Below are 72,089 nucleotides of genomic sequence, written 5' to 3' on the forward strand. Positions count from 1 at the left end.
AGAGAACGAGAAAAAATTACAACAAAATTAAAAAAAATATAAAATTAGAGGTTTCGGACCTTTGGAGCAGAAGTGGGGGAGCTTGGCACCCCCGGAAGGTCGACCGTGGCAGTCGAGGAAGTTCCGACTGGAGAAAGACCGGCAGCAGTTTCAGAAGGTCCAGCTTTGTCATCGGACGCCTCATCCAAGAAGCCGAGGTCCAGCTCGAAAAACTTTCCGACCACCTTCTCTTGGCAGAGCTCGAAGCCCTTGATGAAGGCGGCCTGGCCGATCTACAACCGTCACGTTCCCACTCACCATGGCAGGCGACTGAAAGCGGCTGAGAACTGACGGAACCATTATTGCGCCGTACCTAAAGCAACGCTCTAGTGAAAATTTTGAAAAAATCTTTTTGGATCACCTCGATTTGAAAAAGCTCCAGCACCAGCGTGCCAAACGTCAAAATATTTGAAAACAACCGAGTACGAAAATCGAGGAAGGCAACTTCGGCTGTGAAAATTTTTTTGTACTTCCTTCATTCAGAATCCAAACTCGGAAGTAGGGGGATTGATGTTGGGTATAAAATAACCCCAGCCGAAGTTCGTAAAAGGCCGACCCTTCCAGGGCTCTTCCGGCTTCCGACCTTGTGCAGCATCTTTCTGAACTCCCCCGACCGTCCGAGCTTCCATAATATCATCCGGACTTCTCCGATAATGAGCTCTTCCATTCATCTACCGGGCTGCTCCAAACACTTTCTGAGCTTCACTATCAGCTGATTTTCTACAGTGATCGACTATTCTCCGAATCTCTTCCAGACTTCTTCCAGCCACGAATGACTTTACTCCAAACTTCTTCCAGACTTCGTCAATGTCTGAGATTCTCCAACAGCAGGACTTCTACAGTAACCAGACTCCATCAAGTTTCTACGATAGTCAACCACCTTCTGAATTTCATCCGAGCTCCTACAGGAGCCGGATCCCAGCCAAACTTCTACAGCGGATGGATTCTAGATGAATTTCTACAACGGACGGGCTCCACCAGCCGGATCTCTACTCCGGACTTCTATTGCAAGCGAATTTCATCCGAGCTTCTACAATAAGAAGTCTCCATTCGAGCTTCCATGACAACTGGTCTTCGTCCAAGCTTCTACAATAATTGGACTTCATCCAGACTCCAACAAGAGTCAGACTCCGTCTGAACTTCTACAACATAATTGAATCCAAGACTCCTCCAGCGGACAAACCTCTATAACACCATCCGAACTCCACTGTCGGTCGATCCTCTGCCAGATTCCTCATGAAATCGGACCTCTCCAACGGACAGTCTTCAAATGAGCCTCTACATCAGATAAATTTTAGACGGACTTCTCTAGCAATCAGACTCCTGCCGGACTTCTCCAACAGAAAGTCTCCGTCCGAGCTCCTACAGCAGATGACTTCTGCCTGCAGCATCAGCACCCAAGGCACCCGACAATAGTGAACTCGTCAGTAACCTCAGAAACATCCGAGCCTCTCTTAGACTGTTAAGACAGAGAGCCAGTCCGCTCCATCAGATATCCCAGTCGAGCTTCAGCCGTCCGGCCCGAGCTCTCCAGCAAGTCGCGACAACAGACACCATTCTACTCTCTGTAATAGATTCCACATAGCCCCACCACTCTCTAGCAAGTGGCAACAATGGACACCACTCTACTCTCCATAACAAACTCCACGTGGCCCTGAACGGTCCCCTGACGCCACTACTCCCCGTAACAAACTTCACGTGGCTCCGAACGGCCCACTACCAGACAGTTACAGACGTCGCTGTTAATCAGTTACACTCTCCGTCTATAAAAAGGACCCCCAGATACGTTCTTCTCTAAGCTCTAAACTCTATCTCGAAACTCTGCTAAAATCTCATTCGAGTGCTCCATTTCTGTTGAGGCAGAGTACTGACTTGAGTATCGGAGGGTCTTGCTGGAGCACCCCCAACTCTGGTTTAGACTTTTCTTGCAGGTCCCGACGGCGAATGCGATCCCCTCGACTCCAGCATCTCCGGCATCGGCGGAATTCTGCACCAACACCACTTTTGGTCTTATTCATTTTACATCAAGTGGCTAGAATTTATGTTGCTGGAGTTGTGCTTATCCTGCTTTACAATATCCATACATAGTAGAATCAAGAGGGGTTTTAAAAGAAAAGAACAAAAGAGGGTCAAGAAGGAAATAAAGTAATATTAGTCCTGTAAGAAAAGAGGAAAGGATCCAAAAGGAACAATAGAAAAGAAAAAAACAAAGAAAAGGGGAAAATACAGAAAAAATGGAGTACTTTGTCTAACCTTTTCTTTTATTGTTTTTTTGCAGGGTTTTCATGTTATTATTGGTTGTCAATGCGTTCCTATATTTTGATGATATTTTATTGATCTTTCAGAGCCGCTGTCGATCAATTAATTACTCGATTGCAGCTCTTCTCTTTAATTTACCTTTACTCACACATCATGCTAATTCTACATGTTCTACCTTCAACTGTTCGAATATGCTTGCTTTATCAGTCATTACGTCGCTGAATCAGGTGGTATCTAGAATTATATGTGCTTGTTCATGTACTGGTGCTATGATGCAGTAGGAGTCCATGTGCCGGCTCCCATACTTTAGTTTTGACTGGAGGTGGATGTGTTACTTCAGACTTCCTTTATGCATGCATTTCCTGTCTCTATGCTACTGGAGTGTGAATATTTTTCAAATATTTACACAATTCTGCTACATGGGCTGTATCTCTCTTAATCCTGATGTTGGAGTTTCATGTTATCTTGTATGGAGATTTGGTGCTTCTATAACACCTGGGATTATCAATTTAAAGGTACCATATGTGCTCAGTCAGGTGCTGCTAAGGCCTCTGGCTACGACATCGTGGCTCACTATTTATTCATCTTGTCTTATTGCCATGATGTTAGTTTCGCATTCATTGTCTTATATATCTGCTGGCTTCTTTATTGATTGATTGTATCAGACTGCTTCAGTTTACCTTTCTCAAATAACTTGTCAGTACTTTTGGATCGGTTGTTCTTCCTTTTGCCATTATCAGTGGTGGTTTCCTTCTATTTCTCCAAGAGCCTGCTGACAATATTTAGGATCATATGGTATTCTTCTCAGTGGTTTTTTTTTTTGCTCAAGCTCGATGTACCACTTTATGCCCTGCAATGGTTGGTCGGCTATACAACTCTTCAAGAAATAAGATGGGATCCCTATGTTACAGGTTCATTCGTATTATCAAGTGGGCAGAGTCCTACCGTGGACTTATTTTGTTGTTTCAACCTACTCCCTACAATGTCTGTCATGGAATTGCGCATCTACTCTTTTACACAGCATGGAATTTCTGAGTCCTATGGAGATGACTCTGCTTTACTTCAGTCTTATACTGTTTTGTGGGTGCACATTTCTTCTGTTCATACTCCTACACAGCCTTGTCGTCAGCATCGAGCTTCACATTTTATCACCCTACATCAGTCATTTCATCATTGTTCAACACTGATAATTACACACCCAACTACAGGAGTTATGATAGTACATCTTTCTACAAACTGCATTATGCATAGTGGGTTTATGTTCAATGCTACATGTTGAGCTATTGTTGTGGATAGGAGATCCCAAACTTATAGTCGGAAGAGGAGGAGCCATTGGCTCCGACCTTACAAAAAGTATTGTCCGTTTTGACCACGCAGGCCGCACGGTTTTGTCCCTCTGGGCCTTCGGCCTGAATGGAGAGAAGGACGGACTCCAATCCTATATAAGGCGATGTATCCTGACTCACAGTTGATGTGGGACTAAAGTTCCCCCTCTCCTTCTGGAACAATACTACACAACAAATCAGTATCTTTTCCTCCTGTTTTGGAGTTTTTGTCTGCAGTTCACACGTTCATCTGACAACTGGTGTTCATACTCTTTGTAAGCTATGCCCATGTCCATCTTCTGTTCATTCAGAGGAAACAGACTTTATATTCTTTGTGCTTTCTGTAGTTATACCCTTCTTGGGCTATCTTTTGCACGTCTGTTACGGGCATTTTGTAACTAAACTACTCACCTTCTTTTGGGTGAAATGAAGTTATACATTCTGCCAAAAAAGAACTGCACTCTAATACATGTTATAACCTTTTAGCAAAATTGACTGTTGGTTCTCAACTCCATTATGCTTTTGATTTATAGCCTAATGCATTCCCATCTTGAAAAATGCTCTAGTTTATTTCAACTTTACCGAAATAATAAAAATAAAAAAATAAAAATAAATTATGTCTGTAGTCCTTAAACTATATCAAATTTTTTTAAATAGTCCATAAACTATAAAAATCTAAATTTTAGTCTTCGAACTTTTTGAATCGCTTTAATATTGTTCTTCACCCATCTTTCTCGCATCAAAAATCCTACGTGGCAGTCATCGATGCTTATGTGAAATAAAAATAATATTTTATTATTTTTTTATAAATTTTATACAAAAAATAATATTTTATTTTTTTCAGCTTTTTTTTCTCCTTTCTTTCGATCGACCACTCCAGCCACACCCCTGCCTGCCAGCCCCGGCACCCGCCCTACCGCACCCCCACCCACATCGACTGCACCCCCTCCGACCGTACCCCTGCTTGCCCCGACCCCCTTTTTCTTCCTCCCCTCCGGCCCTCCTCTCCAGCATTGAGGGCGAACAGTTGGTCATCGTCGCTCAGAATCCCACTACAGGCAGTCTTTGATAATGATGAGGATGGAAGAAGGGCAGAGGAGGCGAGCAGTGGCGATGATGGTGAGGTGAATGGAGGGAGAATGGAGGGGAGGAAAGATGCAGGGGCAATCGTGTGGACCCATCGCAGAAGAAAGAAGAAAAGAAAAGAAAAAAAAAAGCAAACCCCCTTCTCACTCCCCTATTTGGTGGAAATAGAAAACCCCCTTCCCTTCTTCTCCGGCACCCTCTCTTCTTCTTTTTCTCTCTTTCTGTCTCTCTCACGTGTGCTCACTTTCTCCCTCCCCTATTTTGGTGGGAACCAAAACAGGGCGTGCGGCGAGACGGGCGCCAAGGAGGGTGGGGGGGTGTGCGCTGGGGTGAGTGAGGGTGTAGTCGGAGGGGGTGCGGCGGGGCGGGCAGGGGGAGGGCGTGTGCACCGGGGCGGGAGGGGGTGCGTCGGTGCGGGCAGATGGGTCAGTCGGGAGGAAGGAGAAGATTCAGTCTTCTTCATTCCTCTTTCTTTTCTTTAATGCTTTGCAATTCGTGCGGGGTGTCTGATTATTCACATAAGCACTGGTTCGGATGAAAGATGTAAACCAGTGAGAAAAAGTCATCAAAAATCACTGAAAGGACAACATTAAAACAATTCTGAAAGTTCGAAGACTAAAATTTAAATTTTTATAATTTAAGGATCATTTAAAAAAAATTTATATAGTTTAAGAACTACAGGCATAATTTATCAAAAAAAAAATAAAGATATGATCTCGTCTAGTTATGCATGCATTACTGTATTAACTAAAAGATGTTCAAGAAACAAAGTTAGATGACAACTATTTGAAAATTGAAATGTATCAATGTGCTGTTAGATGTGTGCCCTAGATGCCAGATTGGCTGATACATTCCTGTACAAATGTAAGAGCAAATTTATAATTTTGATTATAAATGAATAAAAGGGTTACTCTACTATCACATTGTGTACATTATGTCTGTGATACATTCTTTGAGTTAGTAGGAATGTTAATTCATATTTTTAAGAGTTGAAAATTTAAGGCATGAATTTACATAACTAACTCATAAACAGCTCCTGACCATAGGATCATCATGAGGATGGTGATTGATCTGGAAGGTTGGTGTACGATCGCTTTTTTAGGGTAGATGTATCTTGAGTCTACGGTGTGGAGACACCAGAGCGAGAGTACAAGTATTCGTTGAGAATGAGAGTACTGAGCGTGACCACCTTGAGCAGTCATAAGGAAGTCTACCTTCTAGTCGATGACTAGCTCGATGCTGTAACTGTGTGTCTAGTTCTTTGACCTGAGGTGCATCGATAGTTCACCTTGAGTGTATTATAGTTTGACTACACCATAGCTCGATCTCCTAGCCATTCAGAACCCTGAGGTGTATGTTGGCTGTAGCATATTCATTGTAGGAACCAGATTGCACCAAGATGGGATCTATCAACCTCGATAGATGAGAGGAGTAGTCCTATGATGATCGAAAGATCGAGTCCTTAAGCCCATGGCTATGGCAGAGTGAAATAATGGAAAAGAGTTTTTCATTAAGGTTTCACATCGGATTTGGATCGATCGATTGATTCATATGACTGATGTTGGGTTTGACGAGTTCACCTTAATCCTAATTCAGTCGGGACTCATGATAGAAGAACTCAATCACACAGGTAGCTGCACCGAGAGATTCATCTTCATTTCTGATGGGTTGCCACCATATACTGCTAGATGTCACTAGTGGATTTTGAGAGCAATTAGAATGATCTTGATGATCGATCATTCTAATTGTCTGAATTAGAAGAGTTCTGATCCATCAAAAGGAGTTTCGATGATGTCGATGATGAGATCACGACATATCTCATTATCATACGGAAATGAACCTAACTGGGTCACACAAACAAGAGTTAGGGTCTGGATGTCATCAATTGAGCTAGACCAGTTCGATTGATTTGGATTAGATCCAATTAGGTTCAAAAAAATCATGCTAGCACACGATTGTGCCTAACTTTCTCCTCGTATAATCTTTTCTATCTCGACTGAGCCAAATGTAATTTGACTCACCTAGAGAATCTTGAGAAGATTTCTCTCAGTCTGACTGGAGCCAATCCAACTCAGAAAAGTCTGACCTTAATTCATGAGATGAATTTAAGACAACACCTGCTAATTCCTGTTACCTGCCATTTTCGTTTTAGGACATCGATCAAACGTTGACCCATGGACCTTGGACTGAAGGCCACTTGGCAAGAGGTCATTGGAGAGTTTTTGTGAAGTGTTCACCTGCTAATTTTACCCTCAAAGTGGGTGTCATAATCAGATATGGCATGCGCCCTAAGTGGATAAGGATAGAGTCCCATGAGATAAGGACTCTATGCCTTGATCGACTCAAACTGTTGGGCGCCAATCTCACTGTGTTTATCCAGTGTTGGCACCAACAATAGGAGGGTTTGGTGGAATTTTTATTTGATATGATCAGATGATATCACTCCACTAATCAAAATTTTTTCAGAATTAATTAAAATTTTTTGATTGGTCGAATGATGTGGCACTGCATGGCGCAGCAGGGTCAATTTAAACCCTGTCTGCGCCTAAGGTTTAGAGAATCTACTCAATACCCAGCAAAAATATGAAACCCCTCCACTTCTCTATGCCCCCTCTACTCCTCTCCCTTCCCTCTTCATGTCCAAGAGGTTGGAAATCCATCTGGTGCTTGTCCAAGGTGTGGTGGCTCCCTGAACAGAAGGCTGTAGGAATTTATCGAGAAGCTGCTGCTCTAGCTTCAGAAGATCTTTTGAAGATCTTGCAGATCAGATCTAGATCTAATTTTTGGAGTAAAGATTTATAAAGAGAAGATGATCCAGATCCTACTCGAGTGGATACTGGTAGAGGCCTGACTACTGCATGGCTATTTTAGAACCTCGGGCGTTGCTGCAATCATCTACAGGGTAATCTAGTTATCCTAGAGGTATTTCTCTAATCCTCAAGTTTTAGATTTAATTTTAGATTAAATATTAGATAATAAGAATCATATCTAATAGTCTTTAGATTTGAAATAAAGTAGAATAATTTTTTTTTTAAAATATTCCATCCCAGATCTGGAAGATCTGGAAGATCCTACAAGGAAAAAGGCGATTTTTCTTTCAACTGGTATCAGAGCCAGGTTGATGGCTCTATTTCAGATTTAATTTAGTTCTAATTTTTATTTTTATTTATTTGATATTAATAGATTTTAGATATCATATCAGATGTGATAGGATCTGAAATCAAAAAAATTTAAAATTAAATCTAAGTAGATCTAACATGTATGAGATGCATGACTAGACTAGGAGTAGTTTGATCTATGAATAGTCTTATAGTTTTATGTTTTAATATGATTAAAATATAAATTAGATCTAATTTATTTTTTATTTTTCTAATATTATAAATATTATATTCAGATCAAAAAATAAAAAATAAAATTTAATTAATTCATAAGATTGATCTGTTGCATGCCTAGACTAGTTGTAGAATTGTTCTAGTAACTGTCTAGAATAGATTTTATATTGAATAGTTCAATTTAAATCTTATTTTTCAGATATTACATGTGATGTATCAGATCTAAAAGCATGCTAATTAGATCAGATTTGAATACATGAGATGTATGCAAAGCATGTATAAGTTAGATCTAAAATTATATATGTGATATGTAACTTAGATCTAACTAGTTTTGTAGTTAAATCAATATTTCTGATTAAGATGTTCCTCATGGCCGTCCGGTCATAAGAACAAAGTAGGGTTGAAGACCCTCTCCTCCCATTCAATGGGGTGTTCTTATGGCGTGTAGGGGTGCTGCACGTTCATCCTTAATCAGAAATCAAACTTACTTTTCTGCAAAATCCTAGATCCTGAAATCCTAAGATTTATTTTACATGTTTTGTTTATAAACCCAAGACTTAATTAATAAATTAAGCTTATGAAATCTAATTAGGTCTAAAATTGAGAATTTTAGATCTAAGTCATTTTCATAAAATTGGGTTCGGACTTGGGTAGCTCAATTAGGTCTAGCGGTTGATCAAACCGAATCAAAAATTGGTTAGGTAGGATCATAAAAGCTAATAATTGACCAACCTAATAAGATTAAGTCTAGATCAAGGTCGAATCACATTTAGATGTGACTCGATCAAGTTAAGACCTAATTTGGCTCAGTGGTTAGAGTCTGGATTGTAGACTAACCCAATTGGTTCTGGTTCGATAATTTAGTGTCTAAGGTAAGTTGGGCAGATGCGACCGACTAGTTTTTAATGGGAAGCTACTCGACTCAAATGCATTCTTGTCAAGTTAATGGCATATCCCTCCCACCGGTCTCACTTACCTGGCCATATGTGTTGACCCAGTTCTGATTTGAGGTGGCTAACAATTCGAGCTAACCCATGTCACTAGGTTAGTCATAATTGTTATGACTATGTCAAGTCAAGTTTAATGAGACCTAAATCAAATCTTCCTAAGAAAATATTAAGTCTTAGGTGTTCCACCATTGTGGATGTGCGGGTCCTTTCCGGGGTTGATTGTTCTCGGTTGGTTACAGTAGCTCAGTTGCATCGGGAAGATGCAACCATGTCCATTAGGCATTTGATGCTATGGATTAGAGGATGGGTTATGCTCAATATTCTGGGTACGGTGAGGGACTCAATTAGAAATCTAGTTCGTGCAAATGGTGGGTCTGCCTTAACTAAGGATTGGAGCAATATTCCGAACACGGTGAGCTTCATGAATTAGAGACCAAGTTTTGGGTGCACCATGATTAGAGAATCATTGGACAAGAGTTGTCCACTCATCGGTTGACCCATCACCAATCACTGTTAGGTGAGGTGATGAGCCAGTCGGTGAGACCACACCACCCACTAGAAATCACTAATCATGGAGATTTTCACTTCTCTACCTAGGGAGTGTAGGGATCTGAGAAAATAGTGAGAGTTTAATTTATTTAAAAATGAAACTCCTAAATAAATTGGTTAAGTCTGATTACAAAAATCTAACTAGAAACTTTTGACTCTCTACAGGAAACATGTCTGCGTTCAACCCCCTGACCAAAATACTAGACACCCACAGATTGACTGGACCTAATTTCAAAGACTGGTTGAGGAACTACAAAATTATTTTGAATTCTGAAAAATTGACTCATGTCTTGGACCAGGACCCACCTGCTATGCCAGCACATCCGACTGTTGAACAGAGAGCATCTCTGAAAAAGTGGATGGATGAAGATAACAAAGCCAGATACTACATGTTGGGTGCAATGTCCGATGACTTGCAGCACCAGCATAAGAATATTATGACTACCTGCCAAATGTTGGCTCACCTACAAGAGTTGTTTGGTGAACAAAGTCGCGCAGCTAAGTATCAAGTCTGCTAAAGACTTTTTAAAGCTAAAATGTGTGATGGGCAGTCAGTTCAAGATCATTGTTTGACAATGATCAAGGACCTTGAGGAGCTTGAGAAGCTCGGTATCATCTTAGATAAGGATTTTTAGATTGATGTGATCCTTCAGTCCTTGTCCGATGCATATGGTTAGTTCATCATGAACTTTCATATACGTAAGATACAGTGTACCTTGGCTAAGTTAATGAACATGTTGGTTACGGCTGAATTTTCTTTGAAGAGTTTAAAAGGCTCAGTCCTTACTGTGGAGCGGACTTCTTCTAAGAGAAAGTCTTTTGAAAAGAAGAAGAAGTCTGTGAAGAAGCAGAAGGTGGATGGGAAAAGGAAGAAGATGGAACCAAAGAAGAAGGCTGCTGAAAAGGAAAAATATTTTCACTGTAATTCAGACGGTCATTGAAAATGGAACTGTCCTCAGTACCTGGCCACCCTGAAGAACAAGAAGGATGGTCCTTCTGGAGGTATGCTCGTTATAGAATCTAATCTTACGGTTTTCTCTGCATTCAGTTGGGTACTTGACTCTGGTTCTAGTGCTCATTTGTGCACTTCTATGCAGGATCTTGAAGAGAGCAAGAGGCTGAGGGATGGGGATATGATCCTACACGTTGGGAACGGAGCAAGAGTTGCTGCTGTGGCCATGAAAACCTACCCTCTGTGATTACCGTTAGGATTAGATTTAGTTCTTAGAGATCGTTATTATGTGCCTGCAGCAAGCAGGAATTTGATTTCTGTTTCATGTTTAGCACAAGAAAGCTATGTGATTAGCTTTCATAAGGACCATTGTAACATATTTTATGAAAATAATAAAATTGCAAATGATTTTCTTATTAATGGTCTCTATCAGCTACATATTGATGTATCTGTATTTAATATCAAGAAAAATATGAATGCCATAGGAATTAAAAGGCCTAGAGATAGTCTAAATGATAGGTATCTGTGGCACCTAAGGCTAGGTCATATAGTGGAAGACAGGGTTAACAAATTGAAGAAATCTGGACTATTGAGTCCGTTGACTTTCGAGTCATATCCAGTTTGTGAATTATGCCTTCAAGGCAAAATGACCAAGCTTCCTTTTGTGGGACATGAGGAAAGGGCCACAAACCTACTTGCCCTAGTACATACGGATGTGTGCGGCCCATTTGATGTGCCGGCTAGAGGCAACTATGTCTACTTTATTACCTTCATCGATAATATGTCTAGGTACAGATATGTGTTTCTAATAAAACATAAGTCTGAAGTCTTTAAAAAGTTCAAAGAATTCAGACATGAGGTAGAAAAATAAACAAAAAAGCCCATTAAGGTTCTTCGATCAGATCGAGGAGGTGAATACCTTAGTTGAAAGTTTCTAAACTATCTTAAGGACAATGGCATAGTCTCTCAATGGACTCCACCTGGAACGCCACAACTCAACGAGATTTCAGAACGGAGGAACTGGATCCTATTAGATATGGTCCATTCCATGATGAGCTTCACGGACCTCCTTGAGTTTCTTTGAGGATATTGTCTCATGACAGCAATATATGTATTGAATAGGATTTCCTCTAAAATCATTCCTACCACACCGTATAAGATATAGCATGGTAAGAAACCAAGTCTGAGTCATCTCAGAATTTGGGGTTATCCGGCTCATGTCAAAAGACAGCAGGTGGATAAGTTAGAGTTCAGGTCTTTAGAGCTCGGTTCATAGGATATCCTAAAGAGTCATTAGGATACTATTTTTATGTTTCGAAAGATCACAATGTGATTGTGAATTGACATGCTATTTTTCTTGAAAAATAGTTTATTCAAGATAGTGGCATCGGAAGAATAATTAAGCTCAAGGAGAATGTCTCCCAAGAGCAACGAGCTAAAGAACCTGAGGAACCCAATCAATTAGAACCAGTCCCAACACAACCTCTTCCACCTCATAGATCGACTAGGATTTTTCATCCTTCTGAAAGGTACTTAGGTACTATACAAGAGGAAGTAGAAAAAATATTTCTCACAGAAAATGGGACTCATGGTGATGACCCCAAGACCTATGACGAGGCGATATCAGATATCGACTCCGAAAAATGGTTAGAGGTAATGAGATTAGAAATTGACTTGATGCACTCAAACCAAGTCTGGACCTTGGTAGATCCACCTGAAGGTATTGTACTTATTAGGTGTAAATGGATCTTTAAGAAAAAGATAGATACAGATGGAAATGTGGAGACATTCAAGGCTAGGCTCGTAGCGAAAGGTTATAGTCAGCATGAAGGCATTAACTATCAGGATACCTTTTCGCCCGTAGCCATGCTAAAATCCATCCGCACATCGCTTGCTGTTGCAGCCTATTTTGATTATGAAATATGACAGATGGATGTGAAAACGACATTCTTAAATGGATATCTTGAGGAAGATATCTACATGAAACAGTCACTTTGTTTCACATCCAGTGATGATGATCTCAAGGTCTGCAAGCTGCAAAGATCCATTTATGGACTTAAGCAAGCATCTCGAAGCTGGAATACTCATTTCAATGATGTGATCAAAATGTTGTTGGGAAATGTGTCCCAAAAAGCCATCGTCAAGCTGTTGATGGTTGAGCAACCAAGTATTGTAATTGATTTGTTAATAAATAAAATATATTTGGCATCTTCATCATAAGCTTTCATCTTCTAATGAACTCCGTTGTTATAATGAAGTCCTTAGGACTATTTAAGTTCGATAAAGTGAGGATTTATCGATTAGTCCTTAAAACTGTTCACGACCAAATGATAGGCTGTTAATAAGGACGACAGCTTCTATCGAGCATAGATCGCTGTAGGCCATATGGGTTGGTTATCCTCTTAACCAAGGAGTGTGGAGACACTGGTATGGCATACAGGTGAGATGTAAGGGTACATCATCATTGAACGTAACCAACTCTAGAGCATTCTGCTGTCGAAAATGTCTCTGATGGGATATAGGTATAAGTGTCCCTTAGACTTGAGATCGCCTCAGTGACTTACAAGCAACTCACTGTGCTTTGGTACTGGACTAACTAAATTTCTAATTCAGGGACGGAAGGCTTCTGGGCACAGTCAAGTACTTGCGAAGTCAGAGTGTGATTGAGATGGGATTGACCACTCCAAGAGTTGGAGAAGAATGAGTCGCTGTATTTCAATTTAGCAAAACCTTGCCCAGGGTAATCCATCAGATGGATTTGATATTTTGAAATACAATGTGGACAACCTGATCAGAGTTGACAGTTGAACTCTGAGGTGTCCTATGATCATTTTGATCAAGGGGATGAATTATATGAAAACTATATCCGCATGGGTTCTAAGGATGTTGTTCTACACATTCGACCTATCCGGTCGTCGGGTACCATTGCTAGATGGTCACTTCGATTGGTATAGAAATTTATTCCTATGCTACCAACTTAGGTTCGGACCTATGAGGTCACACACATTAGAGTTTATGATCCGATCGGATGGTTGATCAACGATTAAGAATCGTTCTAGGGTTAAATGATCAATACGATTGATATTTAACCCAGTGCAAGTATTGCAGGAGGATCGATTAGAAATTCGATCGTTAATTGGCTTAATTTGATTAAGCCAATGGGCTGAGATTAAGTCTAATTAAATATTATTTAATTAGATTTATTTTGGACTTGATTGGATCAAGTCCAATTGGTTTATTGGATAAGTCAAGTGCAAGGAAAAACTAGTCCTAGTTCAACTAAGACTTGGGTCAATCTAATTTCTAATTTGATTAAAAAATTAAATCAGATTTAAATCTAATTTAATCTGATTAAATTAGGTTCTTAATTGGGTTAAGATCTATTTTAATTAGGTTGATCTAATTTTGGTTTGATTTGGTTTGGAAAACCAAATTAAAACAAGTCATAAGATAGAATCCTAGTAAGACTAGGATTCCACCTTGCGTCACATAAGCCTTCCCCACGCCCTCTCTCTTATTCAACGCCAATCTCCACTTATTTTGTGCGACAAAAGCCCTCTCCCAGGTCTCTCCCACATTCACAAAAGGTTTTCTCTCTTCTTTCTTACATGGAAGGTGGTTTGGATCAAATCAAAAAGGAATAAGTTTGGATTTCGAATTCTATGAGATAGAGTTTTAGAAATTCAAAACTCTTTCAATTTTGCACTGAATTTATCCAAATTTTTTTTTGGAATTTTTGTGACTTTTAGGGTACACATTATGCACCCTTTTATGGTGATCCATATATGAAAATATAGAGGAGGTGCTCAAGAGTTGGGCGCCCCTTAACTTGCCATGTTTGGATAAGCCTTGACTAGGTATTTGACCTAGACAAGGACTCTATCATATCTCTTTGTATAAAATGAGTTTCTTTGTGAAATTTTAGGAGAAGATAGAGATTTGAGATACCTTTATGCCATCTAAAAATTAGAGAGAAAAACCTTTGGGTCGTGGAGATATAAAAGATGCAAATTAGGGTGTCTAGAGAGAAAAACGTGAAGAAGAAGAGGGTCTTCTTCTAGTTTTTTTTTTGTTTTCATATCTTTCCTCCCTCCATCTTGAGTTTCCTGAGAGCGTCTCAGATTTGAAACTCCTCCTTTTACTTTCCATCTTTGGAAGAGTCCAAATCAAGAAGAAGGAGGCACCTGATCAACCATCAAAGAAGGATCAGCACAGTACTAGCATACTGTGCTGATTTCCTGCAACAGGACTTCTGATCGAGATTCGTGGGCTCGTGTGGATGACTCCTAGAGGTCGGATGTGTGTGCGGCTTGCAACATCATCCTTAAGCCTGGATCAGCGAGGTTAGAGCATCTAACTTGCAAGGTAATAGATCTGATTTATTGTTTAATACATACATTAGATGTGGTATAGAAACATGTTGATATGATCAACATGTAGTTCATGCTATATTTATATATTTTAATTTTTGATTTAATGTTATGTAATAATTATGTAATAAAATCTTAGATCTAGAGATTCTTTGATTTTAAAAAATAAATTTTGATTTATTTTAGTCTTCCGCTGTATGATCTTAAAAAAGTTTTAAGATATAACCCTGAAACCCTAGATCTGGTTCCTACAATTGGTATCAGAGCCTAGGTTCTTTATTACATGATTATTTATACATGCTTAGATTATTTTTTAGATTAGATCTAATTTATAATCTGATTATTAAATCTAAAATTAAAATTTTAGATCAATCACAAACTGCAAGGTTGTCCTGCTGTAAGGTTTACCCCTTACAGTGCAAAGGTTGTCCTAGTTTGTGTAGATCTATCTTTAATTATAAATTTGTTAGATATGATCTAGATTAAATTTATAATTTATTAGATTTAAAAGATGTTTAAATCTGAAATAAAATCTCTTTGTTAATAATTTTTGTGCAAAGAAATTGTTTAAAGTTGAAATTGTTTCAATTACATGAACCTGTTTAGATTAGATCTAAAGTAGTTTCATGTTTATTTCACTTGTATCTTGATTATGAATCAAACATGCAATATGGTTGGTAGAATCATATTGTAAAATTATTTTACAAATATAAAAATTATTTTTTGAAAAGTCGAATCCAACCCTCAGCCCAAAACTTAATTAAGAATTAAGAAGTTGTTTGATTAGGTTCTAGGATTATGAATTGAAGAACCTAAGACACAAATCATAACACATTGGGTTAATGGGTTAGTGGAAATTAGGTCCATTAATTGGGTTAGACCTATGGTTAGATTAAAGATGGACTTAATTAGAGAATTGACTAAATCTAATCAATTGTTGTCTTAGATTAGGTCAAGGATTCTCTAGATCAATTACAATAGTTGTAGTTGGTCAAGTCTATGTCTTTAACGAGAACCAAATGGACTTGATTCTTGGCTAAGCGGTCTAGCATGAACTGTTAGGTTGATCTAATCAAAACTAATTAAACCAGTTGGTGTCTAAGGTAAACCAGACCGGTGGTTTTTAATTGGGAGCCCGCTTACCTGGCCATTTCTGATGGTGTCTAAGGCAAGCTTTGGCAGACCCTCCCACTGATCGAACTTATCTGGCCTCTTGATAAAATTATGTTTTGATCGGATCACTTGACTATTCGAGCTAACCCATGTCAGCTAGGTAAATCAGTGTGACTGATTTAGGTGCTCCTAGACCAGCCCTTTTAATGGTCTCCCTTAAGCTGACTTGGTGAAGCCAGTGGGAGGATCATGATAAGCTGGTTCATCTGACCTCATCCTCTATATTATTTAAATCTTCTAAAATTATTAGGTCGTTAAAATGATAAAGTTATAGATATAACTGAGTCATAGTCTCCCATTAAGGTGTTTGATAATGAGTCCATTAACTCAATAATCATTGCAGACCCAAAGGCCTGGTGCTTGTTGACTAATGAAATTATCACTCATCATATGATGACTTGAAAGTGTCTCTCTAATGGTGGTTAGGTGAGCCAACCAAAGTTAGGCTTAATCATTCGTTGGTTAGATACACCAAGTATGATCATGTTAATGGTTGGACCTAACCGGATCCTTACAGTGGAGGCCAAAGCCTACTGATTAGGTTTCTGGGACAAAATTAAAATTACTAGAAATTGTTTAGAGAAATAATTGGTTATGAACCTACTCTTAGATGTACATGGGTTGACCAACCAAAGTTGGGCTTGTGTGCAGTCTAAGTGGATTCTAGTACCCGCTAAGGAATTAGGGTAATTCTTCAAATTGGAGGTAGAGGCTACCAATTCGAATAAAATAGTGAGAGAAACCTTTTGATTAAAGTCCAAATCTTTAGGTTTAATGAATCAATTACTAATTAGGTTATGGTTCTCCTTTGTGCAAATATGGCCACTTCCCTAACGCTCCGATCATTGTTGGACAATGATAAGTTGGTGGGACCCAACTTTGATAGCTGGTACCGAAAGTTGAAGATAGTCCTGGAGCATGAACGGATCCTATATGTGATAATGGATTCTGCACCTGAGGAGCCAGCTGTCAATGCACGTGGAACAGTCAGAGACACTTACCAGAAGTGGCTCAGTGACCGGACCACGGTGTGCTATATCATGCTGGCTACTATGAGCGACGAGTTCAGTCACAGATTTGAGATGGCTCAGCCAAAAGACATGCTTCAAGTGTTGGAGGATATTTTTGGCACACCCGATGACGTAGAGAGGTACAAGACTAGTTGTGCCATCTTTAACGCCAAAATGCGGGATGGTGCCTCTGTCACTGATCATGTATTGTACATGATCGAGCTGATGGAACGATTGAGCAAGCTCGGCTTTCCCTTGTATGAGCAGCTTGAGAAAGATGCAATACTGAACTCGCTGCCCAAGTCTTATCTCCCATTCCTCACTCATTATAGAATGACAAAGCCTGTAGAGAACTACCATGGGTTACTGGAGTTGCTTCAAAACTTTGAGAAGGATCACCAACTTTACAAGGAGTCGGTGAACTTAGTGGGAGGTTCATCTTCTGGTTTTCGACCTTTTGAGAAAGGGAAGAAGAACAAGAAGAAGAAAGTGAAGAAGGTGCAAGTTCAGGCTGGGACATCAGTGCAGAGCCAGACCAAAAGAATCAAGCCTGATAAGAGTCTATTCTACTGGCAAGCACCCTAGATCAGATAGTGTGTCAGATATCTACTTATGAAACTGTAGGCTAGGTCATATAAATAAGAACAGAATAAACAGGTTGACTCAAGAGGGAATCCTCGAAGTCAGTGATTGTGAATCACTTCCAACCTGTGAGTCTTGTCTTCTTGGTAAAATGACCAAGTCACCTTTTACTGAAAAAGGTGAGAGAGCTACTGAGCTCTTGGGCCTAGTACATACTGATGTATGCGGGCCCCTGAGCACCAGTGCTAGAGGTGGATATTTCTACTTCATAACTTTCACGGATGACCTATCCCGATATGGATATGTCTATTTAATGAAACATAAGTCGGATTCATTTGAAATGTTCAAACGATTCCGAAGTGAAGTAGAAAAACAAACTGAAAAGAGTATTAAAACTCTTCGATCTGATCGAGGAGGAGAATACCTTTCTAGTGAATTTCTCACATATCTAGGAGAGAATGGGATTCTCTCCCAATGGACTCCTCCAGGAACACCACAGCATAATGGTGTGTTTGAAAGGAGGAATCGGACTCTGTTAGACATGGTCCGATCCATGATGGGTTTTGCTAGCTTGCCGATATCCTTCTGGGGATATGCACTTAAATCGGTCTGTTATCTGTTAAATAGAGTTCCAAGTAAGTCTGTAATTAAGACTCCATATGAGATATGGACGGGACGTAAGCCAGCACTTTCACACTTTAGGGTCTGGGGGTGCCCGGCCTATGTCAAACGATTAGTCACAGACAAACTTGGATCGAGGTCTAACAAATGCTCATTCATAGGGTACCTCAAAGAGACAAAATGATATTTTTTCTACCATGCTGATGAACAAAAGGTGTTCGTCAGCCTTAAGGCAATTTTTTTAGAAAAGGAGTTCCTTGGTGAAGGAACCATTGCCTCTAAGGTTGAACTTGATGAAGTTCAACAGGTAGAAGGACCGACACCAATAGCTGAACCTGAGTCGGATATGATTAGATCAGATCTGGAGCCCAATATACCTGCACCATTAAGGCGATTCGGTAGAGTACCGCATCAGCCGGACAGATACTACGGTTTCTTGGTTCGGGACGGTGATCCCATCGAACTTGATGAGAATAATGAGGATCCGATCACCTATATGGATGCAATGCAGAGATCTGATTCCGAGAAATGACTTGAAGCCATGAAATCCGAAATGGAGTCCATGAAGGTCAACGATGTATGGACATTGGTTGACCCACCTGAAGGGGTTAAACCCATTGGGTGTAAATAGGTCTTCAAAAGGAAGAGGGGCGCAGACGGAAAGGTGGAGACCCATAAAGCCCGTTTGGTCGTCAAGGGGTATCGTCAACATTATGGTATTGACTATGACGAGATATTTTCCCCTGTGGTAATGCTCAAATCCATTCGAATAATGCTTGCAATAGCTGCCCATCTAGATTATGAGATCTGACAGATGGATGTAAAGACAGCTTTCCTGAATAGAGAGCTGACTGAAGAGATGTATATGATACAACCTGAGGGGTTTACATCCACAGATGAGTCCAAAGTGTGCAAGCTTCAGAGATCCATTTATGGATTGAAGCAAGCTTCTCGGAGTTGGAACATGCGTTTTGATAAGATGATCAAAATGTATGGCTTCATTAAGAATAGAGAAGAGCCCTGCATCTATAAATGGGCAAATGGTCTAGTTGTGGTATTCCTTATCTTGTACGTGAATGACATTCTCTTAATCGGGAATGACATCCCCGCACTACAGAGAATAAAAGTTTGGTTGTCATCACAGTTCTCCATGAAGGACTTGGGTGAAGCATCCTACATCCTAGGGATGAAGATCTATAGGGATAGATCTAAAAAGATGCTTGGGTTATCCCAGTCCATGTACATAGACACTGTGCTGAAGAGGTTCAGTATGGAGAATTCCAAAAAAGGGCTATCTACCGATAGGCCAAGAAATTTCTCTCTCTAAGAAGGATTATCCGATAACTCCTGAAGAGAGAGAGCATATGAGTAGAGTCCCATATGCTTCAGCCGTGGGATCTATCATGTATGCCATGATATGTACAAGACCAGATGTGGCATACTCACTAGGAGTAGTGAGTAGATACCAATCTGATCCTAGAGAAAATCATTGAAAAGTGGTTAAAGCCATCCTTAAGTATTTGAGAAATACTAAGGATCAATGGTTGGTTTATGGCGAGTCAGATCTGAAACTTGTGGGGTTCACAGACTTCAGCTTCCAATCTGACCATGATGACAGCAGGAGCATGTCGGGTTATATCTTTACTCTGAATGGTGGAGCCATCTGCTGGAAGAGTTCCAAGCAGCATACTGTGGCAGACTCTGTTTTTGAAGTGGAGTACATCGCAGCATCAGATGCCGCGAAGGAAGCTGTGTGGCTGAGAAAATTCATCAACGAGCTCGGAGTAGCACCCTCCCTCGATGGTCCAGTCCTGCTCTACTGCAACAGCACTGGTGCCATAGCTCAGGTGAAGGAACCCAAAACACATCAGTGGATGAAGCACATCTTGCGCCGCTTCCACCTGGTTTGAGAGATCGTGGATCGAGGTGATGTCGACCTTCAGAAGATCGACGGAAAGGAAAACCTAGCCGACCCCTTCACTAAAGCCCTGGCGATAAAGGAGTTCGACAACCACAAGTCGAAGATGGGTATTAGATACTGTGCCGAGTGACTTTAGGACAAGTGGGAGTTGTTGGAAAATGTGTCCCAAAAAGCCAATCGTCAAGCTGTTGACGGTTGAGCAACCAAGTATTGTAATTGATTTGTTAATAAATAAAATATATTTGGCATCTTCATCATAAGCTTTCATCTTCTAATGAACTCCGTTGTTATGATGAAGTCCTTAGGACTATTTAAGTTCGATAAAGAGAGGATTTATCGATTAGTCCTTAAAACTGTTCACGACCAAATGATAGGCTGTTAATAAGGACGACAGCTTTTATCGAGCATAGGTCGCTGTAGGCCATATGGGTTGGTTGTCCTCTTAACCAAGGAGTGTGGAGACACTGGTATGGCATACAGGTGAGATGTAAGGGTACATCATCATTGAACGTGACCAACTCCAGAGCATTCTGCTGTCGAGAATGTCTCTGATGGGATATAGGTATAAGTGTCCCTTAGACTTGAGATCGCCTCAGTGACTTGCAAGCAACTCACTGTGCTTTGGTACTGGACTAACCGAATTTCTAATTCAGGGACGGAAGGCTTCTGGGCACAGTCAAGTACTTACGAAGTCAGAGTGTGATCGAGATGGGATTGACCACTCCAAGAGTTGGAGAAGAATGAGTCGCTGTATTTCAATTTAGCAAAACCTTGGCCAGGGTAATCCATCAGATGGATTTGATATTTTGAAATACAATGTGGACAACCTGATCAGAGTTGACAGTTGAACTCTGGGGTGTCCTATGATCATTTTGGTCAAGGGGATGAATTATATGAAAATTATATCCGCATGGGTTCTAAGGATGTTGTTCTACACATTCGACCTATCCGGTCGTCGGGTACCATTGCTAGATGGTCACTTCGATTGGTATAAAAATTTATTCCTATGCTACCGGCTTAGGTTTGGACCTATGAGGTCACACACATTAGAGTTCATGATCCGATCGGATGGTTGATCAACGATTAAGAATCGTTCTAGGGTTAAATGATCAATATGATTGACATTTAACCCAGTGCAAGTATTGCACGAGGATCGATTAGAATTCGATTGCTAATTGGCTTAATTTGATTAAGTCAATGGGCTGAGATTAAGTCTAATTAAATATAATTTAATTAGATTTATTTTGGGTTTGATTGGATCAAGTCCAATTGGTTTATTGGATAAGCCAAGTGCAAGAAAAAACTAGTCCTAGTTCAACTAAGACTTGGGTCAATCTAATTTCTAATTTGATTAGAAAATTAAATCAGATTTAAATCTAATTTAATCTGATTAAATTAGGTTTTTAATTGGGTTAAGATCTATTTTAATTAGGTTGATCTAATTTTGGTTTGATTTGGTTTGGGAAATCAAATTAAAACAAGTCATAAGATAGAATCCTAGTAAGACTAGGATTCCACCTTGCGCCACATAAGCCTTCCCCACGCCCTCTCTCTTATTCAACGCCAATCTCCACTTATTTTGTGTGACAAAAGCCCTCTCCCAGGTCTCTCCCATGTTCACAAAAGGTTTCCTCTCTTCTTTCTTACATGGAAGGTGGTTTGGATCAAATCAAAAAGGAATAAGTTTGGATTTCGAATTCTATGAGATAGAGTTTTAGAAATCCAAAATTCTTTCAATTTTGCACCGAATTTATCCAAAATTTTTTTAGAATTTTTGTGGCTTTTAGGGTACACATTGTGTACCCTTTTATGGTAATCCATGTACAAAAATATGGAGGAGGTGCTCAAGAGTTGGGCGCCCCTTAACTTGCCATGTTTGGATAAGCCTTGACTAGGTATTTGACCTAGACAAGGACTCTATCATATCTCTCTGTATAAAATGAGTTTCTTTATGAAATTTTAGGAGAAGATATATATTTGAGAGACCTTTGTGTCATCCAAAAATCAAAGAGAAAGACCTTTGGTTCGTGGAGATATAAAAGATACAAATTAGGGTGTCTAGAGAAAAAAATGTGAAGAAGAAGAGGGTCTTCTTCTAGTTTTTTTTTTGTTTTTATATCTTTCCTCCCTCCATCTTGAGTTTCCTGAGAGAGTCTCAGATCTAAAACTCCTCCTTTTACTTTCCATCTTTGGAAGAGTCCAAATCGAGAAGAAGGAGGCACCTGATCAACCATCAAAGAAGGATCAGCGCAGTACTAGCATACTATGCTGATTTTCTGAAGCAGGACTTCTGATTGAGATTCGTGGGCTCGTGTGGACGACTCCTAGAGGTCGGATGCATGTGCAGCTTGCAACATCATCCTTAAGTCCGGATCAGCAAGGTTAGAGCGTCTAACTTGCAAGGTAATAGATCTGATCTATTGTTTAATACATACATTAGATGTGGTATAGAAACATGTTGATATGATCAACATGTAGTTCATGCTATATTTATATATTTTAATTTTTGATTTAATGCTATGTAATAATCATGTAATAGGATCTTAGATCTAGGGATTCTCTGATTTTAGAAAATAAATTTTGATTTATTTTAGTCTTCCACTGTATGATCTTGAAAAAGTTTCAAGATCTAACCCTGAAACCCTAGATCTGGTTCCTGCAAATGTTTGGTTTCATCAAGAACGAAGAGCAACCATGTGTATTCAAAAAGGTAAGTGGGAGCGTAGTTGTCTTCATCGTACTGTACGTTGATGACATCCTCCTAATTGAAAATGATATTTTCATGTTAACCTCAGTCAAAATATGGTTGTCTAAGGAGTTCTCTATGAAAGATCTAGGAGAAGCATCCTTTATACTGAGTATTAAGGTCTATAGAGATAGACCAAATAGGATGCTTGGACTTTCACAGAAGATGTACATAGAGGAGGTGCTAAAAAGGTTTAGCATGGAAAACTCCAAAAGAGATTTAGTACCTTTTAGACATGACATTCATCTCTCCAAGAAGATGTGCCCTAGCACACTTGAGGAGATTGAACGCATGAGCAAGATCCCTTATGCTTCGGCAATAGAGAGCCTCATGTATGCCATGCTATGTACACGACCTGATATAGCCCATGCTGTGAGTGTCACAAGCAGATATCAGTCGAATCCAGACGAAGAGCATTGGACTTCTATGAAATGTATCCTTAAGTACTTGAGAAGGACTAAGAATATATTTTTAGTCTTTGAGAATGGAGAACTCCAGGTTCAGGAATTTACAGACTCAGACTTTATGTCTGATATAGATGATCGAAAGTCGACATCTGGAAGTCTGTTCATTTGCAATGGTGGTGCAGTTAGCTGGAAGAGTTTCAAGCAGACGGTGATTGTTGATTCTACCATGGAGACAGAGTATATTACTGCATCGAAAGCTGTGAAGGAGGCATTCTGGTACAAGAAGTTTGCCACAGAGCTTGGAGTGATGTCATCGGATGCCATCCCTCTTTACTGCGACAATAATGGTGCCATAGCCCTAGCTAAAGAGCCAAGGTCTCACCACAAGTCCAAGCATATCGAGCGGTGATTCCATCTGATCCATGATTACCTCAAAAAAGGTTATGTCGAGGTTAAAAGAGTCGACTCCGCAGACAATGTGGCAGACCCACTGACAAAGCCATTAGGCCAGCAGAAGATCGAAGCCCATCTTGAGAAGATGGGACTTAGATATGTAGCCAATTGGCATTAGGTTAAGTGAGAGTTTGTTAGATGTGTACCCTAGATGCCAGATTGACTGACACATTCATGTATAAATATAAGGACAAATTTATAATTTTGACTATAAATGAATAAAAGGGTTACTCTACTATCACATTGTGTATATTATGTCTGTGATACATCCTTTGAGTTAGTAGGAATGTTAATTCATATTTTCAAGAGTTGAAAATTTAAGGCAAAAATTTATATAACTAACTCATAAACAGCTCCTGACCATAGGATCATTATGAGGATGGTGATCGATCCGGAAGGTTGGTGTACGATTGCTTTCTTAGGGTAGATGTATCTTGAGTCTACGGTGTGGAGACACTAGAGCAAGAGTACAGAAATTCATTGAGAACGAGAGTACTGAGCGTGACCACCTCTAGCAGTCATAAGGAAGTCTATCTTCTCATCGATGACTAGCTCGATGCTGCAGCTGTGTGTCTAGTTCTTTGACCTGAGGTGCATCGATAGTTCACTTTGAGTGTGTTATAGTTTGACTACACCATAACTCGATCTCCTAACCATTCGAAACTCTGAGGTGTATGTTGGCTGTAGCATATTCATTGTAGGAATCAGATTGCACCAAGATGGGATCTATCAACCTCGGTAGATGAGAGGAGTAGTCCTATGATGATCGAAAGATCGAGTCCTTAAGCCCATGGCTATAGCAGAGTGAAATAATGGAAAAGAATTTTTCATTAAGGTTTCACATCGAATTTGGATCGATTGATTGATTCATATGACTGATGTTGGGTTTGACGAGTTCACCTTAACCCTAATTCAATCGGGACTCATGATAGAAGAACTCAATCACACAGGTAGCTGTACTGAGAGGTTCGTCTTCATTTTTGATGGGTTGCCACCATATACTGCTAGATGTCACTCATGGATTTTGAGAGCAATTAGAATGATCTTGATGATCGATCATTCTAATTGTCTGAATCAGAAGAGTTCTGGTCCATCAAAAGGAGTTTCGATGATGTCGATGATGAGATCATGACATGTCTCATTACCATACGAAAATGAACCTAACTGGGCCACACAAACAAGAGTTAGGGTCTGGATGTCATCAATTGAGCTAGCCCAGTTCGATTGATTTGGATTAGATCCAATTAGGTTCAAGAAAATCGTGCTAGTACACGATTGAGCCTAACTTTCTCTTCGTGTAATCTTTTCTATCTCGATTGAGCCAAATGTGATTTGACTCACCCAGAGAACCTTGAGAAGGTTTCTCTCAGTCTGACTGGAGCCAGTCCAGCTCAGAAAAGTCTTGTCTTAATTCATGAGATGAATTTAAGACAACACCTGCTAATTCCTGTCACCTGCCATTTCTGTTTTAGGACATCGGTCAAATGTTGACCCATGGACCTTGGACTGAAGGCCACTTGGCAAGAGGTCATTGGAGAGTTTTTGTGGAGTGTCCACCTGCTAATTTTACCCTCAAAGTGGGTGCCATAATCAGATATGGCGTGCGCCCCAAGTGGATAAGGATAGAGTCCCATGAGATGAGAACTCTATGCTTTGATCGACTCAAACTGTTGGGCGCCAATCTCATTATGTTTATCTAGTGTTGGTGCCGACAGTAGGAGGGTTTGGTGGGGTTCTTATCTGATATGATCAGATGACATCACTCCACCAATCAAAATTTTTTCAGAATTAATTAGAATTTTCTGATTGATCGAATGATGTGGCACTGCATGGCGCAGCAGGGTCTATTTAAACCCTGTCTGCACCTAGGGTTTAGAGAATCTGCTCAATATCCAGCAAAAACGTGAAACCCCTCCACTTCTCCATGCCCCCTCTGCTCCTCTCCCTCCCCTCTTCACGTCCAAGAGGTTAGGCATCCATCTGGTGCTTGTCCAAGGTGTGGTGGCTCCTTGATCAGAAGGCTACAGGGATTTGTCGAGAAGCTGCTGCTCCAGCTTCAGAAGATCTTTTGAAGATCTTGCAGATCAGATCTAAATCTGATTTTTGGAGCAAAGATTCGCGAGGAGAAGATGATCCAGATCCTACTCGAGTGGATACTGGTAGAGACCAGACGACTGCGTGGCTATTTTAGAACCTCGGGCGTTGCTGCGATTATCACAGGGTAATCTAGTTACCCTAGAGGTATTTCTCTAATCCTCAAGTTTTAGATTTAATTTTAGATTAAATATCAGATAATAAGAATCAGATCTAATAGACCTTAGATCTGAAATAAAGTAGGATAATTTTTTTTAAAAAAATATTTCGTCTCAGATCTCATTAGATCTGGAAGATCCTACAAGGAAAAAGATAATTTTTCCTTCATGTGCATGCATTAACATAGCAAAGGTGTAATTATGCTAAGTTATTTTATATTATGATTGATGCTTAATATAACAATTGTGAACATTTAAGAATTAAAAATGTATGGAAGTCTTAAAATAGTCAAGGTCTATATACATTTTTTGTTATAGAGATTTATAACTTTTGGATTTAGCTGAAAGTTTCTTAACCATTTAAACAAATTTTACAAATTTGAAATTAATAAACTATTTTAAAATTGATGCTCCCATTTTGTTGCCCACCTTATTCCTGTTGGCCAAGAAACTGATTCAAGCTGCCTCATTGTAATTTGGAACCCAATTCATCTTCTTTGCAAAATAGCTCTCAACTTTTACTTAAAATTCCACTCTCCTAAAATTCCTTTATTATTATTGCACTCTCACGCACTAAAATTCTCTTGAAGCATCAATATTATCCACTCCTCTCATGATAGCCTAGGGGGTCAAGCGTCGTCAAATATCAAGTATTTTACCTAGCATAGCATAAAGACTATGATCATATTATTTATGTGATAGGCTTAGTATAATATGGTTAACACTTATCCTATTCAATGTACCTAATTTAACCTCTATAGATTAGGTACAATACTCTTGCAGAATAGATCTAACATAATTAATTTCAAAATAACCAAACTAGAGCAGATTATGTGCCCAGTCTTAGGCCTAAACTATCATTTTTAATCAGTTTTTGGGTTGGGCCAATTTAAAGTTTGATATTTGCTATGTCCCAACCCATGATCAGCTCTGGACCAAAGTGGCAATATACAACCACATCGACAAGGACCCACAATGTGGTCAGGTTGAGAGTCCAAAGCAAGTACATAGAATTCAGTTATTTTATTGATGTTATTTCATTTCGAAATTACAGAGATGGCTTGGCAGTTTATAAAATCCTCCATTATACTCACGTCATTTTGTTTAACAAGATTTTATGTAGAAAGTCTATATTTTTTATTTTGTAGTAAAATCTCAGGATGAAAGCATTTTTACACCATCAATAATATGTTCTAAGAGAGTAAAACCAAAAAATCTTTCAGTTCAAACTAATTTTCATAAAATTAAAATAATATTATGCTCTTAAAAAGAGAATTCAATAGGATGTCCCCATCAAAAAGATTACCTAATTATTTTCATTTAAGTTGTTTTCATTGAGAATATCCTTTTCGACCATTAATGTCTTATGATGAAGTATTTTTCTACTAGTTTTATTTTTCTTATCGAACATGTATTTGCGTTTCCGAATTTTACTAGTTATATTAAAGTTTATTGACTCAAGGAGGAAAAAATTTTCCAGCTTTCCTTCTTGCACGTTACTGATTTTCCCTCAAATCCTACTTTGTTGTTGTCCACCTTCTCTGATGTCATCGGTTCCACCCCGGTAAAAGCTACATCTTCCCTCCCATAGCGTCGTTGCCTTCTTAGACTGCAAATCTAAAGGCCTTTTAGACTTGGTTTTTAACGAGAGTAAGAGTAACTACCACCTTCTACCTGCCTGACTTCACATATGGTTCTCCATGTCGGAGCGATGTACTCGTTGGATTAGACACCTGGCGCACATCTAAGCCCATTGAAGGTTCCTTATTCCAGGGCACAAAGCATTGGTGCTGCTTCAGAATTACACCGGCAGGGAGAGGTCGCTTTGAAGTACGGACCTAAAATGGTCGCAGAGGTCGTGCTCCACTCCATCCTTCCCCCCGTCCGATCGGCGGATTTCTTGGTCCGGCCCTACGTTGCCGCCTCGTCTTCCTCCTCCGCCGCCTGCGGTCGCTCTTCTTCTCTTCTACTCCGCCTCCGCCCCCGCCCCCGCCCCACCCGCCTCCGCGCTCCCGCCGGAGCTCTCCGCAGCCTGGCGTCGATGTCCCCGGAGAGCCCGCTGGTCCACGACGTGTGCGCGTCGGCGGTGACGGCGGGGGTCGCCCTTGGGCTTCTCCGCTTCTGGGAGGAGTTGGCCAAGCGAGGAGTTTTCGAGCAGGTCTGCGCCCTTTCCCCTCTCTATTCTTGGATGCGATTTTTGCTGGCTATTTAGTTTCATAGAAACTTGCTGAAGCGAGGGATTTGGGTAAGTCTAGGCTTTTACATTCCCCCGGAATTTGGGGGCTTGGGGTGGTTTCCGTATTTGCTGCTGGTGTTGGAGTGGAATAGTGTTGGAACAGTACTCTCCATGTTGATTGTCATGATAAAAATGTAAAAGTATGTCAATAGAGCATGTAGACTGATTTATTCATTGATCTTTAATCAAGGTGCTTGTTTTACATTGTGTTGGGAGTGTTTATTGTTTAAAGGGATCATATGGTTTATTTTGTATATATTTAATCAGAAAACTAAAATAAATAAGAGATAGGGTTTAGATTGAGTCCCTTGAGGTGCACAAGAAGTATAAAGATTTTTTGTGAAAGAAAGATGTGGATTTGTGTCGTAGAATTTACAAGTCACAGAACTCTATTACAGAAAGTGAAGAACAAAGAAATTTGTATGTGATTCTTGTAAGAAAAATTCCTCATGTTTTGGGAAAGGAGGGTTGCTTCTGACCAGATATAGTATCTGTCGGGTCCCAAAGCATTTTATTCAGGAAGCAGCTGATATGAAAACAGAGCAAGAAATGTTGAAGTTAGCATACCTAGAAACAGTTCAGTCTAGGAAGAAATGTGATTAAAGAGTACTCAGTTGAAAACCACTATGTTGGTAAGTATGAAAACTTTACAACATGAAATAATAAATTTCAATACTCTTTGCTTGAAAATTTTGAATCAAATATAATATGTACAAAAGAGTTCTCAAAATTTTTGACTTAATTCATAGATCTTTTGAAAATTAGAGCAAAGTGTAGTGAATAATAAGCTAATAAGTAGCAGCTATGTATCAAAGAAGTGAGTGCTGATGTTTAAAGTGCATAAAGCACCATGAGTAGGGTTTGGGAAAGACTTAAAAGGTTGATCTAGGAATGAGATAGATGCACTTTTTCATATATGCTGTAGGGGGAAATATTGGTAGGAAAGGATATGTATGGAAGGACAGGTGGAAGGAGAAATGGAGTGGAAATGGTGCACTAGGATTTGGGGCTTTTTTATCTAGATCTTTGGCAAGGTTTTTTAACTTTGTATTTTTTTCCCTCCTTGGCAGTTTTTTCCTTCTTTTTTCTTTTTTACACCCACAATCAGTTCACAATTTAATGGCCACATATTCTCGTTATTGGTTTAGCAATATCTATCAGCAGCGTGGACCCATGACGTTTTTCAATATTTTTACTAAAGCCCCTGCAACCTTTATGGAAATAAACTAGATACCCAATTACACAAAATATGCAATATCTATCAGCAGTGTGGACCCATGACATTCTTCAATACTTTCACTTAAGCCCTCTCAACCTTTATGGAAGTAAACTAGATACCCAATTGCACAAATTGCCTTGCATTAAAATCAAGGTTCACAATCTCGGTATCGGACCCCATGTTGGTAATATCTTGGCATAGTACTAGTACGCCCATTATGAGGGTCAGTTTGGCATACTGATGCAGCATACCTCCTATAGTGTGTACCAATTTGGTACTAGTATGGTATGGTACATCCGGTATGCATTGGTATTGAGCAACACGGTGTACCATGATTAAAATTATACATTTTACTATGGACAAAATGCACGAGGGCAGTTGAGTAAAGATTATGACATGAGAAGGATACAACCACTATAAGTTTATCTTGCTGAGGAAGTAGATGAAGAAAATAGTTCAGAGCAAACCTGACACAACTATGCATGAATTTTGTTTAGTTTCAATAAGCTTGTGACAGAGTACTTCCAAATCTTATACATTGTATGAATGAAAGGTACATTGGATGAAAATTTTAAATAAGTCAAAAACATGTAACTTAGAGAAATAAGAAGTGCACTATGTACTTATATGTAGACTCATAACCTCCCATCAGCAATAAATCTTCACTGGGGTTCAATTTTAGGTCCAACCATTTTTTCTTATGAGCCTGCAGAATGAGCAAACATCAAATTGGAACTAGAATAACGCTTAGAAGTTTAAGGCTTAGGACAAAATCAAGATATATGTTGACAAGTTGGTAAGGCTGAAACATGGTACATAGTGTGCATGTTGGTGGGAGAGGACATGGGTTTATATAGGGATGTAAATAGGCTGGTCTAGATGCTGGATTTTATATTGTTTGAGTTAGGTTGCAAGCCTGTCTTATTTTTGCCATTAATTGCAATCAAAGCAGCATTCTTTTTCATTCAAATGTATTTCATATCTTTCTTTCAATTTCTGTTCATGTACACTGAGTTCTTACCTTTTGAAGATTGTATACTGATCTCAACGAATTCTCAATTGTTTTATCTTCTATTGTTGCGATTCTTAAGCTTCCTTTTAATTCACCATCTTGTGGAAGTTCTAATCTATTCTTTTCATATATATTATACGTATATTAATCTTATTTTAGTCATTCTCATCTTTCATGCATATGTTCTTTTCTAGACTGCATCTTGAACCATGTATCATTTTTTGTACTCTGGCTTTGTTTGATAAATGATCCTCTTGTGTTTTTATGGGCTTGCACTATCCCTTAAGGGTCTTCATCTACCTCTATCTGATTTGGAGCCAATCAAAATGAGTGTGATGCATGATACTTAAATGCTTTGATGAACAAATTGATGAACCAAAAATCCTTATATCAAATGTGATTGGAGAGAGAAGGAAGCAATTCCTTCGATTTGGTCAACTCGGACCTCTCATAGAAAATAATAATAATATAATAAGATTACGAAAGTAGTGCTCTAAACCTTTTTGCTTTCACTAATGATCATTAACTAATACATAGGACATCTATTTATACTAATAAGGCCTGCCGTTTTAGAACCAGAGCTGGAATCCAACTAAAAGAGGTGAAAAGTTTTCTTAAATATTAAGAAATTTATAATATAACAAAATTGATCCTAGAGCTAGATCCCAACTCTTATATCAACTTTGTTCCCTACCTAATTCTTCAGAATTGAAGATATGCCTGGTTAAAGTTTACCAAAAAGAAAAGTCATACTTTGACTGGCTTGTTTCGAGGCCAAAATGTTATCGAACCTCCATGTAAGTACGGTGCAATGAATCCTTTGGGGGTCACTGTATTCTCCTAATACTTGTCTAGAACTTTGTTTTGGTACCTAGCATGCTGAAAATTGTGTCCTTCCAAGGTCATGATTATTGAGTCCTGGATATGGCAGATCTTGCTATCAAACCCCTTTCAGACCTACTTGAAAAGTGGCCATATTGGTCCACAACTGGTCTGGTGATCCTCTTGGATCAAATGTTTATTGGTCAACCAAACAGAGTAATTCCAAATGTTCAAAAGGCTAGATCAAACTCCAGATAGGAGAGATTCATGCAAATTATTAAATGTCAATATTGCTCGAACTAACATGCCATGTGTAAACCAGAGAAGCATAGCTACCAAGAACTGACAGATCTTAAGATTTGATGATTGAAGCCTACTTGGTTACCTTATTTATGTTTAAGGTATCGTAGTTCTCATAGTGTTCTAGTATGAGTTCAATAAAGGGTTCAGGAATTATGATATTTTGGGTACTCCTGAATAAAGTAGGAATAATTAAATTTTGATCCACATCTAGATTTAACCATTGAATGTTGCTTTCTTTGGTTAAATTTTGCAGGGGATATCATATGGTTGTAGAGGTTGAGAGAGTTCTGATATGAATTCCTGGAATTGGATTATGCTTAGGTTTTCTATGGATTGTTCTGGATATATTCTTCTCCACACCCTCCTATATGTTTTCTTTTGTTTATATTATAAATCATAAACTGAGATTAAATAGATATAACAGAAGGAACCTTCACATTTTTTTCCTGAGAAATGCCTAAATGGTACTGTATCATGTAGAAAGCATAGCACCAAACCACAAGGTTTCTTAAAAGAAAGGAAGTATAATTTCAATAGAACATATAAGCTACCCTTCTATAGGATGAGAGTAACATTAACGTAAAAGATTTTGTACTTTTATCTCATGTTTGCCAGTTCTTTAATATGAAACCAACCATACCTAGACATTTAGAGTTAAGAAATTTGACATATTTGCCCCTCATCCATCACCATACCTATTGATTTTTTATGCCTATAATGTTAAGGCAGTGCTAAACCTATAAAAGTAGAACATGACTCCTGATAAACATGTAGTTCAACCCAAAACTAGTTGCATACTCATCAAAATACCCTCAACTATTGTGTGCATGCTGTCACCTAAGATAACCATGGAATCTAAATATAGGACACACATTCCATATATTGTAGAGTCTATGAACATTATAATTGCATTACTGCAACCTTTGGACCGTCCTTTGTTATTCCAAGTTCCAACTGTGTTACTCATGCTTGACCTAAGATTCATATTCTACTGTCTTGTGCTGTATAGAACCTAGCCAGAAGAATCTATAAATAAGCACAGATGCTCTTTTCTCCATTGAGAAGTGACAAATGGTCATCCTAGATATCTAAACTAAATAGGAAAAAAATCAATTCAAATGCAGATGCATTGAAAAAGGAAATACATGTCTATATAAATAATTCCCTCATTGCATATGAAATATTTGTTTATTCACTTCTCAAGGGATAATGTTCTTTTTTCTCTTTCTAGAAATTGAATCGAAAGCTTGTGCATATAAGCATTGGTCTGGCGTTCATGCTCTTTTGGCCTTTGTTCAGGTAATTATACTTTTTAAGATTCTTTTTTTCTTTTTTTTTGCATAGACATTGTTTTTCTTATAACTTGATCCTTGCTTGTTCCAGTTCAGGAAGCCGGGCACCATTTCTTGCAGCTGTAGCACCGGGGATCAATGCCATAAGGATGGTGCTCATGGGACTTGGAATTTTGAGAAATGATGCTATGGTCAAGTCAATGAGCAGACATGGAGACTACAGGTTACAGATTTTATAGACATACTATTCCATGCTACAATGAATTTGTGGCTCACTAATTATGAACTTATCCAAAGGTCTTTTGCCTGCTTAATTGTGTATTAGTTGATGATCAGCTTCTTCTAACTGGGCCACTTCTACATTTCATATTCATAACTTCTTATTTCTGTTACTGTAGGGAGCTTTTGAAAGGGCCATTCTACTATGCTTGCACTATAACTCTGGCTACCTCTATATTTTGGCGAACATCTCCCATTGGGATAGCTGCAATCTGCAACCTGTGTGCTGGAGATGGTACTTGCACTGCTATTCATATTTAAGTGCTGTTGTGTTGTTGGCTATAATGCTTTGGCAGATTAGTATTTGAGTCTGTTGATTGCTTAGACTGACCGAATTAGAATGGGATGAGAAACTTGGAAATCCTGGATTTGCATGGTTTGTGGAAGAAATAGATTATATGTTTCTCTGGGATCTAAGAATGCTCTTTGAAAGCTCCAAGGCAGCTACATAGCGTTTGTAATTATGTATTTGCTGACAGGTATGGCGGACATAATTGGAAGGCGATTTGGGCACCATAAGCTTCCTTACAACCCTAACAAGTCCATTGCTGGTAGCCTTGCAATGGTATTTGCAGGTTTCATAGCATCTGTTGGGTAAGCGTAGATTATGTGTTTCATTTTTTTCTCTGCAGTTCCTTATAGTCTGAAAGCCTAAAGATCTTTCATATGTTTATAATGATGCCATCCAGGTACATGCATTACTTCCACTCATTTGGATTTGTCAACGAAAGCTGGGGCATGGCCATGCGCTTCTTTTTTGTGTCTCTAGCTGCGGCATTTGTGGAGTCGCTTCCCATTAGCTCCCAGCTGGATGACAATTTGACAGTTCCCTTTACTTCCCTATTGTTTGCTGGCCTGGTTTTTTAGTGCTGCATGAGAACGTTGGATCTAATGTTGTATACTACACAGAAATAATGTGCCTATGTGGCTTATTATAGTGAATGGAGCTTGTTTGAGAAATCGCAGGTTTTAGTGACTCTTCTCTAATGTCAGCTTCTGAGTTTGCAATTAGGTTGATGTTTATCAAAATCATTGGACTGAAACGACGATCTTGTTTCAATGTGAAATTGATCTGTGAGATTTTATAAATGTAACACCATTGGACCAAACATTGAGAGGGCTGGTAGGAGCAGCAAATTATGTCATATACCAGGTTCCACTCAAATCACTGCATGTCAAGTTCAACAGCTACAGCAAAGGCTCTGGTATTTTATCCAAGCTTATCAAATTCATATCTGCTTTTTAATAATTGAGAAATCTTGCAGACAATATGTTCTTTAGGCTGGTATACATGCTTTGGGAGATTAAATTAGCTGATTGTGTTCAATTAAGCTCTCTTTATGTGCATTGCTTATTAGTTATTACCCTGTGTCGAACGTTAATTAGCTGTTGCATAAAAATTTATTAAATTGAAATTAGTTGCATGTGCAAATGTGGAAAAGAAAAATTTTCTTTCTGCATTTAAGTTCAAATTCCCTAATTTAACTAATCTATCTCTGTTCTTATCCATCTGAACAACCCCCTCTTTCTTTCTCCATGTTTCTGTATTAAGAAACCAATCCACCTTTTAACAATTCTTATTCTATCTTTCTATCTCCTAAAATTATTCGCGTCCAGACCTCTCCTCTCTGAATGACCCCAGTTGCCTTTGTGGCTAGTTAGTATCGGTCCTCTTTTTCCCTATTTTCCTCTTGAGATTGTGAGGAAATATCAAAATTATGGCCCATGTAAGTAATATTTTGAAAGAATTGAGATTAGTATGTTAACATGGTTGGAATTGTCACCTAAATAGTAAAAATTGATTTTTCTTTTGTTTTGTTAAAGGTGGAAAAAAAGTCTTTCTATCTCCTAAAATTATTCGCGTCCAGACCTCTCCTCTCTGAATGACCTCAGTTGCCTTGGTGGCTGGTTAGTATCGGTCCTCTTTTTCCCTATTTTCCTCTTGAGATTGTGAGGAAATATCAAAATTATGGCCCATGTAAGTAATATTTTGAAAGAACTGAGATTAGTATGTTAACATGGTTGGAATTGTCACCTAAATAGTAAAACTTGATTTTTCTTTTGTTTTGTTAAAGGTGGAAAAAAAGGCTTTCAAAAGGAAAATTTGATTCTGGAAAAAAAAAAAAACTGATTTTTCTTTTTATTTTTACAAGAGGAAAATTGATTTTTTGTATCGGATTTTCAAAATATATAAAAAATTATGGCCTCAGTTGCCTTGGTGGCTGGTTAGTATCGGTCCTCTTTTTCCCTATTTTTCTGTTGAGATTGTGAGGAAATATCAAAATTATGGCCCATGTAAGTAATATTTTGAAAGAACTGAGATTAGTATGTTAACATGGTTGGAATTGTCACCTAAATAGTAAAACTTGATTTTTCTTTTGTTTTGTTAAAGGTGGAAAAAAAGGCTTTCAAAAGGAAAATTTGATTCTGGAAAAAAAAAAAAACTGATTTTTCTTTTTATTTTTACAAGAGGAAAATTGATTTTTTGTATCGGATTTTCAAAATATATAAAAAAAAATTTTGGCCTATGCAGGTCTCGAACCTGCGACCTTCGCGTTATTAGCACGACGCTCTAACCAACTGAGCTAATAGGCCTGCTGGCGTTGTCCTTCAAAACTCCACTATATAATAGAATGTCATATAAGCAAAGCTCATTTCTTCCACAGCACTACAATTTTTGGACCAAACCCGTAGGTGAGCTTCAGTGCTAGGAAGAACATGTTATTTTTCTTTAGAAAATAAAAAATATAGGTTTGCTCTGAGCATAAAATATCCATTTCTTTTTGTTAAAAGAAATCAAGTAGGCAATAGGTTGTGCAATTGAGGATGCCCCTATGTCAGATGCCTCTTAAACTCTTGAAATGAAATCTTGATGATTAATGAAAGCAGAATTTGAACTAAAAATCTCTTGTGGACCATTATACCAATTTGGAGTTGGCACTTCCATATGCATGCCACTTTTACTGATTGAATGAGCCAATCTTTGAATATGAAGAATAAAGACCTACATGCTAAAAGCTTTAAAAAATCCTCAAGAAAGCAAACCTACAAGCAAGCATTCAAGGATCAAAGAATGATGCCTTTGTGAGGAAGAATGCGTATGAGCATATCTGTAAGAATCCACATCTTATTGAAGCATACATGAGCCATGGGCGTAAAAAGACACCATCACTTCACTATTGAAAAATTAACGGAAGAAGACCTCCACATTGAAGATTACCTCAAACCTCACTTGCTTCTTTTTGCGTGTAATGCAGTGTGAAACCAACAAGAACTCAATCATAATTGAGACCATATAGCAATATAACGCAACAAGTGATTGGCTAGCTAATGCAAGCCTAACAACTCACAAAAATATTATGAGAGTCCAGCCAAAAAAGGCTGTGGACTTCAGATCGGAAAGGCTCGAGTGTCCTAAGCAAAGATCCGAATTCTCGTGGTTTCTTGAGCACTTTGGATTCTTTAATTAATAGTTCCATTGGTGATGCCATGCCCTAAAGTTTCCACTCTTTTATCTTACACAAACTCCATATCCCCCATTAGGAAAAATAAATAACCAAGCAAGAACTCACTTTAAGACTAATATATTCTGCCAGGCAACTAGGTGGCCAGCATCATTTGATTCCAGATCCTCTCCAGATTAACAGTGCAAAGTCATCCATTGTATAATAATATGACTACTTAAATGGATATTGGGTAATTTATTTAGAAAAATTTTTTTTGGATAAACTTAGTTTACCACGTATGCCGTAGATAAAGTTAATGAAAAAAAAAAATCATATCAGCTTTTTGAATCAAAAAAATTTACGATCACCTCGATATACCGTTGTCTAACCATCTCAACACACCGCTTGTAAGATGATTGCAGAATTTTCCAATTCAGAATACTGAGATGATATTTTTCCATTTGCTTTGTCTTTAGGGCATGTGGTAGGTCTATCCAAGAATTTCTTTTTATCTAAAAGAATCATGCTTAGAATAATTTTCATACACAGACACAGAATCTGTCATTGTTCAAACTTGAAGCCATAAGCCACCAAAGTTCCACAAATAGGAGACGCGTGTTACAACGAGATCTCCTAGCATTACAAGATGGTACACACCTAGAGCTCACGTGAGAGACACCAGCCTGAATCCTGTTCCAAATGAACATTTCGCCATAGGCTCTGAGACTCCTCACCTTCTGTTATATTATTCCGCTGGGTCTGCACACTCTAGTGGGTGGTCCACCATGAAACCTCGCTGAAGGCCAACGGCTCGGACCTCGCCCATGGACCGTGGTACATCGCCGAGCCCACACGTTCCTGTCCTTTCTAAGCCACCTCGCCAAGCTCCACCGAGTCCGACTCCTCTCGTTGAACCCTTCGTCGGCGTCTCAGGTAAAGGCAGAGCAGCAGGCAGGAGAGAAAGAGAGCAAAGAGCATGACCAGAACCAGCAGCATGATCTCTCCATGCAACATATAGCTTTTATCCTTTAGGTTCCCCGGTTGACTGGGAGCCTCGCAACCGATGGAACGTAGCCCATACCCATGAGAAGCCAGAGCTCTCTTCTATAGTAATCCTGAGTGGGTGTGGGAGAGAACGGGTTCTGGAGTTCAGATGGAATCCAGGTTTATAAATCAAAGAAGAAAGTCGGAAAAGGACTTCAATAATGCAGAAAGTAAAAGCACCTTGATTTTATTTTTTATTTTTTATTTTTTTGGGGGTTTGGAGATACACTACAACCTGAATTCCCTGTCAGTGGTTGTAACCTATCAAAAGATTATGTGGCCCTCCCTAAATATATAGATTTTGAATCATCGGATCTGGGAAGGCATATACCACCAACCAATTTTTTTGTTTTGTTCTTGGGGAGGCAACAACGTTTTTTGTACGAGGAGCAAAAGGCTGCAATCAACTTAGCGAAGGAGTCAGACCAGAACAAATTTATTACTGTCGGCAATTGGGAACTTTTGTCAGTCGCCAGTCGTGGTGGACATCGGTGCGCTAACTCACAGAGACAAAATATGTGCAATAACTCACCAGCCAGATCGGTGGCCGGTCCCAGTCATGTGGCTATCCAGGATATGTCATTTTCTTCCGCCTCTTATTCTTAAATTATACGATAAATAGTATTGCTATATATCCCAAACTTAATCCGGATGGGTTAGAGTTAGGCAACGTCTGGCTAAATGATGGCAACTAGCTCTACAAAATAAGTTTTTGATTAGAGTTTGCTTCAATAAAAACCTTCCGATTCTCAAATCAAGAATCAGAAGAACAGAAGAGGAGTGTACAAGAAGAGAATAATTATGTACCTTGGGGATTCTCTGTTTACCGCTATTTATAAATTGAGACAAGAGCCATGATAGGAAAGAGTTAGAGACCACTCTGACTCCTTTGGATGCATCGCTCTGAGATTTTCGATCTGATTTCTTAGGATTGGATAATTGCGGTTAACTTATCTGGCTGGTAGCCAGCTGCTTCTAGTGGTCACGCATTTTGGAGGGATTGTGTGGGAGTTTTATCAATCTTTCCAAATATGAAGATCAATGCAAGAGTCGGAGCAGGTGTAGATTGGCGTCTTGCCATGCGTACTATTAAAGATAGGAATCGAGAGCAGATGCATGGATCGAAGCAGACGTGGGGCTTCGAGGCTTGGATTGGTGTCCAATATGTAAAGGTCATTTTGATAGAGAGAATTGATAGCTGATGTATAGATCAAATGCTTCATAGTGTTGAAGATAGGGGTCGGAGTTGGTATAGGGATCAACGACCGAAGCATAGATCGGAGCCCGACACAAGTTGTACACAATAAAGATCGATGGTTGGGGTGTTGGTCGGTGACCGATTTGTGGGTCAATGACCGACCTTATGGGTCGGTTACAACCAAAGTCTAGCTATGTCTTCAATTTGGGCACCAGAGTTCTGTCCATAACATATGCTTCATACTCCCAAGTCTGAACTGAGATCAGGCATAGGAAGTATAAGTTAGATTGTGTCCACCAAAGACACGTGTCGTGGCTCCAATTCTTGGACAAAATGGTGCTCTTGTAGTTTTTGAACCATCGCTTCAGATAGTTGGTGAGATTTGCGAAGAGATATCAGGCGAAAGGATGTTGGATGGCAGTTATTTAAAGATTTGATCAGATTCGAGGTGACATACGTACCTTTAGAGATATGCTCATTAATGCACTTTCTAAAGAAATGATTTTAGCCCATTCGGCCTTGCCACACGGCGACCATCTAGTGATTTTCAGTTGGATTAGCATGAAATTAGGGGCGTTCAAAGTTTTTATAAATAGGAGTACCATTTTTATTCTATATTTTTCTTCATTGCTTCTCTTGCCATCTACCTCTTCCTCTCTGCAACATCAATCCCTTTGAAAAGGCTTAAGGTGCCATTAACAACCTTCGGCCGTCCTCTCGCAAAGCAAATCTCAATGGTGCACGTTGGTCTTTTAGAGTTGCTCCCCCATCATTTCTCAATTGGCTTTTGCTTCTTTCATGCACCTACTGGCTATTCTTTCCTTGTTTCTACCCTTCTTCCTTCATTTTCTTTTCTGGATCTATCTTCTCCGTTATCTTTAGTGAGCCATCCCTCTCGTCCTCCTTCAGGAGGTGACATTGGGGAGCTAGATTTCGGGCATGAGTACGAGGACTTCATGCCTAGATATTACTATTTGGTAATGGATCTGGATGACCTTAGTTTACTCTGGGCTTAATTTAGGATTCCTTTTGAATATGAGTTGGAACTCTCGAACCTGAGTGGTCAGGTTTGCAACCCTCCTCTTGATTGGCTCACTCTATATGAGGAGTCATTTAGGACTGATCTAAGACTTCCTCTTCACCCTTTTATTATCGATCTTTTTCAATTTTTTAACATAGCCTTGAGTTCGATGGTCCTGAACTTTTAGCGCTTCATCATTGGTTTCTTGGCTACTTGCCTCTTGGCCAAGATTTCGCCATCTATTTGTCTTTTCGATCCTTTATGACCTTCAAGAGACATCCTTATGCTAATAACTAGTGGTATACTTCCTCCAAAAAGGGATTTCTACTTTGATCCAAGGCACCTCTTCATCCATTTATGGTTGAAAGGAGTGCTTCTTTTGTATTTCTTGCTCGACCACGACTAACTGAGGATTTGCTCGCTGGGGCTAACCTAGGGAGTCTGTCCTCTGAGCTCTTGCTCTTAGAGTGATAGATACTCAACACTTCAACGTATTATGCAGGTTCCAGTTTCTACCATTGTTGAAGTTACTATCAGAGTAGACTCTCTTCAACATTAGTCTTAACCTAGTCGAACCTTGAGGTAAGGATTAGATTGGTCGATCTATTTTTCTTTCTCCATTCTCTCTCTTTTCTCCTCTCTTTTTTTTTGATTTACTTCTATTTGTGCAGAAATGAGGCTCGAAAAACTTGAGGTATTAAAGAAATTAAACTTGAAGAAGAGAAAGGCTTTGGGTTTGACCTTGGGTATGGTCGAGTAGAAGAAGCAACATCCAGCTCCAGCCACTCAGATGAGGTAGCCTACTAGGGAGGGTCCTCCTTCGATCGGGATGGTGCTAGCCCCTCTGGTACATGCTTAGGCATCAAGAGTTCGTCCACCACCTCTGACTTTGGATCCTCCTCCCTAGGCTACACCTCTATCCTCTCAAGCAACAAGGATCGGCTCGGCATCAGTCGCCTCTGCAGCTAGGTGCCAAAGTCTTCTTTAGTTTTGCCATTGAGTTCCACACTAGCGGACCACTGGATGGCCCGAAACCTACTTTAGAGCATCCTCCTTCCTGCAGACATTGATCAGCTTGAGGGTTAAAGTCTGGGCATCTAGTAGAGGGATGCCATTGATTCTTTTATTATGATAAGTTTTTTTGATCCCCTTTTCTTCTTCATATCTTCAGTAGCTAACTTGTTTGTTTCTGTAACTTAGTCACTACATCACCTTGCTTACCAATTCGATAAAGGTGGTGAGGTCTGAGGCCTCCGATGTCCATAAGGAGATCGAGATCCTCTAGTTACGGGCCATCAAGGCTGAAGCCAAAACAAAGCACCTTAAAGAGGCACTAGAGAAAGTTGAGGCTACACAGTCAATAACTGAGGTGGCAAAAGCGGTGGCCAATATAGGATTACGATGGCATAGTGGAAGCATGGATTTTAAAAATTTTGCATAATAAAATCCTAACCATTAAACCTCAACCAAGATCTCATAGTGCTACCAAACCGTTCTACTCCTAAGCAAAGAGCTACTTTTGAGAAGTGGATGGATGAAGACAGTCAGATCAAGTACTATGTGCTGGCATCCATGTTAAACGAGTTGCAAAGCCAGCATGAGCATATGCCCACTGCTCGAGCCATGATCACTTATCTATAAGAGTTGTATGGTGAGTAGAGCCGTACTACATACTTCGAAGTGTTCAAAAGACTCTTAAATCTGAAGATGCATGAGGGACAGTCTGTCTATGAGCACTGTATAACAGTGATCAAGGACATTGAAGAGCTTGAAAAGCTCGGGCTAGATATGCAAAAGGAATTACAGATGGATTTGATCCTTCAATCTCTTACCAGTTTATATAGTCAATTCATTATGAATTTTTATATGAACAAACTTGACTGCACTATTATCGAACTCGTCAACATATTGATCACTATGGAGGGTACCTTGAAGAGTTTGAGGGGCACTATTCTCGCTGTGGAGCAGACTTCTTCTTCCAAGAGAAAGTCTACTAGAAGGAAGAAGATTAAATCCGCGAAGAAGTAGAAAAAAGAGAGCAAGCTACATAAGGATGGTCCAAAGATAGCTGAGGTAAGGGGAAAGTGTTTCTACTATCATGCTGAAGGCCACTGGAGGAGGAACTGTCCAAAATATCTGGAGAGCCTAAAGACCAAAAAGGGTGATAAATCTTTCGAAGGTATGCTCATAATTGAATCTAACCTTACGGTTTCTTCTATTTCTAGTTGGGTATTAGACTCTAGCTCGAGTGCTCATATATGTACCTCATGCAGGGTCTGATAGAAAGTAAGAGGTTGAGAAAAGGTGACATGATCCTTCAGATCGATAATAGAGCAAAGGTTACTACAGAAGCCATTGGCATTTATCCTCTTAGATTACCGTCTGATGTTAGATTAGATTTGAAAGACTGTTATTATATTCCTATAGCTAGTCAGAATTTAATTTTTATATCTGTGCTAGCACAGAAAGGTTTTAAAATTTATTTCAATAAAGATTTTTGTTTCATTTATTTACGAAATAAATTGGTTGTACAAGGTCTTTTAATTAACAGTCTTTATCATTTGCATGTTGATGCGAATGTGAATTTAATCAAGCAAATAGTGAGTACCGTAGGCCAAAAGAGATCTAGAGATAAAATTAATCAGAAGCACTTGTGGCACCATAGATTAGGCCCTATTGGAGAGGACAGGATAAACAGACTAAAAAAAGATGAGATCCTTGGCTCTCCTAAAAGGAAGAGAGAGTGCTGGCTTACGTCCTGTCCACATCTCAAAACTTTATTTAAAATATAACAAAGTGATTCAAGTACATATCCCCAAAAAGAGATCGGTAGACTTGCAAAGCCCATCATGGATTGAACTATATCTAGCAGGGTTTGATTTTTTCTTTTCGATACACCATTATGCTGTGGTGTTCTAGGAGAGGTCCATTGTGAGAGAATCTCATTCTCTTTTAAGTATGTCAGAAATTCACTGGAGAGGTATTCTCCTCCTTGATCAGATCGAAGAGTTTTAATACTCTTTTCAGTTTATTTTTCTACTTCATTATGGAATCGTTTGAACATTTCAAATGATTCTGACTTATGTATCATTAAGTAGATGTGCCCATACCTTGATAGGTCATCTGTAAATATAATGAAATAATAATATCCACCTCTGGCACTAGTGTTCATCGGTCCACATATATCAGTATGTATCAAATCTAGAACTTCACTGGCTCGTCCATCTTTTTCAGTAAAAGGTGACTTGGTCATTTTTTCAAAAGGACAGAACTCACAGATTGGGAGTGATTCACAATCACTGACTTTGAAGATTTTTTTTTATGTTAATCTATTTATTTTGTTCTTATTAACATGACCTAATCTATAACATCAAAGGTAGATATCGGAGACATCATTAATTCTAGGATGTTTGCTAGATGTGTACATTACACTAACAGATGATGATAATATATAAATACCATTATTCAGCTATCCATTTATTATATTAACACCATTCATAATGATATTAAAATTATTTTATTTTATAAAAAATTTATAACCATACATGACCAAAAGACCTACAGAAATAATATTCAATAAAAAAGAAGGACAAAAGTGATATTTACTTAGAACAATTACATTAGACTTGAATATAAGCTTAATACTCCCTAATGCTAGAACTGAAACTGGTCTTCTATCTCCAACATTAAGAAATATTTTACCTTCTTCAAATCTTCTACTGACCTACAGATCCTACAACGAATTACAAATATTAAAAGAACTTCTAGTATCTAATATCTAGATAGTAGAATCATAAATTGAAAAATTATAAGGTGTTATCATATAATTATCTTGTCCTGCAACAACTTGCTTCTTTCTCAACCTATTCGGATCTAGGGAGACAATGTATTGAGGATAATTTTTCTTCTAGTGTCCTTGCTTCTTATAGTAGAAGCATTCTATCTGACTCTAGTCAAACTTGAGTTTCTTGGTCTGATAGGGGTTAGGTGCCCCAGCACTATGCATCTTTTTCTTATTTTTCTTGTTCTTCTTCCCCTTCTTAAAGGGTCGACGTCCAGAAGTAGACCCTCCAACAACATTCACCAACTCCTTGTGGAGCTGACGATCCTTCTCAAAGTTCTACAGCAACTTCAGCAAATCATGGTAGTTGACTACAGGCTTTGTCATTCGAAAATGAGTAAGAAAAGAAAGGTAGGATTTGGACAGAGAGTTTAAAATAGCATCTTTTTCTAACTGCTCATGCAGAGAAAAGTCGAGCTTGCTTAAGCATTCAATCATCTCAATCATGTATAATACATGATCAGTGACTGATGCTTCTTCTCTTATTCGAGCATTGAAGATGGTATAATTAGTCTTGTGCCTCTCAACATCATCGGGTGTGTCAAAAGACTCATTCAATATTTGCAACATATCCTATGACAGCATTTTTGAAACGACAGCTAAACTCATCATTTATTGCCGCCAGCATAATACAACAAACCATAGTTCGATCGTTGAGCCACTTCTGATAAGTATCTCTGACCGTGCTACGTGCGTTCGGAGCTGGCTCGTTGGGTGCCAGATCTGTCAACACATACAAGATCCGTTCGTGCTCCAGGATAATTTTAAGCTTTCGATACCAGCTATTAAAATTTAGACCCATCAGTTTATCACTATCTAATAATGATTGGAGTGACAAGGTGTTGTACATAACTGTAAAAGAAAAATCAGAACCCAATTAGTATATAAATTGATTAAACCTAAAGACATGAATTTTAGTCTAAAGGTTCTCCTACTATTTTATTCGAATTGATAGCTTCTACCTTCAATTCGAGAAATTACACTAATTCTTTAGTGGGTACTAGAATTCACATGGACTGCACATGGGCTCGAGTGTGGCTCGGCCAACCCTTGTACACCCATGGGTAGGTTCTTAACTAATTATTTCACTAAATAATTTTTAGTATTCAATTTTACCCCAAACACCTCTTTAGAAGGCGTGTGGTGTCTCTACTGAATGTTCTGGTTAGGTCCAACTATTAACATGCCAGAATTTAGTATATCTAACAAACGAGTGATCAGGCCTGAGTGTGGCTCAGCCAACCTGACCATTATCAGAAAGACACAACTAAATCAACATATTATGAATGATAATTCCGACAGCAAGATGAGCACCAAGCGTGTGGTGTTGGGTGGATGTCTGGTCAGGACACCACCTCCCAAGATCCTTTCAGTACCATGCGATGCAGCAGGAAGAAAGAAGAAACAAAATAAAAGAAAAATAATCAAAATACGTGGATCAGCCACAAAAGGGCTTGCCTCCACGAGGCATGCAAACTTCACTATGAAAAAGAAAATTTTACAAGAGGAGACCTCACCCTCAACCCTTGTACACCCAATTCTCTCTCACTAGAAGTTCTCCTCACAAAAGCTCTCTCTCTTGGAAGACCTCCTGAACCCCTGAAGTGCCTGGCGACCGTTGTCCAGGAGCCTCCTGCACCTTCTCTCTCAATGCTTCCACCTCTCCCTTCTCTTGGGTTCCGTACGGGCTTCGTACGGTGCAAAAATCCAAACCACCTCCCCCTCTGTTACCGATCAGCCCTATTTAAAGGGCTTAAAACTTGATTAGAGAAGGATTAGGAGTCCTAAACATAGCCAGATAACCCCTGGACTGTCGGATCAAGACCGGGAGCCACCCACGCCCTCAGATCACGCTCTGGTCCACGGAATAGTGCCGTGGACCATGAGAAATGCGTGAAAAATGCCCACGCGGTCCACAGGCCCAGCCATGGATCGCCCGGTCCATGGTGGACCGAAGAACAGGACCAGCAGGCCGCCTGGGCCGGCTCGCTCCCGCGCGCGGGCCTGCGTGCGCCTGGGTCACACGCCCGCCTGGGCCGCCCGCCCGCATGGGTCGCACGTCCCGCACGGACCTGGGTCGCGCATCCCGCGTGCCGCCACCTGCGGCCGCACCGCTGCCGCCCGCCGCCGGTCGCCGGCGGTCCTCCATCGCCTCGAATCTCGTGCTGACTTCAAAAGCTCGTATCTCCTCCATTCAAGCTCCGTTTCAGGTGATCTTGGTCTCATTGGACTCCATTTTTCATCGTGAACCTCGCTGTGGGCTCAATGTAGACTGAATCTCGAGGTGTCAAATCTTAACAATCTTCATCTCGACTCGATATTCGGCCTCCTCCAAACTCCGAGAGCTTCTGGATCTCCTCGCCCCCATGCCTTGGAGCAATCGCCTGCTGATCATGGATGGGCAAACATGGGAGTCGAACCAGGCTGCTCGATCCCATCTCCGTCGTATGCTGTGCTCCTCCTGACCTGAGACCTGCTCGGAGTATCATCCTGCGGCAATAAGAATCTCACCTTGAGACGTCGCCTCTCGTCCTCCCGAGTCTCCTGTCTCATGCCCGACCCGCCTCCTGGAGCTCCACCTCACTCTGGGCTCCACCTGACTCCCGAAGCTCCACCTCGCACTGGGCTCCCCGCCAGGTAATAATATCCTCTGCTCCCCTTCTTCCCCTCCAATACAATCCTATCACCGTGTAACACCCTTAGGATTCCTCCACCAGCTACCGTCCTGTAGCCTCTCGTATCTAGTCTGCTAAGTGAGATAAGATTCTGTCTAAAATCGAATATGTATCGGACCTCCTCCAATCTCCTCACTGCACCGTCATGTGTCCACCAACTGACCATCCCAATGCCTCTGATCGTACAGCTCGATCCATCTGGCAGATATACAGTGCCCTCACTATTCTCCAGGGAGTCAAGCTGCTCCTCTCTGCAACATACATGATAGGGGCATGCAGAATCTAATATCCACTGCTGGGAAGAAGTAGATACCTCATCAGATATCTCCAGGACATCTCCATCTAAATCACTGCCGGCCATCGCTACAGCAGCCACCGTCCGATTTTTAAGTTAAGGGCAATCTCTGGCTAGATGCCCCAACTCCTCACACCGGTAACACTTGATTTTACTCAAGTCCCTCCTGGACTTGGACCGCCCTCGTTGCGATCTCTTGTCGCTCCGTCTACCGCCTCCTGCTTTTCCAGAAGCCACCAAAGCTGAGCTACCACCACCTGAGCTCGAAGCTGTGTTCTCCCTCCTGAGAACCTCATTCTGGAGTATCGCCACGGTGACCTCGTCTATCTTGATAGTGCTCTTCCCCACTAGAAGAACAGTCACCAAGGTCTCGTACGAAGGGAGAAGCGACGCCAGCAAAACCAGCGCCTTGGTCTTCTCCTCAACATTCTCACCAACACTGAGAAGGTCGGTGAGGATCTTCTGAAAGTGGCTCAAATGCTCCTGCACGCTCTGTCCCTCAGTCATCCGCAGTTGGTAAAACTGCCTCCAGAGGAAAAGAGTGTTGGTGAGAGACTTCGCCATGTACAACTCCTCGAGCTTCGATCACAGCACCGTCGGAGAAGTCTCGCTCAGCACATGGATCACCACCTCATCTGCCAGGTACATGCGGATGGTACTCACCGCCTGCATTTGTAGCCGTTTTCAATCCCGCACCTCTATGGTGGTCGACTTTTCATCGCACAAGAGAGCATCGATCAATCCCTGTTGGATGAACACGTCCTTCACCCTTGCCTGCCACAAGAAGAAATTGCTCTTACCATCGAACTTGTTGATCTCCATCTTGATTGTTCCTGTCTTCTCCATCTTCAGTCTTGCTCACCACCGCTGCAATCTGCATCCTTATACCGCCTTGCTTTGATACCACTTATTGGGTGGATGTCTGGTCAGGACACCACCTCCCAAGATCCTTTTAGTACCACGCGATGCAGCAGGAAGAAAGAAGAAACAAAATAAAAGAAAAACAATCAAAATACATGGATCAGCCACAAAAGAGCTCGCCTCCACGGGGCATGCAAACTTCACTGTGAAAAAAAAAATTTTACAAGAGGAGACCTCACCCTCAACCCTTGTACACCCAATTCTCTCTCACTAGAAGTTCCCCTCACAAAAGCTCTCTCTCTCTTGGAAGACCCCCTGAACCCCTGAAGTGCCTGGCGACCGCTGTCCAGGAGCCTCCTGCTCCTTCTCTCTCAGCGCTTCCGCCTCTCCCTTCTCTTGGGTTCTATACGGGCTTCGTACGACACAAAAATCCGAACCACCTCCCCTCTCTGTTATCGATCAGCCCTATTTAAAGGGCTTAAAACTTGATTAGAGAAGGATTAGGAGTCCTAAACATAGCCAGATAACCCCTGGACCGTCAGATCAAGATCGGAAGCCACCCACGCCCTTAGATCGCGCTTCGATCCACAAAATAGTGTCGTGGACTGCGAGAAATACGTGGAAAATGCCCATGCGATCCACAGGCCCAGCCGTGGACTGCCCGGTCCACGGTGGACCGGAGAACAGGGCCAGCAGGCCACCTGGGCCGGTTCGCTCCCGCGTGCGGGCCTGCGCACGCCTGGGCCGCACGCCCGCCTGGGCCGCCCGCCCGAGTGGGTCGCACGTCCCGCGCGGGCCTGGGTCACGCATCCCACGCGCCGCCGCCTACGGCTGCGCCGCTGCCGCCCGCCGCCGGTCGCCGGCGGTCCTCCGCCGCCTCGAATCTCATGCCGACTTCAAAAGCTCGTATCTCCTCCATCCGAGCTCCGTTTCGGGTGATCTTGGTCTCGTTGGACTCTGTTTTTCACTACGAACCTCGTTGTGGGCTCAATATGGGTTAAATCTTGAGGTGTCAAATCCTAACATGTGGCACCTTTAATGATCATCTAAATTGTTAGACTCATTATCACCCAACTTAATAGGAGGCTATGATCTAGTTATCACTATAACTATTTCATTTTTAGGATCCTAACAATTTTAGAGGATTTAATTAGTTGAATTGAGAGAAGAGAAAAGACTTGACTAGTTAATCTTAATCCTCTCACTAACTTCACCAAGTCAAATTAAAAAAGATTAGGCAAAAATTGGTCTAGCCAATCAGTCATAAATCCTCTCATTGACTTCACCAAATCATAAAGAGAACTCAAGATAAGTTGAACTAGGGGCACCTAAATCAGTCATACTGATTTTTTAGTTAGCATGGGCTAACTCCAATCAGTAAGTGATCTAACAAAAATATGATTTACCATGTTGGTCAGATAAGTGAGATCGATGGGAGAGATATGCCATTAATACGATATAGACTCAATCTATGCGAGTAGCTCTTAATTAATGACCATCGATCAAACTTGTCATACTTATCTTAGACATCAACTGGTTAGTCATTTTCAATTTGATCAACTTATAGACTTAGATTTGACCACAGAGCTATGATCAAAGTTCATATTGGTTTAATCAAGGACATGGACTTGACTAACTACAACTATTGAAATTGATCAAGAGAAAAAATTGATTCAATCAAAATTAACTTTTAATTAGATTTGATCAATTACTAACATGATCTATTATCAATGATTTCTAACCCTAGATCTAATCCAGTTAAATGAACTTGACTCGAGCTAACCCATTAACCCATGAATTATGAAATTAATGCCTTAGATCTTTGATTCTCAAATCTAGATTGCTTAATTCTTAATTAAGTTTTGGACTGATATGGATTTGAATTCGATATTTGAAAATAATTTTTAATTTTATAAAATATTTTTTACAATCAATCATCTAATGATCAAGATTCTAATTTTAGATCTAATATACATTATTTCAGATCTAAAATAAAATTTTAAATTTATTTTCATTGTTCATCATCATGAAAAAGATCGCGCAGCACCTCTATATTTTTTCAATTTTGCCATAGGAGATTCCAACGAATGGGTAAATAGGATTGTGAAATTATGATTTCTTCTATGATCGGATGGCTATGAGGATCTATCCAATCAGATTACTATACTACTCAGATTCAAAATTAATTATTTAGATCTAATCTAAATAATTAAAATCAGATTATATGCAAAAAGATTATGTCATAAGAAATCTTGCTCTGATACCATCTGTAGGAAAAATAGGTAGCTCAAAATATGTATTTTTAAAATTTTATAATGAAATAATAAAAAATTAAATACTTTAATCTTCTAAACATGTCTTTGATCAGATCTAAACTACCATTAAGGATCTATGACATAAAAATTTATATATAAAATATGATATAAAATAAAAAATTACATCGATCACATCGATATCCTGAATCTGATCTAACCTTTAGATCATATTAATTGAGTACAGAACTCATCATTTTTTCATGGGTCGATGATCTCTGTGTGAAAAATTCAGTACAGGGGTAAAATGGTAATTTTAAACTTTTTTAAAATCATGATTTTACAGCGAAAAAATATTAATTAATCTAATTAATTAACATGAATTTATCCTACACTAGGATCTAAATATGATATATAGCATGCATGCATTTAAATTTAAAATTCGAATTTGAATAATAAACACTTTATTGTAATGTGTTCAAAACACAATATCTTTGTGCGAGTAGTAGATCGTCGCAATCTGATCACCGTCGGAAGAGTCTGATTATCGTGATGCAGCCATACAGTGTGTCTGGCCTCTACAGATCATCCACACGAAGCTTTCGGTCTGATCGACTCCTCACGAGTGCTAGCTCATTGTAGAGTCTTTTTGACGGTCGATACTGATCGAACTCCTTCGATCGATGTCTGTCGATTCTTTGGATGCTCCGGATTATCAACAGATGTGCTTGAGAGGATGTTGAAGATCTTCCTAAGATTTTGTGGGCTCACGACACTCGTAGCTCACTTTCTCACTTTCCGAACCCCAGGCTAAAACTCTAGGAAACTCACCAGAAATCTTGCACCCACTTTTCTTTCTTTTCTTTCTTTTTCTCTTGGAAGGATATGGACTTCCTTTTCACGCACAAGACTTCTCACGTCCCAGATTTTTTTTTCAAAAATCTTCTTCTTGCACACCCCACTCTTCTCCTCTTATAACAACGTCAAACGTCTTATCCAAAAGAAAGGATAAAGATGAGTAATTACACATTTGAATTCAAATCAAATTTTGAATTCAAAAGGACACCAACTCATCCCTTATCTACTAAAAGCGTGAGGCGTGGCTTAAATTGTGCATGGAGTGATTTCATGAGAAACCTTTTCTCATGTAATAAATGAGGCGTAAAAAAAGGGATAAGGTGCAAAGATTGATTGCCCATTCAAATTCAAATTTTATTTTGAATTTGAATGGCTAACCAATCATCCTTATCCATTCATATGGCACATTAAAGTGGGGCGTGGAGAGGGCTTGGTGTGAGAAAAGTATTCATGAGAAGTTCCTTCTCATGAATTCAAATGGGTGCAATGGAAGTGAGGTGGCGCATGGAGATTGAGTTAAGGTGGTTTAATTATTTAAACCAACCTAATTGAACCAAATAAGTTAGATCCAATTAGACTAATTTAAATCCAACTTAATTAAGCTTAATTAGGCTCAATAAAATCTTAATCAAATCAAGAATTGACTAAGCCCAACCCCTGATCAAATCAGGGACCAAACCATCTTGACGATTAGGTCAACTCTTAACCTAATCGGGTCAAACCCAACTAAATCCAATTCAATTGGACTTGATCCAAAAATAATTACTCAATCAAATTGAGTTAATTAGCGATCAAATCACTAATTAAATCTCTCATAAATACTGAGTCCAAATCCGATGGGCAATCGGGCATCAGAATTCATCGATGTTGTGATCCAGGTGGTATGCCCAAGGCCCAGGGGACCAAGGCTAAGGCCAAGGTCCATTATTCATGAGGGCTTCATGGAGGCTCTAGGGCTAGTTGGGCCCTAGGTTGAAAGGCTGTGGGCCTTTCGGATTCTTGAGGTCTAGGTTATGTGGGCCTCAAGGGACCAACTCTTTATGGGTCAGGTCTGGGCTCAGGATAGGTGAGATTAGATTGAGTCATGGGTGTACATGGGCCTGGGTTAACCTAATCTCCCATAGAGTTGGTCAAGGGAGTTTTGGGTTTGGGTCACTTGACCCTGTATTTATATATACATGTACTGTGTATAGGTTTGATCAAGCCAAGGAATAGACAACTCTTTCTCCCAAGTCTCTCTCTCTCTTCTCCCTCTCTCTCCAGCAATTCTCCACACCCCAGGAGCAAGAAACCCTAGGGTTTCTTGCCACCAGGTCTTAAAAAGGAAAGAAAAGCAAGGAGGCGCTAGCCCCTTCCCCCTTACAGCCGCCAACCAGATTGCTCCCCTCCTCTCTTGCAGCTACCCAAGCATCAGGTCCAAGATCTGGAATCCCTTGAGAAGAGGTTGATACAAGTTTCTCTCAGATCTGGAGTTGATCTGAGGTCGTTTGAGGCACGGGTGAGATCTCCATCAACAGATCTACAAGAAAGGCTGCAGCAGGACAGATCTGTAAGGTCTGTCTCCATCTATCTTCTTCCCTATCTATAATACTCCAATTTAAGATCTATGAATTGAAAAACCTCGGTCCAGGCCTGATCTGGTTGGGTACCAGATCTTGGATTTTTCAGCGGTAATTTCATAGGCGTTCTTCATCTGGAACGAAAGGCTGACGAAGAAGACAGCAACCAAGCTGATTTCGTCAAGGGCCTTGGATCGAGTCTAGAAGTCTCCAGATCTGTTCGTTGCTGGTTCTGCTGCACTCAAGGTCCATCGGAGGAGTCGGGATCGTGCTCCAATAGTTGGTATCAGAGCCACGGTGGTGAGGAAGCGGTTCCAAGCGCGAGAAGTTGAAGATCCCAAGTGCTGAAAATTTTCAGCAAGGTACCATCAAGGTATATTCTACACTTCTTGATTTTATATTGCTTGTTTGGCTTGGATCCAGTCATGGGCAGCAATATGAAGGTCGATGTCGAGAAGTTTGATGGTAAGGAGAATTTTTCTATGTAGAAAATCTGGGTGGAGGATCTTCTGGTGCAAGCAGATCTGGATCAGGCTTTGGATGAGAAGCCTAAGGGAATGACAGATAGATAGTGGGCATTGTTGGAGAAGAAAGCATGCTCGATGATCAGAGGATGTTTGATGGATGCGGCGTTGTATTCGGTGCTGGAAGAAAAGACCCCAAAGGGCCTTTGGTCGAAGTTGCACACCATGTATATGGGGAAGAATATGTGCAACAAGCTAATGCTGAAGAAGAGGTTGTACAGTCTTCGGATGCAGGAGGGATCTGATGTGATTGGCCACATTCAGAGGTTCGACCAGTTGTGCACAGAGTTGATGAATATCGGGGTGAAGCTGGATGTGGAGGACAAGTCTCTGTTGCTTTTGTGTTCACTACCAGGATCATATGACTCTTTGGTGACTACACTGCTCTACGGCAAGGAGACTCTGGAATATGAGGACATGGTCTCGGTGCTGAGATCTAATGAGCAGAGGAAAAAGTTGACCAGAGATCAGGCTCCCCAGGAGGGTTTGGCAGTAGGGGAGAGGACAGGTAGAGGCAGAGGCAGAAGCAAGTCCAGGGGGTGGTCCAAGTCCAGGAAGGGAAAGAAATAGATGAAATGCTTCAAGTGCAACGAGTTTGGGTACTTCAAGTGAGAATGTCCACTATAGAAGAGCAAGAAGGGAGAAAGAAGTGGCTCAGAATCAGTGAGTGCAGTTGCTGGACAGCAGGTGGAGGATGATCTACTTGTGATATCAGATGGTCACAGGCATTACACAGAGGAGTGGACACTAGACTCTGCATGCTCACATCACTACACACCACACAGGTCTTGGTTTGCGACATACACCAAGACAGATGAGGGATCAGTGACTCTAGGCGACAATCATCCTTGCAAGGTGGCTGGGATAGGGACAGTCAGGGTGAGGATGTTTGATGGGATTGTGAGGATATTGATAAATGTAAAGCACATCTCGGAGCTGGAAAAGAATCTGGTGTCACTAGGCTACTTGGAGCGCAGTGGATACAGCTTCAGCAGTAGGGCTAGAAGCGGAGTACTGAACATCTCCAATGGAGCTATGGTAGTGATGAGAGGCAGGAGGTTGGACAATAACCTCTATCGCATGGAGGAATCTGTGGTGACCGGAGAGTCTGATGCAGCACCTGCAGCACAGGACCAGCAGGGGGCTTACAGGATGTGGCACTACTGCCTAGGCCACATGGGTGACAGGGGGCTGAGGGAGTTGAGCAGGAGAGGACTCATCTCTGATCTGGAGGATGGTGCTATAGGGGAGATCTATGAGTCTTGCCAGATGGGAAAGCAGAGGAGAGTTCAGTTCAACATCAGTACTGCCCGCAATGCAGTCCCTCTGGAGTTAGTACATACGGATGTGTGGGGACCAGCCCCAGTTTTAGCTAGGAATGGGGCCAAATACTTCATGACCCTGATTGATGATTTCTCAAGAAAACTCTGGATTTACTTCATGAGAGAGAAGTCAGAGGTCTTCACCAAGTTCAAGATCTGGAGAGCTGAGGTGGAGAAGGAGCAGGGGAGGAGCGTGAAGTGTCTGAAGTCAGACAATGGTGGAGAGTACACCAACAGAGAGTTCCAGGACTACTATGAGAAGTGTGGGATCAGGAGACACTTCTCAATTAAGGGGACTCCACAGCAGAATGGGGTGGCCGAGAGGATGAACAGAACACTTCTAGAAAAGGCACGATGCGTGAGGCTGCAGGCAGGGCTTCCAAAGAAGTTCTGGGTTGACACAGTAGATGCAGTGGGTTACTTGATCAATCGGTCACCTCACACCAGGTTGGATGGCAGGCTTCCAGAGGAGGTGTGGTCTGGGAGGACAGTTGGACTGGGCCATCTATGGGTATTTGGGTGCACGGCCTATGTGCACATTGGAGCTGGTGAGCGGAGCAAGCTAGACGCCAGATCACGCAAGATGGTGTTTCTAGGCTATCCGTGAGGAGTCAAGGGATACAGGCTGTGGGATCCCTTGAAAAAGAAGGTCATTATTAATCGGGATGTGACTTTTGATGAGGAGTCAGTCCTATGGAGGCGAGCAGCAGGAGCAGGAGGAGGTCCAGCAGGATGCTGCTGGACAGCTTACCTCTTTTATTTTACCTCTTACAGGTACTACTGGAGGACATGACATTCAGGTGAAGCACCTACCTAAGGTGTCTCCACAGGTGGAGAGGACTCAGACGGATGATTGAGGTGGAGAGATCCAGTAGGAGCGAGCTGGATCGAGGACTGATATCGGTGTTGCCCTACACAAGCCCAAGAGGACCATCAGGCAATCAGACCGATATGGCTTCGAGGAGATGCTGTCATATGCCCTGGTGACAGTGAATGGAGACCCATACACTTATCAGGAGGCTATTGAGAGCCAGGACAGAGAGCGGTGGGTCCAAACGATGTCCGAAGAGATGTAGTCTCTCCACCAGAACCAGACATGGTGATTGGTGCAGTTGCCACAGGGGAAGAGGCCCATTGGCTGCAAATGGGTCTACAGTCGCAAGGTAGGGCCTTCAGAGTAGGGAGGTATCAGATTCAAGGCGAGGTTAGTAGCCAAGGGATACTCCCAGAAGGAAGGTATTGACTTCAGCGAGGTCTTCTCTCCCATCGTCAGACACACTTCCATCAGAGTGTTGCTGAGCATTATAGCAGCTCAGGATTTAGAGCTGGAGCAGATGGATGTCAAGACGGTGTTCCTCCATGGGCATTTGGAGGAAAGGATTTACATGGAGCAGCCACCCAGTTTCAGGGATCCAGGGTCAGAGGGAAAGGTTTGTCTGTTGCAGAAGTCGCTGTACGGGCTGAAGCAGTCACTGAGGCAATGGTACAAGCGGTTCGACTCCTATGTGCGCAGCATTGGACTTTCCAGGTGCGAGTTTGATCCCTGTGTTTATGTTCAGTCTCTTGAGGATGGTTCTAGGTTGTTCCTACTCTTGTATGTGGATGACATGCTTATAGCATGCAAGAGTAGGAAGGTTGTGCAGGATCTGAAGGCATCCTTATCTCGGGAGTTTGAGATGAAGGATTTGGGCCCTGCAAGGAAGATCCTAGGCATGGAGATTTTCAGAGATCGAGTCCAGAGGGTGCTACATCTATCTCAGGGGGGCTACATACAGAAGGTCTTAGAGAGGTTCGGGATGAAGGGAGCAAAGCTGATGGAGCTGCCACTTGCCGGTCACTTCAGACTCTCGAAGACCATGGTGCCACAGACTGAGGTGGAGGCTCAGGAGATGGAGAAGGTTCCTTATGCTTCAGGAGTTGGGAGCTTGATGTATGCGATGGTCTATTGTAGGCCAGACATCGCTCATGCAGTGAGTCAAGTTAGCAGGTTCATGGCACAGCCTGGCAGGGAGCACTGGAGAGCTCTGAAGTGGATATTCAGATATCTGGCGGGTTCAGTTGGAGTTGGCATTTGCTACGGATAGTGAGGAGGTGCAGTGAGATACTCTGACATGTCCAAGGAGGCTCAAGGGCTGATTGGCGGTTCTGTAGATGCAGACTTCGGTGGAGATGTGGATATCCGGAGGTCTACGACAGGCTTCATCTTTAGCCTATATGGAGGTCCTATTTCTTGGAGATTGAGTCTGCAGCCTATCACAGCCCTATCCACTATAGAGGCGGAGTACATCGGGCTGACAGAAGCAGCTAAGGAGGCAATTTGGCTGAAAGATTTATTGATGGAGATGGACCTTACTCAGGAGGCCATTAGAGTGCACTGTGACAGCCAGAGTGCACTTCTACTAGCACAGAACTCAGTCTATCATGCAAGGACAAAGCTCATCGACATTCGGTATCATCGGATCAGGGAGCTTGTGGAGGATGGTGAGGTGAAGCTGGTAAAGGTACACACCAAGGAGAACCCAGCTGATGCACTTACGAAGATACTTCCACGGGACAGCTTTCAGAGATGTGTTGAGCTAATGCGGCTGATGGACAGAATGGAGCTGGTTGAGGCCTTGGGATACCAAGGTGGAGATTGTTGTGATCCAGGTGGTGTGCCCAAGGCCCAGGGGACCAAGGCTAAGGCCAAGGTCCATCATTCATGAGGGCTTCATGGAGGCTCTAGGGCTAGTTGGGCCCTAGGTTGAAAGGCTGTGGGCCTTTCGGGTTCTTGAGGTCTAGGTTATGTGGGCCTCAAGGGACCAACTCTTTATGGGCTAGGTCTGGGCCCAAGATAGGTGAGATTAGGTCGAGTCATGAGTGTACATGGGCTTGGGTTAACCTAATCTCCCATAGAGTTGGTCAAGGGAGTTTTAGGTTTTGGTCACTTGACCCTGTGTTTATACATACATGTACTGTGTATAGATTTGATCAAGCCAAGGAATAGACAACTCTTTCTCCCAAGTCTCTCTCTCTCTTCTCCCTCTCTCTCCAGCAATTTTCCATGCCCTAGGAGCAAGAAACCCTAGGGTTTCTTGCCGCCAGGTCCTAAAAAGGAAAGAAAAGCAAGGAGGTGCTAGCCCCTTCCCCCTTGTAGCTGCCAACTAGATTGCTCCCCTCCTCTCTTGCAGCCACCCAAGCATCAGGTCCAGGACCTGAAATCCCTTGAGAAGAGGTTGATACAAGTTTCTCTCAGATCTGGAGTTGATCTGAGGTCGTTTGAGGTGCGGATGAGATCTCCATCAACAGATCTACAAGAAAGGCTGCAGCAGGACAGATCTATAAGGTCTGTCTCCATCTATCTTCTTCCCTATCTAGAATTCCCCAATTTGAGATCTATGAATTGAAAGACCTTAGTCCAGGACTGATCTGATTGGGTACCAGATCTTGGATTTTTTTAGAGATGATTTCATAGGCATTCTTCATCTGGAACGAAAGGCTGACGAAGAAGACAGCAACCAGGCTGATTTCGTCAAGGGCCTTGGATCGAGTCCAGAAGTCTCCAGATCTGTTCGTTGCTGGTTCTGCTACACCCAAGATCTATGGGAGGAGCCAGGATCATGCTCCAACAATCGATATGTAACCCTGATCGAAAAGTCCCAACCAGTGGGACTCTTGACCCCGGTACCCATAATGTGTGGAACTCGTGATTAGAGAATCCTGATTCTTGATCACCGAGTCCCAAACATATAGGATTCTATATCAGCCATCAGATCAGATAGGAACCTCTAATGTGTGTGACCCCGTAGGTTCGAACCTAAGCTGGTAGCACAGGAACCAATTCCTGTACTAATCGAAGTGACCATCTAGGAATGGTATCCGATGTCTGGATAGGTCGAAGAGTCGCAATCGCAACACTCAGAACCTACATGAATATGGTTACTGTATAATTCATCCTTTTAACCCCTGTGTTTAGGAGGACTTAGGGTTAAACTATCAACCTTGATCAGATCATCCGAATCATGCTCAACTCAAACAGTCCTGTGACTCCTCACAAGGACTACCCTGGCCAAGGTTTTGCTAAATTGAAATATGACTATACACAGCTCCTAAACTGGAGTGGTCAATCCCATCTTGACACATGCACCGACAAGTCAAGTACTTGACTACACCCAGCAGCCTTCCGTCACTGAATTAAAAATTCAGGTAGTCCAGTGCCTAAGTGCAGTGAGTTGCTTGCAAGTCACCGTGGCGGTCTCAGGTCGGAGGGATATTTATACCCATATTCCATCGGAGCAAATCTTGACAGCAGAAATAGCTCCGGAGTCGGTCACGTTCAGAGTAGATGTACCCTTACATCTTACCTGTATGCCATACCAGTGTCTCCACACTCATTGGTTAAGAGGACAACCAACCTATATGGCACACAACGACCTATGCTTGATAAATATTGTCATCCTTGGTAACAATATATCATTTGGTCGCGAACAGATTTAAGGACTAAACGATAAATCCTCCTTTATCGAGTTTAAATAGTCCTAAGGACTTCACCACAACATAGGAGTTCATTAGAAGATGAAACATTTTGTGATGAAAAATATCAAAATAATTTTTATTAATTCATAATTCATGTACAAATAAAAAAATGAGCACAACCATCAACAGACTGACGATTGGCTTTGGGACACTAGTCCCAACAATCTTCCACTTGGCCTAAAGCCAATCGGTGCAGTATCTAATACCCATCTTCGACTTGTAGTCGTCTAACTCCTTCACCGTAATGGCTTTAGTGAATGGGTCAGCCATGTTCTCCTTCCCGTCAATCTTCTGAAGATCGACATCATTTCGATCCATAATTTCTCGGATGAGATGGTAGCGGCGCAGAATATGCTTCGTCCGCTGGTGTGCCTTTGGTTCCTTCACTTGAGTAATGGCTCCAGAGCTGTCACAGTAGAGCAGAACTGGACCAACAAGGGAGGATGCTACTCCGAGCTCGATGATGAATTTTCTCAGCCACACCGCTTCTTTGGCAGTATCTGATGCGGTGACATACTCCACCTCGCAAACTGAATCAGCCACTGTGTGCTGCTTGAAACTTTTCCAGCAGATAGCCCCACCATTAAGGGTAAAAATAAATTCCGACACACTTTTGCTGTCATCGTGATCAGACTAGAAATTAGAGTCTGTAAACCCTATAAGTCTCAAGTCTGATTCACCATAAATAAGCCATTGGTCCTTAGTATTTCTTAAATACTTCAGGATGGTTTTAACAACCTTCCAGTGATTCTCCCTTGGATCAGATTGGTATCTACTCACTACCCCTAGTGAGTATGCCACATCTGGTCGTGTACATGTCATGGCGTACATGATAGATCTCACTGCCGAAGCATATAAAATCCTACCCATACACTCTCTCTCTTGAGGTGTTGTCGGATAATCTCTCTTTGAGAGAGAAATTCCATGGCCTATTGGAAGATAGCCTTTCTTGAAATTCTCCATGCTGAACCTCTTCAGCATGGTATCAATGTACGTGGACTGAGATAAACCAAGCAACCTTTTAGATCTATCCCTATAGATCCTCATCCCTAGGATGTAGGAAGCTTCTCCCAGATCCTTCATGGAGAACTGTGACGACAGTCAAATCTTTATTCCCTGTAATGCAGGGACATCATTCTCGATTAAGAAAATATCATCCACATACAATATAAGAAATACTACTATTGGACCATTAGCCCACTTATAAATGCATGGCTCTTCTCCGTTCTTAACGAAGACATACGTCTTGATCATCTTATCAAAACGTATGTTCCAACTCCGTGATGCCTGCTTAAGTTCATAAATGGACCTCTGTAGCTTGCACACCTTAGACTCATCTGTGGATGTGAATTCTTCAGGTTGTATCATATACACTTCTTCATCCAGCTCTTCATTTAGGAAAGCTGTCTTCACATCCATTTGCCAGATTTCATAGTCCAGATGGGCAGCTATCGCAAGCATAATCCGAATGGATTTGAGCATTGCCACAGGAGAAAACATCTCGTCATAGTCTATACCATAACATTGACGATATCCTTTGGCAACCAGACGGGCTTTATAGGTTTCCACCTTTCCGTCTGTGCCTCTCCTCCTCTTGAAGACCTACTTACACCCTATGGGTTTTACTCCTTCGGGTGGGTCAACCAATGTCCACACATCGTTGACCTTTATGGACTCCATTTTAAATTTCATGGCCTCCAGCCATTTCTCAGAGTCGGATCTCTGCATTGCATCCATGTAGGTGATCGGATCCTCATTGTTTTCATCAAGTTCGATAGGATTGCCGTCCCAAACCAAGAAACTATAGTATCTGTCTGGTTGACGTGGTACTCTACCAAATCGCCTTAAGGGTGCTTGAACAATGGGCTCCAGATCTGATCTAACCAAATCCGGTTCAGGTTCAGCAACTTGTGTCGATTTTTTCAGCTACCGAACTTCATCAAGTTCGATCTTAGAGGCAACAGTCCCTTCACCAAGGAACTCCTTTTCCAAAAAGATTGCCTTAAGGCTGACAAATACTTTTTGCTCATCAGCTAGATAGAAATAATATCCTTTGGTCTCTTTTGGGTACCCTATAAAATTACACTTGTCAGACCTAGGTCCAAGCTTATCCATAATTAAATATTTAACATAAGCCGGACACCCCCAAATCCTAACGTGCGAGAGTACTGGCTTACATCCTATCCATATCTCATATGGCATTTTGGTTACAGACTTACTCGGAACTCTATTTAAAAGATAACAAGCCGATTCGAGCGCATATCCCCAGAGGGAGATCGGCAGACCAGCAAACCCCATCATGGATCGAACCATGTCCAACAAGGTTCGATTCCTCCTTTCAGATACACCATTATGTTGTGGTGTTCCAGGAGGAGTCCACTGAGAGAGAATCTCATTCTCCCTAAGATATGTCAGAAAATCATTGAAAAGGTATTCACCTCCTCGATCAGATCGAAGAGTTTTAATACACTTTTCAGTTTATTTTTCTATCTCATTTCGGAATAGTTTGAACATTTCAAACGACTCCGATTTATGCTTCATTAAATAGACATATCCATACCTTGATAGGTCATCTGTGAAGGTTATGAAGTAGAAATATCCACCTCTTACACTTAAGCTCATGGGTCCACATACATCAGAATGTACCAAATCCAAGAGTTCACTGGCTCGCTCACCTTTTCCAATAAAAAGTGATTTGGTCATTTTACCAAGAAGACAGGACTCACAGGTTGGAAGTGATTCACGATCACCTACTTCAAGAATTTCTTCTTGAGCCAACCTATTTATCCAGTTCTTATTGATATGACCTAGCCTACAGTGCCAAAGGTAGACTTCTGACACACTATCTATTCTAGGGCATTTACCGGAGGTTTGAACCACATTAACAGGTTGTAATAGAAAGTAAATTCTATTATTAAGTTGTCCAACAAATATTGTAACACCATTCAAAATGATATTGTAAATATTTTTTTTTATTAAAAATTGATAACAGTTCATGGCCAAAAGGCCTACAGAAATAATATTTAATAAAAAGCTTGGACAATAGTGACATTAACTCAGAATTATGTTTCGAGAATTGATTACAAGGTTCATGATTCCTAATGTTAGAACTGAAACTTTACTTCCATCTCCAACATTCAGGAATCTCTCGCCTTCATCAAATCTCCTACTGACGTACAGACCCTGCATCGAATTGCAAATATGATAAGGGCTTTCGGTATCCAATACCCAGACAGTAGTATCACAAATGGAAAAATTGCAAGGTGTTATCATATAAGTACCTTGCTTCTTCTTCAGCCTGTTCGAGTCCTGGGAGACCATGTATAAAGGACCATTCCTCTTCCAGTGCCCCTGCTTCTTGCAAAAGAAGCACTCCGCCTGGCTCTGATCGGGCTTGCATTTCTTGGTCTGACCCTGTGCAGACATCCCAGCATGTAGCTGCACCTTCTTATTCTTCTTCTTCTTGTTCTTCTTCTTCCCTTTCTTAAAGGGTCGACGACCAGAAGAAGACCCTTCCACTACATTCACCGACTCCTTATGGAGCTGGTGATCCTTCTCAAAGTTTTGCAGCAACCCCAACAAGTCGGGTAGTTCACTGCAAGCTTTATCATCCGAAAATGAGTAAGGAAGGGAAGGAAGGACTTGGGCAATGAATTAAGGATCGCATCCTTACCGAGCTGCTCGTGCAGGGGAAAGCTCAGTTTACTTAGGCACTCAATCATTTCGATCATGTACAGTACATGATCAGTGACTGAGGCTCCATCCCTCATCCGAGCATTGAAAATGGCACAACTAGTTTTATGCCTTTCAACATCGTCAGGCATGCCAAAGGAGTCATTCAACATTTGAAGCATCTCCTATGGCTGGGCGTTCTCGAACCTGCGGCTGAACTCATCATTCATTACCGCCAGCATAATGCACCGAATGGTGGTGTGGTCGTTGAACCACTTCTGATAAGTGTCTCGGACTGTCCCTCTAACGTTCGGGGCTGGCTCCTTAGGTGTCGGATCCGTTACTACATAAAGGATCCACTCATGCTCAAGGATGATTTTTAATTTTCGATACCAGCTATCAAAATTAGATCCCATGAGCTTGTCATTATCTAATAATGACCGGAGGGATAGGGTAGTGGCCATAGCTGCATAAAAAAAAATCAGACCTCTATTAGTACATAAATTATAAATACTAAAGACTTGGACTTTAGTCTAAAGTTTCTCCCAGTATTTTTACGAACTGGTAGCCTCAACCTCCAATTCGAAAAATTACTTTAATTCCTTAGTGGGTACTAGAATCCACACAGACTACACACGAGCCCAACTTTGGTTGGTCAACCCATGTGCATCTATGGGTAGGTTCATAGCCAGTTGTTTCTCTAAACAACTTCTAGTAATTGATTTTGCCCCAGAACCTAATCAGTAGGCTTTGGCCTCCACTGAAAAGATCTAGTTAGGTCCAACCATTAACATGATTTGATTTGGTGAATCGGACCAATAAATGATCAGGTCCGACTTTGGCCGGCCAACCTGATCACCATCAGAAAGACTCAAATCAAATTATCATATTATGAATGATAATTCTATTAGTCAATAAGCATCAGGCCTTTGGGCCTCCAATGATTATTAAACTAATGGACTCATTATCACTCACTTAATGGGAGGCTATGACTTAGTTATCAATATAACTTAATCATTTTTAGGGACCTAATAATTTTTTTTTTGAGGATTTTATTAAAGGATAGATGAGAAAAAAATATCCAGCCAATTTCAATCCTCCCACTAACTTCACCAAGTCAGATTAAAAAAGATTTAATTAAAGCTGGCATTAAGAGCACCTAAATCAGTCAAACTGATTTACCTAATGATATGGGTGAGCTCTAATCACCAAGTGATCTAATCAATACCTAATTCACTAGGTTGGCCAGGTAAGTGAGATCAGTGGTGGGGATAAGCCATTAACTCGTCAGAGATCAAATCACTATGAGTAGCTCCCGCTTAAAAACCACTAGTCAAACTGCCAAACTTACCTTAGACACCAACTGGTTCATTAGTTTTAATTTGATCAACTTAGTAAATAGGGTTCCACCGTGTAGCCATGAATTAAGTCCATCTTGGTCTAGTTAAAGACATGGACCCATTCAACTATAACTATTGGAGTTGAGTCTAGAGTATCCTTGACCTAATCTAATTCAACTTTTGATTAGATTTGACCAATTACTCTAATTTAGTCCTGTTGGGTATAAAATACCCACAGTCGAAATCCTCGACGGAATCAACTTCGAGCAGCACAGCTCCGCCCGGACTCCTACGGGAGCCGGGCTCCACCGTCGACATCAGCACAGCCCCGCCCGGACTCCTACGGGAGCCGGGCTCCACCACCGACTTCGAGCGGCACAACTCCGCCCGGACTCCTACGGGAGCCGGGCTCCACCGTCGAAATCAGCACAGCTCCGCCCGGGCTCCTACGGGAGCTGGGCTCCACCACCGACATCAGCGTAGATCTGCCCGGACTCCTACGGGAGCCGGGCTCCGCCATCGACAGCAGTACAGCTCCGCCCGGACTCCTACGGGAGCCGGGCTCCGACCTCAATATCAGCTGCTGGTAAGCTTCGTCCGGACTCCTACGGGAGCCAGACTTCACCCTTAACTTTGATTGCCGCGCAGCTCCGCCCGGACTCCTACGGGAGCCGGGCTCCACCGCCGACAGCAAGCACAGCTCCGTCCGGACTCCTACGGGAGCCGGGCTCCACCGCCGACAGCAGCGCAGCTCCGCCCGGACTCCTACGGGAGCCGGGCTCCGACCTCAATATCAGCTGCTGGTAAGCTTCGTCCGGACTCCTACGGGAGCCGGACTTCACCCTTAACTTTGATTGCAGCGCAGCTCCGCCCGGACTCCTACGGAAACCGGGCTCCACCGCCGACAGCAGCGCAGCTCCGCCCGGACTCCTACGGGAGCCGGGCTCCGCTCTCAGTATCAACTGCTGGTAAGCTCCATCCGGACTCCTGCGAGAGCCAGACTTCGCCTTTAATTTTAAATTGCAGGAGGACTTCGCCCGTGCTCTTAAGGGAGCCGAGCTTCATCTCCGACGCCAACGACTACAGCCGCAAGCAGACTCCGCCCGGACTCCTACAAGAGCCGGGTTTCGCCCGCAACTTCGGCTCCGAGAGGGTTCCGCCCTGACTCCCCCGGGAGTCGGGCTCCACCCACGACCCCAACCGCCAGGAGGACCTCTCCCGGACCTCAACAGAAACCGAGCTCCGACCGCTGCCGAGCTTCAATCGACAGATCCACGCCCCCTGACAGGCCACCAAAATGACCACGACCCTGCTCCACTTCCTGTGACGGACTCCGTGCAGTTCCATCATTCCCTGACAGGCCGCAGTAACCATCGCCACCCTGCTCCACTTCCTGTGGTGGATTCCGCACAGCTCCACTATCCCCTGGCAGGCCACAATAACGGCCACGAACCTGCTCCACCTCCTGCGACGGATACCATGCGATTCTCCTATCCGCTGGCAAGTCACGACAACGGATGCTGCTCCACCCCTCATAACAGATTCCACGTGGCGGGCCGCGGTGATGGCCACGTGTCTGCTCCACCATCTTTCGCAATCAATTCCCCTGACCATGGGCGGCCCACTACCAGGCGGTTACAAACGTCACCATCAATCCGTTGCCTCCTCTGCCTATAAAAGGGAGACCCAGATACATTATTCTTTAAGCTCATTTTCCTTATCTCAAAACTCTGCCAAATTCTTCGTTCGAGCACTCCATTCTTGTTGAGGCAGAGAACTGACTTGAGCGTCGGAGGGTCTTGCCGGAGCAACCCCACCTCCGGTTTAGACTTCCCTTGCAGGTCCCGGTGGCGTCCGTGGCTTCCCCAACTCCAGCTTCTCTGGCGCAAGCAGATTTTTGCACCAACAGGATTGGCGCTAGAGGAAGGGGCCTGTGTCTTCGCAGCACCCTTGTTCTTAAAGGAGTGTTCAACGGAGCTGCCTCCGACCGTTTCTCCGTCATCCACTCCTAATCCCCCCCCGCAAGATCGACACCCGATGCCTCCGCGCAGGGCATCCACCCGGTGGTCCACGGCCTCCGCGGCCAGATCTCAGGCTCCGGCCTCCCCTCCCGTTTCTCAGCCTCCCCCTCCTCCCCCTCCAGCGATGGCGATCGGCGCGGAGCAGTTTGACTTGCTGGCGCAGCAGGTCAAAGGCTTCATCGAAGCCGTACAAGCAATGCAGCAGTAGCCACTGCAGGCGTCGGCGCATCCGGAGGGGGCATCTCCGGAATGCCAGAACCCGATGGTGGGGCGGGCCACCTGGGCCAGCCGCCCCGTCCTTCTCGGGAAGGCGAATCCGAGGGTAGAGAGCCCTCAATCGGACCACGACTCCACCCCTGGAAGATCCCTGCCCCCGTTCTGCCAAAGGACCCTCGAGACTCGAAGTCGAGAGGACTTCCTGGACCGGAGGCTCCAGGAGATGAACCGACGGATCGAAGAACTCCGCCACGCGCCTCCCGCTTATGGTGAGGATATTTGCACTGACCCTCCCTTCTCCCAAATGATTATGCAGGAACCGATCCCATCGAATTTCAAGCTTTCCCATTTCGAAAGCTACGACGGGACGTCGGACCCGGTTGATCATCTGGAGGCCTTTCGAACGATGATGCTGCTTCACGGTGCTCCCGACGCCATCTTGTGCTGGGCTTTCCCGTCTACTTTAAAGGGAGCAGCAAGAAACTGGTACTCGGCTCTGAAGCCGGGTACCATATTCTCCTTCGATCAAATGAGCCACCAATTCGTGGCCCATTTTGTCAGCAGCCGACGTCCCCGGAAAGGTTCGGAGTCCCTCATCAACATCAAGCAGAGGGAAGGGGAGTCCATACGGGCCTACGTCAACCGCTTCAACATCGCGGCATTGGAGGTCCGAAACTTGGACCAGTCAGTTGCCATGGCCGCCCTGAAAGGTCGCCTTCAGAAGAATGATCTCTTGTACTCCCTGGAGAAGAAGTACCCCAGGGATTTTGCTGATCTGCTGGCTCGGGCTGAAGGATACGCCCGAGCGAAAGAGGCCTTTAAAATGAAGGACGAAGAGACTGCGAGGGAGCGTCAGGCGGGAGATTCTGGTAAGCCCGCAGTTGAGAAGAGGCCAAAGGAAGCCCGGCCTCGCTCCCGATCCCCTCCTGGACATAAGCGCGCCTATACTCCCCCCCGGGCACGCGGCAGAGAAGCCCGGACAACAGGTTTCGGCGGGGTTCCCCGCCAGGAAAATTCCGCAACTACGCCCCCCTCAACGCCTCGAAGGCCCAAGTGCTGATGGAGGTCAGGGAGCAGCTCCCTAGGCCGGAGAGGATGCGCACACACCCCGAGAAGTGCAACCCCAACAAGTTCTGCCTCTACCACCGCAACCACGGCCACGACACGGAGGAATGCATCCAGCTCCAGGACGAGATCGAGGAGCTCATTCGGCGAGGTTGACTCGACAGATTCATCCGCCGCAGGCCTGAGGATAGAAGAGACCGGCCAAGAGCCCTCCCGCCGCCTGAACCGCAGAAAAGGGAGGGGCAGCCCGGGGACCGATCGCCCATCGGGACCATCGACTCCATCACCGAAGGGCCTCAAGGAGGAGCGGGAATACTGTAAATATATCGCTTACTATTTTGCTTTGAATCTACTTTTCTTTTTAGCTAACATGCTCCTCCCACCTAGCGTGGATGTATTATGACTGGATATGATCCCTCCAAGAACACAGCCATGTCAGGAACAGGAGGAGAACCTCATCCTGACGTGAGCAAGGTCAAAGGCCCGGTTCTTTTAGACCGGATGGGGGGAGAGGCCTCACAACGCACTAATGTGCCCCCACAGCCTTGTTAGGGACAGGAGGAAAACCTCGCCCTAACATGAGCAAAGTCAAAGGCCCGATTCTTTTAGACCGGATGGGGGGAGAGGCCTTACAATGCCCTAATGTGCCCCCACAGCCCTGTTAGGGACAGGAGGAAAACCTCGCCCTAACTTGAGCAAAGTCAAAGGCCCGATTCTTTTAGACCGGATGGGGGGAGAGGCCTTGCAATGCCCTAATGTGCCCCCACAGCCATGTCAGGAACAGGAGGAGAACCTCGTCCTGACATGAGCAAAGTTGAAGGCCCGGTTCTTTTAGACCGGAGGGAGGAGAGGCCTTACAGCGCCCTAACACGCCCCCACAAGCCAGGCTGATAACGAGAACCTCGCGCCGGCTCAAGCAAAATGGAAGGTCCGGACTCCTACGGGAGCCGGGTTCCTATGCCAAGGAAAGCTTCACCCGGACTCCTACGGGAGCCGGGTTCCACCGTCAAGGAAAGCTTCACTCGGACTCCTACGGGAGCCGGGTTCCGCCGCCAAGGAAGACTTCACCCGGACTCCTACGGGAGTCGGGTTCTGCCGCCAAGGAAAGCTTCACCCGGACTCCTACGGGAGCCGGGTTCCATCGCCAAGAAAAGCTTCACCCGGACTCCTACGGGAGCCAGGTTCTGCCGCCAAGGAAGACTTCACCCGGACTCCTACGGGAGCCGGGTTCCGCCGCCAAAGGAGACTTCACCCGGACTCCTACGGGAGCCGGGTTCCGCCGCCAAGAAAAGCTTCACCCGGACTCCTACGGGAGTCGGGTTCCGCCGCCAAGGAAGACTTCACCCGGACTCCTACGGGAGCTGGGTTCCGCCGCCAAGGGAGACTTCACCCGGACTCCTACGGGAGCTGGGTTCCGCCGCCAAGGAAAGCTTCACCCGGACTCCTACGGGAGCCGGGTTCCGCCGCCAAGGAAAGCTTCACCCGGACTCCTACGGGAGCCGGGTTCCGCCGCCAAGGGAGACTTCACCCGGACTCCTACGGGAGCCGGGTTCCGCCGCCAAGGAAAGCTTCACCCGGACTCCTACGGGAGCCGGATTTTACCGCCAAGGAAAGCTTCATCCGGACTCCTACGGGAGCTGGGTTCCACCGCCAAGGAAGACTTCACGCGGACTCCTACGGGAGCTGGGTTCCGCCGCCAAGGGAGACTTCACCCGGACTCCTACGGGAGTCGGGTTCCGCCGCCAAGGAAAGCTTCACCCGGACTCCTACGGGAGCCGGGTTCCGCCGCCAAGGAAGACTTCACCCGAACTCCTACGAGAGCCGGGTTCCGCCGCCAAGGGAGACTTCACCCGGACTCCTACGGGAGTCGGGTTCCGCTGCCAAGGAAGACTTCACCCGGACTCCTACGGGAGCCGGGTTCCGCCGCCAAGGGAGACTTCACCCAGACTCCTACGGGAGCCGGGTTCTGCCGCCAAGGAAAGCTTCACCCGGACTCCTACGGGGGTCGGGTTCCGCCGCCAAGGAAGACTTCACCCGGACTCCTACGGGAGCTGGGTTCCGCCGCCAAAAAAGACTTCGCCCGGACTCCTAAGGAAGCCGGGCTCCATCCGCTACTTCGCCAGCAAGGGTTAAAAATGGTGGCGAGACTTGGCCACATGACGAGATCGGAGGGAAGGGAAGAGCCCCTTCCCACGACGACATCTAAGCCAAACAAGCCAAACGACGAGAAAGGGTCAACGGACGACAATATCGGTGCTACGCGTGGACAAGGTAACACAAAGCACTTTTTCTTCATTTCCGACATACGTACTACAGGGCCAGGACGGCCAGGGAAAGAGGGACAAAACGACAAGAAGAAAGCAGCTACAAAAAGGGGGTGACTACAAAAGAACTCTAAGGAGGTCCTGCTCCCTCCGACCTAGGGTTATTACCTCCATCCCTCAACCAGGACCGCCTCAGGTTCTCCACTGCTTCTTCTAGTTCTTCCTTCTTCCGCAACGTATCCTGGAGCGTCTGATGAAGATGTCGGCTCTCTGCCTCCGCTTCTCGACGTCGCTTCCGTAGAACTTTGGACTCCGCCTCTGCATCCGCGACGGCCTTCCGCTCGAGCGCCAGTTGGATTTTCACTTGTTGAAGCTCGGCTGTCTTCTCCCAAGGGAGACGGAAATCCCTTCGACAGTGCCTCTCAGGGCTAGGAGCTCTTCGGTATCTTGGGCGTTAGTAAGCTGCGCCCTAGTAACCAACTGCCTCTGGAGACGAACAACCTCGTCCGCCGCCTGACGGAATCTCCCTTTGTACTCTTCCGCTTGCTGGCGCCAGCTGGCCCGCTGCACATCGTGGCTCATCTCAGCATCTTGAAGTTGCTTCTGGAGGTCGGAGACCTTCTGCGACCATTTTTGTTCATCATCAACCCGTGCCAGGAGCCGGGATGAGTTTCCTTCCAGCTGGCCGATCTTCCTCTTCGCAGCTGATAGCTCCACCTTAAGGGCGCTGATCCTGACTTCTTGAGCCCAAGTTCGGTCGCTGGCGCTCTTCTTACATTCCTCGAGCTCCCTTATGAAGTTCGCCTTCCTCCGACTGTAATCCATGATTGCCTTCACTTGGAGACTCCTGAAGTGGGCGGCCTCAGCGGCGGCTTCGGAATAGCATTTTCTTGACTTGCGGAGCTCATCCTCCGACTTCTTCAACTTCTTCGTCAGGTGGAGGACCTCCTTTTTCAGCCGCTGGACAGCTGACTTCAGCGGGACCCCCAGGGGCAAGGGGAGTGCTTCAGCAGGGCACTGCCATCGGAAGGTGCAAACGTCAAAGACCAGCTCATTACAAGAAGAAAGGTAGAAAGGAGGAGGAGGGGGAAGGAGAGGCCATCCACAATAAGAAATCTGACTTTATTGATTAATTTTGAAGACAAACGGAAAGAAAATATGGCGACAAAAGAAAGACACAAGATCGGAGGTCTCAGACCTCGAGGGCAGGGGGTGGAGAGCTCGGCGCGGGGGGTGCGACTGCGGTAGCGGCGGACGAAGGGCCGGCCTCGTCTTCAGACTCCTTCAGAAAGCCGAGATCAAGGTCGGGGTATCTGCTGGCCACCCTCTCTCGGCAGAGCTCGAACCCCTTGGTGAACGCCTCCAGGCCGAACTGGACGTTCAGTTCCCTCATCTCCACGGAGGCCTTGAACTCCTCCACCGCAAGGGTCCTGGCCTCCGAGACCAGAACCGGAGTTTGCTCGGCCAAATGGGCGACCTCGGCCTCCGCCTTCCTCGCCGACTCCTCCAAGCTTCGTCTCTCCTCCTCCCAGGCTTGACCTTCCTCTTCCCGGGCTTGCCTCTCTCTCTCCAGGGCCTCCTGGAGGGCGGCTACTTTGGCCGTCTTCGCTTGAAGGCGAGCAACCTTGGCCTGGCAGCGCTCCTCCGCCTGAAGGAGGTCCCTTCTCATGCGGCTCGACGCCTCGACATAGGCGAAGAGCTGGTGACCAATCTGCAAGGACGGATAGAGAATCACAACAAAGGCCGAGTGACCATGCAAATAAATATCCGCTTACCTCAAGGAAGGACCCTAAAGAGTCCCAAGCCCGCTGCTCGGGATCGGCACGGTCGATCCTCTCCACGACATCGGATAGAATGCAGCCATCGAGCAGCCGCCTGATCAGATCTTTGTCGTTGAAGGGGTTCTCCGATCCCCCCTCGGAGCAGACGGACTCGTCTGCAGCAGCTCGGTGGCTGCTCGCCCTGCGAGCCACCGATTTCCTCCTCCTCCCCGCGGCGGGCGCCTCCGTGGGGCGGGCCCCCGGAACGGGGGCCCCAGTCGGCGGGCTCCTTGAGGAAGCCCGGGGGGCCGCTGGCTCGGCATCTGAAGGAATGTCGATGGTCGGGGTTGCCTGAACGGACGCAGCCAAGCTCGTCTCCTCCACCCTGGCCCTCTTCGCCGATCCGGAGGCCGTCGCGCCCTTCCTCTTCTGAGCTCTCATGGCCTTGGCGAGCATCCGCGTGGCTTCGGCGTCCATTGCTAAAAAAAAAAAAAAAACAAACAACAGGAAAAGAAAAGAAGAAAAAGAAGCGACACCGATCAGTCCAGAGTCAAAAAAAAAAAAAAAGAAAAAAAAAAAAGAAAAAAAGAGAGAGAGAGAAAGAAAGGGGAAGAAAAGAGCGGGAAGGAAAAAATAAAGAGAAGAAGAAGGCAAGAAAAGGAAAGATAAATACTTGCTGGATCCTGAGGGTTCAGGCCGATGTTGAAAAGAAGCTGCTCCCTCAGAAGGTTAGGAAGGGAAGGAGCGGGATAACTTAGAAGCTTCTGGGCGGCCTGGAGGTCGTCCTCTCCCAGGCTGGGAGCCCGGCGGACGGAATCCCTCAGAGACCCCCAAGGGGGCAGACCCAGTTCCAGGATCGGGCAGTAGACGAAGAGAAATTTCCCCTTCCAGTTGTGAATCGAAGAAGGGGCGCCCTTCAGCAACCCCTTCTTACCAAACTGGGGGGAGAAGTACCACTAGTCCTTCGCTGAAGGATGGCGTTTGAAGGTGTAAAAATGCCTGAACAAGGAGAGGGATGGCTGGACCTCGGCTATGTGGCAGAGAGAGAGAAACCCTATCAAAAACCTAAAGGAATTCGGGGCCACAGAGGCGAGAGAAATGTCTAAGAAGCGAAAGAAGGCGGTAACAAAGACAGGAAGCGGAAGCCAGA

At 42.9% G+C, this 72,089-nt stretch overlaps 1 protein-coding gene and 1 non-coding gene across 2 annotated transcripts; one reads left to right on the forward strand and one right to left on the reverse strand.

Annotated features, from left to right (window-relative positions):
* The first annotated feature begins 27,818 nt into the window (after positions 1-27,818).
* On the forward strand, positions 27,819-34,150 carry LOC105036025 (probable phytol kinase 2, chloroplastic). The gene is made up of 6 exons (XM_010911760.4): positions 27,819-28,185; positions 32,851-32,918; positions 33,003-33,134; positions 33,310-33,425; positions 33,670-33,784; positions 33,880-34,150. Exons 1-6 carry the CDS (start codon positions 27,871-27,873, stop codon positions 34,055-34,057), a joined length of 924 nt encoding a protein of 307 aa, XP_010910062.1. The 5' UTR covers positions 27,819-27,870; the 3' UTR covers positions 34,058-34,150.
* A 1,561-nt stretch (positions 34,151-35,711) lies between these two features.
* TRNAI-AAU (transfer RNA isoleucine (anticodon AAU)) lies at positions 35,712-35,785 on the reverse strand. The gene has a single exon. It is a non-coding gene; the product is annotated as a tRNA-Ile (tRNA).
* Between the last annotated feature and the right edge of the window lie 36,304 nt (positions 35,786-72,089).

Source organism: Elaeis guineensis, chromosome 10, assembly GCF_000442705.2.
Source record: "Elaeis guineensis isolate ETL-2024a chromosome 10, EG11, whole genome shotgun sequence".
Taxonomy (NCBI): domain Eukaryota; kingdom Viridiplantae; phylum Streptophyta; class Magnoliopsida; order Arecales; family Arecaceae; genus Elaeis; species Elaeis guineensis.

Bases quoted from the DNA above. Each gene is read 5' to 3' on its own strand.
- LOC105036025 (XM_010911760.4), top strand. From the start codon at position 27,871: ATGGTCGCAGAGGTCGTGCTCCACTCCATCCTTCCCCCCGTCCGATCG. The intron at 32,919-33,002 runs GTAATTATACTT...TGCTTGTTCCAG, and splicing joins CTCTTTTGGCCTTTGTTCAG to TTCAGGAAGCCGGGCACCAT. The intron at 33,785-33,879 runs GTAAGCGTAGAT...GATGCCATCCAG, and splicing joins GGTTTCATAGCATCTGTTGG to GTACATGCATTACTTCCACT.